The sequence below is a fragment of the Chionomys nivalis genome, chromosome 3 (genome assembly GCF_950005125.1).
Source record: "Chionomys nivalis chromosome 3, mChiNiv1.1, whole genome shotgun sequence".
NCBI lineage: Eukaryota > Metazoa > Chordata > Mammalia > Rodentia > Cricetidae > Chionomys > Chionomys nivalis.
The window spans coordinates 74,234,306-74,306,158 of record NC_080088.1 but is presented as its reverse complement, the minus strand read 5'-3'; the positions used below and the strand labels follow the sequence as shown (position 1 = coordinate 74,306,158).

General features: G+C 39.1%; 3 protein-coding genes across 6 annotated transcripts; all 3 read right to left on the bottom strand.

The window, feature by feature from the left end:
• Window positions 1-8,310: 8,310 nt before the first annotated feature.
• LOC130871311 (olfactory receptor 2L13-like) lies at window positions 8,311-9,249 on the bottom strand. The gene has a single exon (XM_057764666.1). It carries the CDS (start codon window positions 9,247-9,249, stop codon window positions 8,311-8,313), a length of 939 nt encoding a protein of 312 aa, XP_057620649.1.
• A 16,263-nt stretch (window positions 9,250-25,512) lies between these two features.
• Window positions 25,513-26,451, bottom strand: LOC130871310 (olfactory receptor 2L13-like). Its single transcript, XM_057764665.1, has one exon. It carries the CDS (start codon window positions 26,449-26,451, stop codon window positions 25,513-25,515), a length of 939 nt encoding a protein of 312 aa, XP_057620648.1.
• Window positions 26,452-30,666: 4,215 nt separating this feature from the next.
• Lamp3 (lysosomal associated membrane protein 3) lies at window positions 30,667-63,942 on the bottom strand. 4 transcript variants are annotated; one of them, XM_057765067.1, is made up of 6 exons: window positions 63,711-63,942; window positions 56,873-57,567; window positions 55,868-55,996; window positions 53,499-53,556; window positions 50,437-50,607; window positions 30,667-30,914 (listed from the first exon to the last, which is right to left on the bottom strand). In XM_057765067.1, the coding sequence occupies exons 1-6, from the start codon at window positions 63,757-63,759 to the stop codon at window positions 30,682-30,684; spliced, it is 1,335 nt and encodes a 444-aa protein (XP_057621050.1). In that variant the 5' UTR covers window positions 63,760-63,942; the 3' UTR covers window positions 30,667-30,681. The 4 variants fall into 4 exon arrangements, with proteins under 4 accessions (XP_057621050.1, XP_057621054.1, XP_057621051.1 ...); XM_057765071.1 differs by lacking the exon at window positions 30,667-30,914 and adding an exon at window positions 30,961-31,025 and having other exon boundaries at window positions 63,711-63,935; XM_057765068.1 differs by lacking the exon at window positions 30,667-30,914 and adding an exon at window positions 38,664-39,508 and having other exon boundaries at window positions 63,711-63,931.
• Window positions 63,943-71,853: the final 7,911 nt, after the last annotated feature.

Sequence of the window (71,853 nt, the reverse complement as noted above, 5' to 3'; positions counted from 1 at the left end):
ATCAGGGAAAGCCAAATCAAAATGACTTTGAGATTCCACCTTACACATGTCAGAATGGCTAAAACCAAAAACACATGTGACAACTCATGCTGGAGCAATGGAGGTGTGGAACAGGGTGGACACTCCTCTGTGGAGTCCCAAAACTGTCAGCCTATTTCTATCTTGTCTAATGGTAAGAGAGTTTGAAGGTTGCTGAAAATTATTGACAACAATCAGGGCTACAGGATGTAGTTACTTGGCTCTTTTGACATTAAGATGGCATATACAGGTAGATCCACTCCACCTTGACAGATGGTCAGGATATGCAAGCATATTTCTGCTCTTTCTTTTCTAATAGGTGATGGAGGAGGGTCATCTTTCTATCTGTTGCTTTCATTGGTTAATTAATAAAGAAACTGCTTGGCCTCTGATAGGGTAGAATTTAGATAGGCGGAGTAAACAGAACAGAATTCTGGGAGAAAGAAAGCCGAGTCAGTCAGTCACCATGATTCTCCCACTCCAGACAGATGCAGGTTAAGATCCTCCCTGGTAAGCCACCAGCTCATGGTGCTACACAGAATATTAGAAATGGGTTAGATCAATATGTAAGATCTAGCCAATAAGAGGCTGGAACTAATGGGTCAGGCAGTGTTCAAAAGAATACAGTTTCCGTGTAATTATTTCGGGTAAAGCTAGCTGGGTGGCTGGAAGCTGAGCGGTGGGATGCAGCCCGGCCACCGCTCTTATTTCAACAAATGGGAGGTTACCTGGGGAGTGACTGCTTTCATGACACTTGGTTTAGTGTGGCTTTAGTGCCTAAAAAATAGAATACTAATGACTTGATTTCTCAAAGTGTTAAAGCAATTAACTGTTCGAGTTATTTTATCATATTAAAGAAGTCTTTTGTTGCCTTCTTCCGCCTTTTGCATTGGAGTATAAAAGTGTATGGAAAATTAAACACGAATGATTTCAGTTTTCACTGGAACTCCTTCCACATACTATCCTATGTTTCAATTTTTATTATTTTTACTCGTATCTCTATATTCTTTACTAACTTTTCTGATCCCCATGTCCCCACCCTAGCCAGTGGTATTTTTGTGGAGAATGGTCTTCTACATTCCTCAACTACTGGTGGAAGTGCATACTTGTACAGCCACTTTGGAAATCAATATGACAGTTTCTGAAAATATTGGGAATTAATTTACCTGAAGACACAACTATACCTCTCCTGGGAATATACCCAATGGATGCTCCATTCTATCACAAGGACACTTGCTCAACTATGTTCATAAAAGATTCATTTATAAGAGCCAAAAATGAGAAACAAACTAGATGTACCTTCATTGAAGAATGGGTAAATTATGGTATATTTTCACAATGGGTGTTACTCAGTTGTTAAAAACAAGGGCATCATAAACTTTGCAGGCAAATGGCTGGACCTTGAAACAACTCCTGTGTAAGGCAACCCAGACTCAGAAAAAAAGCATGCCACGTATTCACTTATAAGTGGATATTAGCTGTAGAATAAAAGATAATCATGCTACAGTCCCCAGACCCAGACAGTCTAAATAACAAGACACAGCACTCTACAGGGACATGTGGCTCTCCCCAGAAAGGAGAAATAAAATAGATTTCATGCATGGTCAGGGGAAAGTGTGGTTGCAAACAGGAGGGATAGGTGTCGCTCCACTTGGAGCCTTGCCTAGTTATAAAAGATGGATAGTTCAGGTTATGTATCCCCCATTAATAGTAGTGTTTGTTAGGATATATCTCACAGATTCCATGGAATTTGCCTTATACTAGGTTTCCAACTCAATCTCCAAATACCCCCAAATTCCATTACCTGGTCCCCATAGGCTTGTAACAATATCATAATGCAAAACGTGTTTATTCCAACTTCGAAGGTCCCCATAGTCTGAACACATGATTTCTGACAAAGAAGCCAAAATTATACAATGAAAAAAAGAAAGCATCTTCAACAAATGGTGCCATCATAACTGGATGTTTGCATGTAGAAGAATGCAAATAAATCTGTCCTTATCACTTTGCACATAACTCAAGTCCAAGTGGATCAAAGATCTCAACAAAAATTCAGTTTCAGTAAACCTGATAGAAGAAAAAGTGGTAAAGAACCTTGAATGCATTGGCACAGAAGACAACTTCCTGAATAGAACAATAGTTGCACAGAGACTAAGATAAACAAGTAATAAATAGGACCTAATGAAACTGAAAAGATTCTTTAAGGCAAAGGACTCTGTTAATAAAACTAAACAGCAGCCTACAGAATGGGAAAAGATCTTCACCAACCCCACATTTGACAGATGACTGATCTCCAAAACATGTAAAGAAGTCAAGAAACTTGATATCAAAAAACATATCATCTAATGAAAAATAGGGTACAGATCTAAACAGAATTCTCAATAGCAGGCATAAATGTCTGAGTGACACTTAAAGAAATGTTCAGCATCCTTAGTCATCAGAGAAATGAAAATGAAAATGAGTTTTTGATATTCTGTCTTATACCTGTCAGAATGTATCAGACCTAAAACATAAATGACAACTCATGCTAGAAAGGATGTGGAGCGAGGGGGATACTCCTCAACTGTTGGTGGGAGTACAGCTGTTTTGGAAACCAATATGGCAGTTTCTCAGAATATTGGGAATCAATCTACCTCAAGACCCAGCTATACCACTTGGACATATATCCCAAGGATGCTCAACCACACCACAAGACCCTTCCTCAACTATGTTCATAGCAGCATTATTTATAATAGCCAGAATTTGGAAACAACCTAGATGCCCCTCAATCAAAGAATGGATAAGTAAAGTGTAGTACATTTACACAACTGAGTATTACTCAGCTGTAAAAAACAATGTCATCAGGAAATTTGAAGGCAGATACTGAAAGTAGAAAAAGCCATCCTAAGTGAGGTAACCCAGACCCCAAAAGACAAGCATGGCATGTACTCACTAATAAGCATATATTAGCTGTAAGGTAAAGGACAACCATGGTATAATCCACAGTCTCAGATAGGCTAGGTAACAAGGAGCCTATAATCTGCAACCCCAGAGAAGCTAAGCAGTAAGAACCCTAAGAGAAACTTACGTAGATTCCCCTGGGAAAGGGAAATAGACAAGATCTCCTGAGAAAATTGGGATCATGGAGGTGGAGGAAGAAGGTAGAAGAGGAGGAGGAGAGAAGGGGATGATGGAGAAGAACTAGAGGGAACAGGATAGTTGAGATGGGGGAAGGATAGAGATGGAAAACGAGACTTGAACTTGGAATGGCTACCAGATGCCCAGGGCAATGTCCCCAGTTAGTTCATTGGGGCACCTGAGGATAGGGAACCTGAAATGAACCTATCCTATAATCATACTGATGAATATCTTGCATATCGCCATAGAACCTTCATCTAGCGATGGATGGAGATAGAGCCAGAGACCCACACTGGAGCACCGGACTGAGCTCCCAAGGTTATAATGAGGAGCAGAAGGAGAGAGAACATGAACAAGGAAGTCAGGACCATGAGGGGTGCACCCAACCACTGAGACAGTGGGGCCGATCTATTGGGAGCTCACCAAGGCCAGCTGGACTGCTACTGAAAAAACATGGGATAAAACCGGACTCTCTGAATGTGGCAGACAATGAGAGCTGACGAGAGGCCAAGGAGAATGGCACAGGAACTTTCATCTGGCGATAGATCGAGAGAGAGACAGAGACCCAATTTGGAGCAACGGTCTGAACTCTTAAGGTCCAAATGAGGAGCAGAAGGAGGGAGAACATGAGCAAGGAAATCAGGACCATGAGGCGTGCACCCACCCACTGTGACAGTGGAACTGATCTATTGGGAGCTCTCCAAGGCCAGCTGGACTGGGACTGAATAAGCATGGGTTGAAACTGGACTCTCTGAACATGGCGGACAATGAAGGCTGATGAGAAGCCAAGGACAATGGCACTAGGTTTTGATCCTAATACACGAACTGGCTTTGTGGGAGCTTAGCCTGTTTGGATGCTCACCTTCCTGGGCCTGGATGGAAGTGGGAGGACCTTGGTCTTCCTGTAGGGCAGGGAATTTGGACTGCTCTTCAGTATCGAGAGGGAGGGGGAATGGACTGGGGGGAGGAGAAGAGGAGTGGGGATGGGGGAGGGGACTGGGGGGAGGGGGCAATGTGTGGGAGGAGGGGGAGGGAAATGGGAAATGGGGAGCAGTTGGAAATTTTAATTAAAAAAGAATTAAAAAAAAAAGAGATATTGTGATTGAGGGAGCCGTATCACAAGGATAACCCCAGCTAAGACCCTAAACAACAGTAGAGAGGGTGCCTGACCTGGCCGTGCCCTGTAGTCAGATTGATGACTATCTTATATATCACTGTAGAGCCTTCATGCAGCAGGAACTGATGGAAGCAATTGCAGATATCCACAGCAGAGCACTGGGCTGAGCTCCCAAAGTCCATTCGAAGAGTGGGAGGAGTGAGAATACAAGCAAAGAGATCAAGCCCATGATGGGAATGCCCACTGAAACAGCTTACCTGAGCTAATGGGAGCCCACCAACTCTGGCCTGACAGTGAGGGAACCATCATGGGACCAAACTAGGCCCTCTGGATGTAGGTTACAATTGTAAGGCTGGGGCAGACGTGGGACCAATGGCACTGAGACCAGAATTTATCCCTACTGCTAGTACTGGCTTTTTGGAACCTATTCTCTTTGGAGGGATACCTTGCTCAACCTAGATATAGTAGGGAGGGCCTTGGTCCTGTCTTAAAGCAATGTCCTAGACATTGTTGACTCCCCATGGGAAACCTTTGTAGTAAGGGCTGCGGGCCTCTTCCTGGCTCATGGCTACCTGGCTAGCTTATGCCCCAAAATAACGACACACAAACTGTATTCTTTTAATCACTGCCTGGCCCATTTCTATTCATGTGTGTAGCACCCCATGGAGCGCTTACCAGGAAGATTCTAGCCTACGTCCATCCTGGGTCGGAGTTTCATCACGTCTGCTCTGGAGAGGAAAGCATGGCGTCTGTCTCTCAGAGGAGCTGCCTTGCATCTGAGCTCACTTCCTCTTCCTCCCAGCATTCTATTCTGTCTACTCCACCCACCTATGGGATGGCCTATCAAATGGGTCAAGCAGTTTCTTTATTTTTAACCAATGACCTTCCTCCATCATTTCCCCTATTTCTGTTTAAACCAAAAAAAAAAGGAAGGCTTTAACTTTAACATAGTAAAATTACATATAACAAAACAGTTATCAAGTAAAAATTACAATATTTACATCTATTTTATCTTTATCATAACTAAGGAAAACAATAACTATCTATATATTCTTTAACTCCCTCAAAGACTCCAGAAGGATATAATATTACCTAAGCAAACAAGAAATAAGCAACTTTCAAACTCTAGAAATGACAGAGACATCTTGCTGCCTGGACAGTCACCCAAAGTTCCTCTGTACCGTTGGGGCATCCATCTTCGGCCTAAAGGTCCATAGTATCCAGAGACATTTCCATGAAGCAGGAAATTTCAAAGGCAGTTCAGTCACTATCTGCTGTGTCCTGCAGAATGTCTCGCAGACTCCTTCATGAATCAGGAACCCCGAAAGATCATCTCACCATTAGGCAAGTTCAGTAGTCCTCTCTCTGCGGGTTCTCTATGTCCAGTTTATACAATAGTCCAGGCAAGAGCAGTTTCTTGCCCAAATAGCTATCAAACTCCATAAGGTGCCTCTTCGATGCCCATCTTCTTTCTTCTTGAAGTAGATTGGTGCTGCCAGGAGCAGACGTGTCTCATTGTCATGAAAAACCCTAAGTTATTAAAGCACTTAAAATGCCATATTTTATAATCTTTGAAAGATATGAAGAATGCCTATTTAAAATATATCTATGTGCATCTAGAAAATCTAACTAACATGACTACAAGCTTGACTATTATTGATAATTATCTATTAACAACCTATATACATTACATTTTTAAATGAACTACACAATCACAATACCTTAATCAATATCAGAAATACATATACATATAATAAAATTGACCTTAAATTAATATCAGTAAACCAAGATTCATATCAATGCAAATTATTCACATCTATATCATCTCCCCCTTTAAATGTAAAAGAACATTTATAAACAATATATGGGAACATGGGCGCAGTTTTTTCTCTCCAAACTGCTTCCTGCTGAATGGGGGCGCTGTTATTCAGATCTTTCATGGAGTAACCTGTGTGCCAGGGTCATCTCAGTCGGCAGTTGAGTGAAGTAATTTTCTGAAGGTGTTCACAGCAACCTTTCAGGAGGGCGTGGTCTATCATACCATATTGGAATAGAAAAAATCGACAGGGAGTCATCCTCTGTGAAAACAAAAGAAGAAACTCCTTTCCAAAGCATCATGTCCTTAGATTCAAATTTTAAAGTCAAGGTATTTTGAAAATATCTATCTTGGATTAGTTCAGCAGCATTTATAAACAAATATCTTTTAGCATCTGTTGCTCCTTCCTCAGCATTCAAACAATTCAAAGAGAGCATAATAGCATACAGTATCAAGATTCTCTGTGTATTTTCCATCTTTGTGCAGCTTTATTTTAACTCTATTTTGTTTACTTTTACTTTTATTTTATATTCTCTGTATATCGTTGTCCTGGAATAACTCTGTAGACCAGACTGTCCTTGAACTCTCAGAGATCCTTCTGTCTCAGCTTTCCAGGCATTGGAATTAAAGGCGTGTGCTACCACACCTTGAAGTCTCAGAGGTCAATCTCCCTCTGCCTTCCAAGTGTTGGGGATTAAAGGTGTGTACTACCACACCCAACTACTCTCTTTCTTCTTTATTTTACTTTTAGGAACTTTAACTTTCAGCCTGCATATATTTTTAAACACACTGTAAATCATTTAAAGTTTTCTTTGTCTTTGAATCTCTCTTTACTGTATATCTCTCTTTTTCTGACCACATGAGTCTTTAATTTACCAAGCAATATCAGTAGGACGAAAGCCGTGCCATTCCTTAGCTTTCCAGCCTCATGGCGGAGATACCAGCTGTAGCCATGTTTATCACAACTCTGTGGCGTTTCAAGGTCTTTGCCAACAAGCAAACTGCAGCATTACATCCACAGACAACAATCAAGTCCTCTCTCTGTAGTCGGCCCTCCTGCCTCAAACAGTCAAGAGTTTGCCCTGGCAGGACAGACCAGAACGCCAGCATTTTAAAACAGCACAACTTTTTTCCTGCTATGGCTGAAAACAAACAAGCATGCAGTCAGCTTTTATCAACACCTTTTAAGTGTTTCGTGCAGGACCTCTTAATGAGCTGCAGGATTTTGCAGCTAAAGCTGAGTCAGGAAGCCTCTCTTAGATGAGAGTGCTTGTTTGCATCTAGCAAGCAGAGCAGACCCAAGGAATTGCTGCTACAAAGAAAACATGCTTTACTCCATTCTTTCTCAAGCTTTCTCAGGCTATCTGTAGATTCAGTGCCCCATGTCTGGGCACCATCTGTAGTAGGGGCTGCGGGCCTCTTCCCACAGCCTGGCTCATGGCTACCTGGCTAGCTTATGCCCCAAAATAACGACACACAAACTGTATTCTTTTAATCACTGCCTGGCCCATTTCTATTCATGTGTGTAGCACCCCATGGAGCGCTTACCAGGAAGATTCTAGCCTACGTCCATCCTGGGTCGGAGTTTCATCACGTCTGCTCTGGAGAGGAAAGCATGGCGTCTGTCTCTCAGAGGAGCTGCCTTGCATCTGAGCTCACTTCCTCTTCCTCCCAGCATTCTATTCTGTCTACTCCACCCACCTATGGGATGGCCTATCAAATGGGTCAAGCAGTTTCTTTATTTTTAACCAATGACCTTCCTCCATCAAACCTTACCCTCTCTGATAGGTAGATGGGGTTGCAATGGAGGAAAAGGTTGAGGAAGTGGGAGAAGGGGAGGAAGTTGTAACTGAGTATGTAAAATGAGAAAAGATAGTTTTTTAAACAATTAAATAATTAATTAATTAAAAATAGAATGAAGTCAAAATATTTGAACAAAGCAGTAAATTTATGTTAATTTTATAGAAACATGCCAATATAAGCATATTATAATAAACACACAAAGTATATCTCATGTTGTGTTAGTATACTAATTCATTGTCTAATAATTGTCATTAAAATAATTGACTATAGTGTTATAATTAAGTATGTGAATAATTATACTAACATATAATGAGAAATGTATTATTTAAACTTAACTAATAATGAATCACTAGGAAGGTATAATATGAAAATGTTTCCAATAGACAGCCCTGCTCTATGACATTCTCTGTTAAATATAAAAGGAGTAGAAAGAAAATGATCAAGTTTTGGTGGAAGAAAATGTCACAAAGACTCTTGTCATGGCCCCCAGAACCTCCTTATTCCTCAGGCTGTAGATGATGGGGTTGAGCATGGGGGTGAGGATGGTGTAGAAGACAGCCAGAATCTTATCTTCTGTGGGAGAACGGAGACTCCTGGGTCGAAGATAAGTGTAGACAAAAGGTGCATAGTAAAATGTCACCACAGTTAAGTGAGTTGAACATGTGGTGAAGGCCTTTTTCCTTCCCTCTTTTGAGCGCATATGGAAGACAGCAAAAAGAATACGTCCATAGGAAGCTGTGATGCCAAGAAAAGGAAGTAGGAGAAACAGGCTTGTGCTGACAAACACCATGTACTCATAAACCCAAGTGTCCATACAGGCCAGGGGAAGCATTGCTGGGACATCACAGAAGAAATGGTTAATGGACCTAGAATGGCAGTAAGGAATGTGAAGGGCATAGACTGTATGTGCTAAAGAGTTGATTGAACCCAATATCCAGGATCCTATGATCATCTTCAGGCACATCAATTTGCTCATGCGAATAGGATAATGAAGAGGGTGGCAGATGGCAACAAAACGGTCATAGGCCATGGAAGCCAGGAGCAAGCCCTCGGAACCTGCCATGGTCAGAAAGAAAAAAGATTGCACTCCACAGCCTAGGAAAGAGATGGTTTTCTGGTCAGAGAGGAAGTTGAATGCCATCTTGGGAACAGTGGCAGAGACATCCATCAGGTCCATGAGAGAGAGCTGACTGAGTAGAAAATACATGGGTGTGTGGAGCCTGGGATCCACACGAATGAGGTGGATCATCGTTGAGTTGCCAAGCAAGGCCACAAGGAATATGGAGATGATGAGCAGTAAAAGCAGAAGGCCTGTTTGGTTTTGTGGAAACAACCCCAACAAAATGAAATCACTTGAGCTCTGATTCAATTTCTCCATGAAAATGTGTTGCTATATCTTTCTTGAAAAAGAAACTTATGATCAAAATATACTTATCAGATGAACTGGAACAAGAGAATAAAGAGGAACTGTCTTGTAGTGAATACTTGCACTGAATTGCTCTTCCTGCAGCACAGTCCTTCTGTTGAAATGATAAAGTGGTTGAGAAAGAAAACAGCGAAACATCACCCTTCACAATAGCCAGAAATAACATAAAATATCTTGGGGTAACACTAACCAAAGAAGTAAAAGACCTGCACTACAAGGACTTTAAGTCTTTGAAGAAAGAAATTATTTTGAAATCTGAACTGAATGTTCCTTGCATCTTGCATCTGGCCAAATTCTCAATTCAGAAATATCTCTATGGCTTTATCAAGGGTGGCAACATGATTAAAATAGCTCACAACTTTCCCCCTAGACAACTCTATGCAAAAACCATTATGTAGATCATCAACTGACCTTATACTAAGGAAGCCTCTAACTTCTGTATCACATACTTTCTGGTTCTGTTCCCATAATTGGCTATACTGCAAACAGATCTCTAAGATCTGCTCCTTGGTGCTCTTCCTCTCAAATTTTCTAATAAATCTTTGCCTTTCTTGAAAACTCTCTCCACTCCCAATTCACTGTTCTGGTATTAAAAGGTTTGTGTGCTCAGATTCACACTAGTGATAAGATGTTATTTGTATGTACTTTCTCCATAAGTAGTGCTTTGATTTTTGTAAATTTCACAGATATTAATTGAATACATACTCATAATAAAACATTTTATACAATAAAACATAACAAATATTACACATTGCCTAATATGTATTTTTGTTATAGTTTACAATTGCAAATATTATAGGTACATGTTCAAATAGTATAAATGTTGTTTATAAGCATTGCTTTCTCCTTACTCTAAAGTTCTGGTTTTTGTACACCATTAACAGGAGTGAGAAGCCCTTAAAAATATGTTCATTGAGGAAGAAATGTCCATGTGTGCATTATTTATTCTTTGTGGAGGCTGAAAAATGCAGGCCCATTTCCACCTTGTCTGATGGTCAGAGAGTTTGGAGACTTGACAGCCATAGTTGCACCTCCTAACTCAGGAGGTGATTTCTTAGTTATTTTGAAGTTAAGATAGCATCAGTGCCATCCTGACAACAGGATGTAGAGGTGCTTCTGTTCCTTTCTTTTGTAACTATGGGGTCACCTAGGGAAGGGCGGTCTGTGACCTGGAATAGGTGACTTGGGGCACCTCTCTAGCTAGACAACAGAATGCTAATGTCTCTAAATTGACTATGTGAGTAAACCTTTTGTATCATGTGAAAGAAGTCTTTTGTTACCTTCTCCTCAATTTATGTTGGGTATAAAAGCTGTGGAAAAATAAAAATGGGTGATTTCAGGGTCTGAGTAATTCCTGAAATACCCTCCCAATACTGTCTTATGTTTCTGTCTTATTATTTGTATGTGTCTTCATATTCCTTACCTTTATTTCTTCCCACACCCCTACCCTGGTAAGAGGTGATTTTTGTCAAGGCAGTTCCTCAACAATTTTGCTCATCAAAATTTTTAAATTGTTATATTTTCATTCTTTTTATATGTACTTGCATGGAAGAAAGAATATCATTGGGACAGTCAATATACTTCCTCCTTCCTGAGTACCAAATTCAAATCATCAGTTTGGAGGTAAGTGCGTTTACATGTTGAGCTATCTCAGCAGCCCAAAAAAACAAAGCAATGTCTTGCTCTTACTTATTAATTTTTATGTCACATATATTTTACTTATGCACTTTAGACTTATTCAACTGAGGAAAATAAGACAAAATATATAGTGAATAAATAAATTAAAACAAGAATAAAATTAATAATTTTGTTTCAATCTCTGTGAGTTCGAGACCAGCCTGGTCTACAAGAGCTAGTTCCAGGACAGGCTCCAAAACCACAGAGAAACCCTGTCTCGAAAAACCAAAAAATAAATAAATAAATAAATAAATAAATAAATAAAATAATTTTATTTCATATACATGTGAATATTCATGTTCTAAATATACAAATATGTCTTCAATCTGTATGATGTTACAGGTATATATTTTTTTCAAGAATGATTATTTAGCAATGAATAACTGAATTTGCAAGAGAGCAAGAAGAGCATATGGTAGAATCTAGATAGAGTAAATTATAAAATAGATCTGATATGGCTATATTATAATGCAAAAATTAAAAATATTATCTGAAAATATGAAATGAATAAATTTTCTGCCAGGATAATGTTTCCTACATTTCTATTGCAGTCCTCATCGTAGGTCTGCCTCAGTAATGATCTCTCCTACTGCTCTTCGATTTCATCTGATTTTTCTCCATTCACTCTCAAGCAAGAAAAATCTAAAATTATGATTTATTATCTCTCCAACACACATTTTCTTTCTTCTCTTACCTGTCCTCAGTATAAGAGTCCATACTTTGCATGTGTGTACCCTTATAACTGAGAGAAACACTGAAGACAGGGCCTCAGCAGGTTACTGGCCTGGATACTAATGTTTGACTACTGATAATTTTCAACACTAAATAATAGCAAATAGTATTTTGCGAAATTTATTCACGTTTAGCATCAAATTATTTAGCCTTCCATATGTTTGCGGTGAGCACAAAAACAATTGTAAAACAGAACTTGTCACATAAAATGGAAATAGATTTTATAGCTATCTAATTAAGAGGTACTGATAATGAGGAATGCATATGCAAGAACATGACAGGTGCACAGGATCACTTGGCATAGACTATATATGAGAAAAGAAAGAATTTTGTGTTTATTCCCATTTAAAAACAAATGCCTATAAGATGATCAATAAACATGAAGTATAAATAAAAACCGCAATGACCAATTTTATTGTATACCTTCAAAAATATATTCCCTGTTCATAGACACTTGAATATTCTGTTTGTTAACTCAAACAAGATTATGGTTCTTTGGCACAAATTAAGAAGGTGATTACTAAAATAGACCAATAAATTCAAGCATATGACCTGATGTCATATAATAAGTCTTCCTGTGAGTAAAACATGCAAAGTAAAAGACACAGCTTGATTGGAACCTGCCTGGAGCCACTAGGTGGCTCCATGTAAGCAGGTCTTTTTGAAGCCCACTATTCTAAGTGATGAATAAGGAACAGGGTTGGGAGGGAAAGTAAATGAGGACAAAAACAAAGAGACTGATGGTTATAAAGGGTTGCGGTAAGGTTAATTGTGTAGGCAGATGCCACACCAACTCCAGTGTCGTCTGTGTGACATGACATATGTTATTATGCCAGATGGGAACTACATGTCCTATGGGTCTAGGCTTCCTGGAGGTCAATGGCAGATGGCCTGGTATTAGCCACCCTTGGGGCATAGACGGGTTTTTAGATTAGCTGACTATACAGGATATGGGCTTTGCACAATCTCTTTTATAACAATGATATTTTTATATCTACAAGACAAGGATAATCTCTTCAGGAACAGCTCCGAGATAGGAAAGCACAGTATGGGAATGTATGAGACTACAGCAGAACCTTTGTCTACACCGGGGTGTATGATGAGCAAGGGAATAGATGGGTTAATGTTGATGGACAAAGAGTGTTGTTATACTCTGAATATTATGAATAGGCTTGCTAGATCCCAACCCCCATGGTGTCTGCTGCATAAGAAGGTACAAAAAATATATTTCAGCAGGTTCAGAGAGCTGCTAGTCATATTTGGTCACTAGATGAAATAAAGAAAGGGTTAGAAAGAGGAAGGGCCATGATAGCGATAATGAGATAGAAACTTTCTGTTCATAAAATGAAACCACTTGTCTGAGGCTTACGTTCCCAAGGACAAGATTTTCTCTTCTAAGGATGTTTTATGTCTAACGCCTGTCCCTGATAATATGCTTTTCTTATAAATTGCTGATGTGACTAAAACAGGCTTTCATGCTGTGCCAACTAATGATACATGACCTTATTATTTGTTCTTTCTTTGAATACTATATAAAACATGATTTCAATAAAATCACAGCAGATTCCAAGCACTCTCTTGTGTGTTGTGTCTGTCATTCGCCGAACTTGTGCCTTCCTGTGTACAAAGCCCCTGCTTCTCCCATGGTCTGAGTGGCTCCCCTGAGCTGGTCCGTGGCAGGCAGAAAAAAACTTGGGATCTGATCTGAATAAAATGCTAGAACAGGGAGAGTTATGTGCTCTTAGATTCTAGACCTCCATATCAGAAGGGTACTACCATGAGTACCGTGCAGAGAAGACTAGTCAGAGGGAATAAAATATCTGGCAACCTATCTGAATTTAGAAACAGAGCCAAACATTCCACAAAACCACTGACACCTGGGTACATTAGGACAGTGCGATACCTACCTGGTCATAGGTTCCTGTCTGATGATTAACTGATGTCTACACCCTGGTACAGCACTTACACAGAGCAAACTCTTAATCTGTGTGCCTGTTGAAATGAATAAAGCATTATCCTTAGATATGATAGAACACAATTTTTCATACTGAAAATATCATTTTAAAAGTCAATCTTCTGCATTATGGTTTGTGAATAAAGAGAAAACCCTTAGGGGCACTTTCTTTACATCCTTTATCACAGGTTTAGCTAGAGAGGAAGGAACATTCCAGTCAACCCAGGAGGAGATGTTTCCAATATCCAGCTTTGACCACAGAATCTGCACTAAACTTACACATCATAGGTTTGATTTCTACAGATGTGTGCTGCCAGATCACTTTTCAATAGTTCTTAAACATCTTTGAAGACAGTTACAGCAGAAATTATTTTGTTTCCAATGTTTAGAAACTATCATTTAGGCATTAGATAATAGGAAACAGCTGTTTTCAGGAAGCCAGATACCTGGAACTTAATGTGTAAGATCCAAGGTCAGAGCTAAAGGTCCTTACATTGGTGACCAGATGATTTCAATATTGGGTGTGGACTTAATACAGAGTCACAGAAAGAATTTTTCTATTGATTGTATTGTAACTTTAAAACCTTGGAGTGAGTGCAAGGCAGATATAATGTGAGTGTAAAAACCATAAAGCTACTTAAAACTCTGTCATGAAGAGTGCTACAAATTCAGGATGCTGCCGGGCGATGGTGGCGCATGCCTTTAATCCTAGCACTCGGGAGGCAGAGGAAGGTGGATCTCTGTGAGTTCGAGACCAGCCTGGTCTACAGAGCTAGTTCCAGGACAGGCTCCAAAGCCACAGAGAAACCCTGTCTCGAAAAACCAAAACCAAAAAAAAAAAAAAAAATTCAGGATGCTAATTAATTTTGCCAAAGTTATAGGTATATAAACACAACACAGACACACATCAAGAAGTCTGCAGAGCACAAGACAAAACAGGAAATTGAACATCAGAGTCTCTGCTTAGTCTTAATATTTCCCCAGGACACCCAAGAACACGAACCTCAGTGAACTGTCTGAATTCCGTACATATTAGGTCCTCCAAAGGTTTCTATCTCTTTTCTCCATTCCACATCTAACTTTTCAGAAAACGCAAGACCACAGAAATTCAATCTCTTATATTTATGGTCATAACTTCTAAAACTAGCACATTGTAGAATTCAAACATGTATACATCAATTCTCTTTGTATTTTAGACTAACATGAAAATCATAGCTCTAGAATCTTGCCTAGCTACTCTAACCCAAACCAACTATGCTCCCAATGTCTTATGGAATCAGCTTATACATGTATTTTAAGTTAGTGTTTGTATTAGTAAGAAAAGGTACCTTTACAATACATCCATTCCCTGCAGAAAGTCTCTGTGGGTCTTGAGAAGTCTTCAGCTCCCCTCTTTGTTCACATTCCCTACCAGGTATACCACGAAATTATCTCCCTTTGCAGTAGCCCCAACTGAAGGCTGAAAATCTGCTTCTTACACAAGAGCCCCTTCTTCCACCAAAATACCAGGAAAGAAATTTTCAAGAATTATATACTAGTCATATATTCATGATGAAACCACGAGCAGATCATTAAACCCTTCTGAAATATGTACAAGCTCATTGCTCAGGTAAAACAGCATTTCTTGATAATTATTTTTAAATGAAATACAAGAGATTTTAGATGTATTTCAAATAGGTTATATTGCTGAAAAACAGAATGGCAAATGCTGTATTTTATATGCACAACCTTGGATCACCAAACCTTAGATGTTCTTCTTTTTCCTCTAATTGATCCCTCATGTCTAAATCTACAGAGACAGAGCCTTGGCCATTTCTCCTGACTTGGATGCTGTGAGGTAGCTCAGTTCTGAACTTATAGAAATAACTACATGGCAATTACCACTCCTGCAATCACAAGATGCTTGAATTAAGGAGAACATGATTTCAGAATGTGACTTGACAGATGGAAAGTTAGAGGTGTAGAGAATTTTATATACATATAATAGCCCCTCTTTCTTAAGTGTAGGGTCCCAAGGGGGTCCAAACTGATATACTGAAAGATGGATCTAGACAGAAATTCTACTTTAGTCCACGGTTGATGCAGAGATCGTGTAGTAAAGTGGATATTAAGACACAGGGCCATCCAGGCTGACAGATCCACCATTGATTAGAAAACAAGTTGATCAAACTTCAAAACAAATGAAAGATTGTGGCCTAATCTTTAAATTTTCTACTATTTGGGGGATGTTCCAGGAGCTAACAGGGGAAACATATGCTATTTACATGTAGAGTGTCTGCAGAAGCAGGAATGAGGTAACGTAGTCTTACTATCCTACTCAACACATAGTTGGTTGATTAATGAACATTTAGAATATTTAAGATATTATCTGTGCCCTAGGACTCATTATAGAAATAAATGAGTTTGTTATTTTTCAAACTTTCCTTTTATTTATACCTTGTATCTTTCACATCAAGCATCTCAATCCTATTCATTTCCTGTCCCTTTGTTTCCACCCTCTGCCCTTGCATCCTCCCATTCCCAATAAAATAAAATTAAAGAGAAAACAAGAGAAAAGTCTCATCATGGAAGCTGTAATGAGACATAGTGAGTCATTCAGTAAACCTTTTCATCCATATATCTTTACATGAAAATCTTCATTGCAAAGAGTCATTGGTCTGGTTTAAGGCCTCTGGCTTCTGATACGCTGTTGATTCTGGGTCTTCCCTCGAACTCCTGGCTATTGTGTTGTTGCCCTGTATCATACTTGACTTTATATCTGCAGGACTGGTCTCTTCACGTGCTCCAGCAGATCACAAAAGGGGTGGATTTGTGGTAGGCCAACTCATAACCTTGGTTCTTGACCTGGGTGGTTGCAGGGGTTAGTCAACCCAACAGCCCTCCCCCAACATTGACCACCAGGGTAAGTTCTCCAGCAATGCCCTGGCTACTTAACCCCTTGCAGAGATGAGCTGGGAACAAGGCCAATTCTCCTGCTTTCATGCCGTCAGAGTCAGCTCTACCACACCTACACCTTCAGGGCCAGCTCTACTATGTTGCCCAGGTGGGGGTCAGGGCCTGTTTTCCTCAGTACTATAGCTGGTAAGGAAGAAGTTCATGTCCCTTGTCTGTCACAGGCAGCAAGGGGCAAGTGATAAGGGGGCATCTTTCCCCCACCAAGCAACCGTGTGACAGTTAAGTGGTGGGGACAAACCATCGCATGCTCAAAACTTTGGGGCTGGCTCACCCACACCTCCACCAACAGGGTTGACTCTCTTATGCTGCAGAGCCTGCTCTACCAAGGACTTCGACTAGTAAAGGGGAGGGTTCAGCTCCCTTGACAGCTGCAAGTGGTAAGGGCAAGAGGGGAGGGTATCTTTCCCTCAACTCCATGATCAAACTGCAGAAATAAGAGGTGGGACCAGCTATCCCACTCATGCCCTCAGGACTAGCTCAGCTGCACCCCTGTCTACAGGATCAACTCTACTGTGCTGCCCATGCAAGGCGCAGGGCCCTTTCTCCTGAGTGCTGCAGTTGGTGAAGGGTTGGGTCAAGTCCCCAACATGCTGCAGGTGCCAAGGCGTGAAGAGAGGAGGTCCTCTTTCCCTCACTCATACCACCACATGACAGATTAGAGGGAAGTACTCTACCTCCTCTCCTATCCTCACCCCCCTCCAGGCACAGCTGGCTCATGCTCCTACAAATAAGGTCAGCTCTATTGTGCTGCCCAGGTGAGGTGTAGGACCCTCTCTCTTGAGTGCTTCAGTCAGTGAGCAGCAAGAGCAGTTCTCTCTAATACTGCAGGTAGTGAAGGGAAGGCTCAAATTTGTATGTCCCTATCCTTTCAGGCTTGGGTGGTATCAAAAGCCATGGACATTAGAATAGAAAGTTGCTGCGTCAGGGCCATGAACACAGACATCATCCCCTGGCAGCAGCCCAGGCCCAGATATTACCATGGCCCTGTATGACATTAAAGCCACCCACCTCATCCCACTCATCACCACATTCACCTCTTCAGACATGCCTTTGTTTACAGGCAATGAACCACTCTCTCTGTCTCCCCCCCCTCTTTTTCCAATACCATATATAATACACACTCATCATAAGAATGCCTGTCTGCCAGGTGCCACAAGACACCAGACCAGCTCATGTTTTCCCCTTGGAGCCCAGGACAGACTGCCCTGGGGCTATGTGTGGATCTCTTTGTCCCACTCAGTACTTCATGGCCCTGGGCAGGACTATGCTTCCTCCTCAGAATTTGTTATTTAATGACATTGTACTTGATAAATATTATTCATGGGAGTGATGGGGTATAAATTTTTACCAATTACTTCTAATCTTTTGATGTTACTAGTGGGAAATTCATAAATGCAAATGAATGTTTATTATTATCTTTTATGGATAACTTCTATACCTCCCCTTTATTCAGAGTGGTATCGATTTTGTTGCCTATAAAGTCCACACAGACCAATCAACTCTCAGTTTCTTACCATGCATATATGGTCCATATGTAACCCTGAAATATTCCTGGAGAAAAGGTCAAACATGGATGATAGACCTTACTTCCAGTTTGTAGTCTATGGTAGTTCTTGTCATGTCAGTGTTTCTGTAGTCTATGAAGGAATTTCTATAAATTCTGGCGATTTTTATCTCATCTACACATCAAGGTACTTCCTTATTCCTTTCTTCACCCACATGAAGAAATCATGGCCAGGGAGAATTCTTGTTCTGCTAAACTAGGTATCAGTCTGCCTTATTTTGCACTGTTCAGCACTGTGTGTGTGTGCTAATTTTGGGGATGGAGGCTTCACCTAAGCCCTTGGCATTCATACATCCAATGAGTCTGAAATGTTTGGATGGAAGCCACAGCCCAGTTCCTGGCATCCATCTATCCAAAGAATCCGGAATGTTTGGGTAGAAGACACAGCCCAGTTCCTGGCATCCATAAATCCAAAGAGTCTAGAATGTTTGGGTGGATCTACTCCAAGCCCTCTCCCTTGGGAGTTATCTCAGTCCAGACTCCACCCCTGAGAAAGCCCACCAAATGCTGACCCCTCTCCAAAAATGCTCAAGACTACTCCCACAGGGAATTTAAACTACCCCACCCCCAGAGAACAAACACATGGTTTTCTGGTCTTCCTTTCTCGGCTCCTCTCTAGGGAGCTGGAAGGCCATCTGGGAGCATTGGTATCCATTAAACTTGGGCTTTTTCTAATTCAGATTGATTTGGTCTGGTTCAGATTATTGCATTGATAGAGAGGCTTATCAGGGTACAGAAACTTTTCATCTGGAGGTCCCATCAAGGGGCTGTTTTCTCACTGGCCCAGGGATGTGGGAATAAACAGCAAAAGTAGATCAGAAGCTAAAGCCTGACCAAATAGATGTGGGCTTCTCCCTGGCTACTGGCTTTCTCAACTTAGCCCATCCCAGTTTGTACCCAAGCACTCCTTTCCATTTGTGTGGTCTTTTTTTTAAAAAAATATTTATTTATTATGTATACAAATATTCTGTCTGTGTGTATGCCTGCAGGCCAGAAGAGGGCACCAGACCCCATTACAGATGGTTGTGAGCCACCATGTGGTTGCTGGGAATTGAACTCAGGACCTTTGGAAGAGCAGTCAGTGCTCTTAACCTCTGAGCCATCTCTCCAGCCCCATTTGTGTGGTCTTTAGATCCACCACCACAGCCTACTTAAAGGGAGGAGGGGATCTGAGAGCCAACTCCAGTGATGAGGGGACCTAAGAGAGGGCAGAACAAGAAAAAACCCTAAGTACACAGTTAGCCACTGTAGTGGGAGCTGCGAGCTGCATTCCTGCCACCCGGCTCCCAGCTGCCTGGCTAGCTTATGCCCCGAAATAACAACACACAAACTGTATTCTTTTAAACACTGCTTGGCCCATTATATCTAGCCTCTTCTTGGCTAATTCTCATGTATTAATTTAGCCCATTTCTAATAATCTGTGTAGCACCCCAAGGTGCACTTACCGGGAAGATTCTAGCCTACGTCCATCCTGGGTTGGAGCTTCATCGCGTCTGCCCTGGAGAGCAGAGGCATGGAGTCTAAGCTCACTTCCTCTTTCTCCCAGCATTCCGTTCTGTTTACTCCACCCACCTAAGTTCTAACCTATGAGGGCCAAGCAGTTTTTTATTATTTAACCAATGACCTTCCTCCATCAAGCCACAGGAAAGATCAGACCAAGCCATCGAGACTCTCCTGAACACATTTGAAGGAAGAGATGGGCAGGCACCAATGCAAGAATTCCCCCAACAAGCAGAAAAGCAACATGATAACACCAGAATCCAGTGATCATGCAAAAGGAAGACTTGAACACCATAATCCAGAAGAAGTAGAAGAAATCAACTTTAAACATAACATTATGAAAGTGATAGAGATCATTAAACAGGATATGAAAAACTTCTTTAAAGAAATGGATGAGAAGATTAACAAAAAGAAGAAATGAATAAATTCCTCAAAGATACTCAAGAAAACCAAGAAAAAGTAATCAAACAGGTAAAGAAAACAGTTCAAGACTTGAAAACTGAAATGGAGGCAATGAAAACACAAACTGAGGGATGGCTGGATATGGACAATCTGGGTAAATGAACAGAAACTACAGAGACAAGTATAACCAACAGAATACAAGAAATAGAAGAAAGAATCACAGACACTGAAGATACTATAGAGGAAATAAACTCATTGATCAAAGAAAACAGCAAATCCAACAAATTCTTAATACAAAACATCCAGGAAATCTGGGACACTATGAAAAGACCAAACCTAAGAATAATAGGGGTAGAAGAAGGAGAATTACAGCTCAAAGTCCCAGAAAATATATTCAACAAAAGTATAGAAAAAAAACTATCCCAACCTAAAGAAGGATATTCCTATGAAGGTACAAGAAGCATACAGAACACCAAATAGACTGGATCAAAATAAAACATCCCCTTGCCATATAATAATCAAAACACAAAACAAACAGAATAAAGAAAAATATTAAGAGTTGCAAAGGAAAAAGGTCAAGTAACATATAAAGGTAAAAATATCAGAATTACACCTGACTTCTCTGTGGAAACTATGAAAGCCAGAAGGTCTTGGATAGATGTGCTGAAGACACTAAGAGATCATGGATACACGCCCAGACTACTATACCTTGCAAAGCTTTCTTTCACCATCAATGGAGAAAACAAGATTTTCCAGGAAAAGCCAAATTTAAACAATACATAGAAACAAACCCAGCCTTACAGAAAGTACTAGAAAGAAAACCACAAACCAAGGAAACCAACAACACCATAATAAAACAGACATTTAACAACCCTCCACCAGCACAATTCAAAGAAGAGAAACACACAAACCCTAACACCAAAAATAAATAACCAGAGTTAACAACCCCTGGTCATTAATATCACTTAGTATCAATGAACTCAATTCACCTATAAAAAGGCACAGGTTAAGAGAATGGATACTAAAACAGGATCCAACATTCTGCTGTTTACATGAAACACACCTCAACCACAGACAGATATTATCTCAGAGTAAAGGGTTAGAAAAAGGTTTTTCAATCAAATGGACCTAAGAAACAAGCGGGTGTGGCTATACTAATTTCTAAAAAAATTGACTTCAAACTAAAATCAATAAGAAGAGATGGAGATGGACACTTTATACTCATAACATGAAAAATTCATCAGGATGAAGTCTCAATACTGTATATCTATGACCATAATATAAAAGCACCCACATATGTAAAAGAAACATTACTTGAACTAAAGCACACATCAAACCCCACACACTAATAGTAGGAGATTTCAACACTCCTCTCTCACCAATGGACAGATCATCCAGACAAAAACCTAACAGAAAATTGAGAGAACTAATGGAAGTAATGAACCAAATGGACTTAACAGACATCTATAGAACATTCCACCCAAATGCGAAAGAATATACCTTCTCAGCATCTCATGGAACCTTCTCGAAAACTGATCACATACTTGGTAACAAAGCAAACATCCACAGATACAAAAAAATTTTAGTAACCACCAGGGTCTTACCAGATCACCATGGAATAAAGTTAGAATTTAACAACAATTCTACCCCCCAGAAAGCCTACAAACTCACAGAAACTGAATAGTCAACTACTGAACCACACCTGGGTCAAGGAAGAAATAAAGAATGAGGGCTGCTGAGAAGTCAAGAACAGTGGCACTGGGTTTTGATCCCACTGCACGTACTGTCTTTGTGGGAGCCTAGGCTGTTTGGATGCTCACCTTACTAGACCTGGAAGGAGGTGGGATGTCCTTGGACTTCCCACAGGGCAGGGAACCCTGACTGCTCTTCGGGCTGCTGAGGGAGGGGGAGTTGATTGGGGGATGGGGGGAAATGGGGGTGGCGGGGAGGAGGCAGAAATCATAAATAAATAAATAAATAAATAAATAGATAGATAGATAGATAGATAGAAAGAAAGAAAGAAAGAAAGAAAGAAAGAAAGAAAGAAATTAAAGTCTTCCTTGAATCCAATGAAAATAAAGACACAACATACACAAACCTATGGGACACTATGAAAGCAGTGCTAAGAGGAAAGTTCATAGTTCTAAGTGCCCACATTAAAAAAATGGAGAAAGCTCACATTAGAAACTTAACAGTACAGCTGTAAGCTCTAGAAAAAAAAAGCAGACTCACCCAGTAGGAGTAGAAGACTAAAAGTAATCAAACTGAGTGCTGAAATCAACAAAATAGAAACACGGAAAACAATCCAAAGAATCAATGAAACAAAGAGCAGGTTTATTAAGAGAATCAACAAGATTGACAAGCCCCTGTCCAAACATATCAAGAGGCAGAGAGAGAATGCACAAATTAACAAGATCCGTAATGAAAAGGGGAACATAACAACAGACCCTGAGGAAATTTGGAGAATTATTAGGTGTTACTACAAAGGCCTATATGCCACAAAGTTGGAAAATGTAAAAGAAATGAACTTGTTTTTAAATAAATACAATAGACCAAAATTAAATCAAGACTAGGTAAACAATTTAAATAGACCTATAAGTTGTGAGGAAATAGAAGCTGTCATAAAAAACCTCCCAACCAAAAAAAGCCCAGGACCAGATGGTTTCAATGCAGAATTTTACCAGAAATTCCAAGAAGAGCTGATACCTATACTGCTTAAGGTGTTTCACATAATAGAATCAGAAGAGTCATTGCCAAACTCTTTTTATGAAGCTACAGTTACCCTGATAACAAAATCACACAAAGACTCAACCAAGAAAGAGAATTACAGACCAAACTTACTTATGAACATCGATGCAAAAAATTTTCTATAAAATACTGGCAAACCAAATCCAAGAACACATAAAAAAATCATCCATTATGATCATGTAGGATTCTTTCCAGAGATGTAGGGCTGGTGCAACATATGAAAATCTATCAATGTAATCCATCATATAAATAAATTGAAAGAAAAATCATACGATCATTTCATTAGATGCTGAAAAAGCATTTGACAAAATTCAACACCCCTTTATGATAAAGGTCTTGGAGAAGTTAGGGATACAATGACTCACTGAAGCAGTATGCCTGTTCTAATGTGAGCTCACCAAATCCAGCTGGACCGGGACTGAATGAGCATTTGATCAAACCCGACTCTCTGAATGAGGCTGACAATGGGGGCTGACTGAGAAGTCATTGATAAAGTCACTGGGACTTTTTTCTACTGCGTGTACTGGTTTTTTGGGACCCTAGTCTGTATGGATGCACAGTTTCCTAAGCCTGAATGTAGGGGGAGGCCCTTGGACTTCCCACAGGGCAGGGTTCCCTGCCCTCTCTTAAGGAGGGGGAAGGGAGGAGGGTAAGTTTTTGAATACAAAAATAAAAAATAAATAAATAAAAATAATAAAATATTTTTAATCGATTTAAGATGATTTGGCTGTAGGACTACCATGCACAGCCTGTTCTGGGCCAAGGTATATTTACTCTAGAATTACTCTATGACTTTCATCATGAACGCGTGGAATTTTGTCAAAGGCTCTTTCTGCATGTATTGAAATGATCATTTGTTTTCTTTTATGTCTAACTATGTGATTTATTACATTCATTGATTTGGGAATGTTGATACATTCCCATGTTTTTCAAAATAAGGAAAGAGCCTTGGCATGAGGTAAAAACAAAAAAACAAACAAACAATAACAATATCACCAAAATTAACAGAGTTATTACTGAACTTGGAAGCATCACAAGATATACCATGACAATCCAATATGTTATAAGAAAATAATTGGAAAATATGTAGCCTATAGGTTGCAAATATATAAAAAATAGAGAAATAGTTAAATTTCTAGGTGCATACAATGTACCAAAGAATCCACAAAATTTTACAATATTAAGAATCCACAAAAATTTAAACACACCCATAAAAAAATGAGGAAATTAAAATAGTAATAAAATCCTCCCAACCAAAAACAAGTTCTGGGCCAGAAAGAAGCACAGAAGAAATCTACTGGAATTCCATTGAAGATCTCTAGTCTTCAAAATTCAAAAAAAATAGAAAGAAGCATTTCTAAATACCTCCTACAATGCTAGTATTACTTTACTGCCAAAAGAAGGTAAAGATATAACAACATCTGGGGAAAACAGACCAAAAGCTTGCTAAATATATTTTTTAAAATATTCAATAAAATACCTGCAAAACTGTATATGACTATATATAAAAAGATTATCCACTATGAACAAAAAAAGTTTTAGGTAAGTAAAATGTATATAAATAGCATATACTCTTGACTGTCATTTCATTTCAGTGTTTAATAGAAACAAAAAAATTTCTAAACCAATTAAGATCCTCTAGAATAGTCTTACATAAAGACATTAGAAAAGATGTCCAGAATATGTACTCTATATCATAAATGATTCATCCAAAGATAAGTGTACCTATTTATGAGGTACCATGTCACTTTTTATACATGGTGAATGCTGTACATGGTTGGAAACAGGATGATTAGTCAATTTATACTTAAAACATTTTACTTCCTTGGCAAGAATACATTCAATATCCTCTCTTTTGATATTATGAGGCATTAAGTTTACCTATATTTATTCATCTACAGAGCATACCATAACCTATTCTGACTAATGGGAAAAGCACTTCAGTAAGTGGTAGGGGGGAAATGTCTCCAAAACACTTAAACTTTATTCTATTCCAATTTAGATTAGTAGGGGGAGTTGACAAATTCCATAATTTTTCCTTTATGTTGGTGGCAAAACATACTCTTCCTAAAGGACAGTGTTAATTCACATCTCAATAAACTGTGGATACAAGTTCCCCATACTTCTACTCACAACAACATTTGATAACCATTATCTTTTTATAATGACCATTCTACATGGGATGAGGTAGTACTTTGTACTGGTAAAATTGGATCTTCTTTAAACATTTCAAGACTTTGAGATGGCTCTTTGAGATTGCTCTATTTTCTTACATAACAGACACTGACCACATGTAAATATTGGTCACTTGAATGAGATAAGTAGAAAATGCAATGTGTTGTAAATACTCAATATACACAGGCTTTTAATATAGAAAACAGTGAAGGCAAAGAACTTGAGCAAAGCAACAATCTAGGTTAATTTTGTAGAAACAATGCATCAATATCAGCTCAAGTCATATCCATATTACATTACACTCAAGTGTATCTCAGGTTCTGTTAGTATATTATTCCTTTGTCTAATATCTGTCATTAAAATAATTGACTGTAATGTTGTGATTTAAATATGTTAATGAATTACCAGAAAGGTATATATAACATGTGTGTCGTACATTACATTTTCAGTATACAGCACTGATCTGACATTGTCCAGGAGAAAGGAAAGAAGAACAGTCAGGAAAAGATCAAGTTTTCATGAAAGACCATGTCTCAACGACTCTTTTCATGGCTCCAAGAACTTCGCTATTCCTCAGGCTGTAGATGATGGGGTTGAGCATGGGGGTGAGCATAGTGTAGAAGACAGCCAGAATCTTATCTTCTGTGGGTGTACGGAGACTCCTAGGTCGAAGATAAGTGTAGGCAAAAGGTGCATAATAAAATGTCACCACAGTTAAGTGAGTTGAACACGTGGTGAAGGCCTTTTTCCTTCCCTCTTTTGAGCGCATATGGAAGACAGCAAAAAGGACCTGTCCATAGGCAGCTGTGATGCCAAGAAAAGGAAGTAGGAGAAACAGGCTTGTGCTGACGAACACCATGTACTCGTACACCCAAGAGTCCATACAGGCCAGGGGCAGCATAGCTGGGACATCACAGAAGAAATGGTTAATGGACCTAGAATGGCAGTAAGGAATATGAAAGGCATAGATTGTATGTGCTAAAGAGTTAGTGGAGCCAAGTGTCCAGGATCCTATAATCATCTTCAGACACATCATTTTGCTCATGCAGATAGGATAATGAAGGGGGTGGCAGATGGCAACAAAACGGTCATAGGCCATGGAAGCCAGGAGCAAGCCCTCAGAACCTGCCATGGTCAGAAAGAAAAAAGCTTGAGCTCCACAGCCCAGGAACGTAATGCTTTTCTGGCCAGAGAGGAAGTTGAATGCCATCTTGGGAACAATGACAGAGATATCCATCAGGTCCATGAGAGAGAGCTGACTGAGTAGAAAATACATGGGTGTGTGGAGCCTGGGATCCACACGAATGAGGTGAAGCATAGTTGAGTTTCCAAGCAAGGCCACAAGGAATATGGAGATGATGATTAGCAAAAGCAGTAAGCCAACTTGGTCTTGGGGAAACAACCCCAACAAAAAGAAATCACTTGAGCTCTGATTCCATTTCTCCATTAAAATATGTTGCTTTATCTTTCTTGAAACGGGACCTAAATGTAAAATATACTTATCAGATGAAATAGAAAAAGAGCATAAAGAGGAACTGGCTTGTAATGAATGCTTGCACTGAATTGTTCTTCCTGGAGTACCCTCCTTCTGTTGAACTTATTTTGAAATATGAGCTGAATATTCCTTCTGTCCTGCCTCTGGCCAAGTTCTCAATTTAGAGATTCCTGTATGGTCAATTTAAAATTAAGGGTGGCAACATGAATAAGATAGCTCATACATTTTCTCATAGATAATCCCATGCAAGACCATTACATAAGATCATCAACCCACCTGTTAAAACTAAAAAAGCCTCTATCATCTGCAACACTTGCTTCCTGGCCTCATTCCCATAACTGGCCATACTGTAGACAGATCCCAGGGATCTGCTCCTTGGTACTCTGCCTCATAAATTCTCTAATAAATCATTGTCTTTCTAAAAATAATACCCAATTCACTGTTCTGGAACTAAAAGGTTTTGTATATGTTTAGATTCACACTAATCATAAGATGCTATTTGTTTGTACTTGCTCCATAAGTGGAACTTTGGTTTGTGTAGATTTTACAAATATCAACTTATACACAGTTATAACTGAAGCATTTATACAACAAAACATGATAAATATCACACATTGAATAATATGTAATTTTTATAATTTACAATTGTGAATAATGTACAAATATTTCCAAATAGTATAAATGTTGCTTATCTACATTGCTTTCTCCTCTTACTCTGAAATTCTTAAAAACCTGTTTATTGGAAAAGAAAATGCACAGTAGTAAATTCTTGACTTTCTACTCACAAATATTTTAAAAATTGTTACATTTTTATTTACTTACTTATGTGTGTTTTGAGAGTATATACATGCCATGGTACTTGCATGGAAGATAGAATGTCATTGGAAGGGTGGGTTTCCTTCCTCCATCCTGAATATCAAACTCAGATAATCAGATTGGAGGCAAGCATCTTTACATGCTGAGCCATCTCAGTAGCCCAAATAACAAAGTAATGCCTTGGTTTTTTTTATTGTTTATGTCACACATATTTTACATACACACTTTGGATTTATTTAACTAAGGAAAATAAAACAGAAGTTTTAGCCATATTTAGAATAAATAATTAAAACAAAAATTAAATTAACAATTGGTGCATATACATATGTCTACAGTTATATATTTCTAAATATATAAACACAACATCTTCAGTCTACATAATGATTCAGGTATGTATATGTTTGCAAAAATGATCATTTTTCCATGAAACAACAAATTGAATTTACAAGAGAGCAAGAAAAGTACATGGTAAAGCCTGGCTAGAGGAAATGAAAAAATGAATCTGATATATCATAATCAGAAATATAAAAATGTTATCTACAAAGGATAAAATGAATGACTGTTCCTGCAGGGGAAATGTTGCCTACTCAGTGTAGGAATTGTTTCAATAACGGTGTCTCCTACTGCTGTTATGTGTCCCCTGGTTCTTCTTCATGCATTAGCAACCATTCAAAATCCATATCTCTCTAACACATGTTATCTTTCTTCTCTTACCTGTCCTCAGAATAAAAGTTCGTGCTTTACATATGTGTGCCCTTCTATCTAGGAGATATACTGACAACACAACCTGACAAGGTTATTGGCCTCGATGTTAAAGTTGGGTTACTGATAATGTTCAGCAATAAAGAAAAGTAAACGGTACTTTATGAAAACTACTACATGTGGTAATAGATCACTTAGCATTCTATATGTCCATGATGAGCAAAGAAGCAATGTAAAGCAGAGCATGTCACAGAAAAATAGAAATGCAGTTCTATACTTAACTGAAAAAGTAATACTGATAATGAGGAATGCATGTGCAAGAACATGCCAGATGCCACTTTCTTAGAACCACAGAACTACTTAGCATAGATTAAATATGACAGCAGAAGAATCCTGTGTTTCCTTATTCCGTTTCAAGCATAATTGCCTATAAACTGATTGATAAGCAGGAAGTATAAATAAAAAAGTCACCAACTTTATTGTATACCTTCAAAACACCACCAATGTTCCTAGATGTCTGCAAGCTCTGTTCATTAAGCCATGCAATGTCGTGTAATCTATAGCACGAATAAACAAGGCGATACCAAAAATAGAAAAACACACTAAAGTATATGACCTGTTGTTGCATGGTAAGTCCTCCTAAAAGAAAAACAGTACACAAAGGAAAAGAAACAGATGGACTGGAGCCTGCCCCCAAGCCACTATTTGTAGGCATCATGTAGGCATGGATCTGTAAAGCTCACTTCTCTGATGAACAAGAGAAAGGCCTGGCCGGGCGGTGGTGGCGCACGCCTTTAATCCCAGCACTCGGGAGGCAGAGGCAGGCGGATCTCTGTGAGTTCGAGACCAGCCTGGTCTACAAGAGCTAGTTCCAGGACAGGCTCCAAAACCACAGAGAAACCCTGTCTTGAAAGAAAAAAAAAAAAAAAAAAAAAAAAAAAAAAAAAAAAAAAAAGGCCTGGGGGGAAAAGTCAATGAGGACAAAAACAATGAGAATATTGGTTGTGAAGGGAAGGTGCCAGAGCAATTGTATAGGGGGGAAAGGACTTGGAATCTGATCTGAATAAGATGGTAGACCAGGGAGAATGATGTGCCCTTAGGTACATTCCTCAAACATATCCAGAATGTTCTTATTCAGAAGGGAACTGTGATGCAGACCACACAGAAAATATTAATTAGATAGAAGAAGAACTTCTGGTTAGTGATCTGGATATGAGAAAAAGAGCCACATGTCCCAAAAAGCCACTCACACATGAACTCGTTATAGCAGTGGGCTGCCTATCTGAACATAGGCTCCTGACTGATGATCCACTGGTGTTTACTCCCTGGAACAGCACTTAGTTATAGCAAGCTCTCATCCTGTGTGCCTGTTAAAATGAAAAGAACATCACTCTTTAAAAGGATAGATTACAATTGCTCATACAGACAAAGCTGAAAACAGTTAATAGTTAAAAAATCAGTCTTCTGCATTATAACTTGTAAATAAAGAGAAACCTCATACAGGTACTTTCTTTTACAGCCTTGAACAAAGATTTAACTGCAGAGGAAAGAACATTCCATAGGTCCTTTCAGGAGGCATTTCAAATAGCCATCTTTGAGCATGGAACCTGCACTAAACTTATATTTTACACATTTGTTTTCAATAAAAGGAATATACATGTGTATGCTCTTAGATCATTTCTCACTGTTTCATAAACATGCTTTGGAAAAGAATTATTGCAGAAATTATTTTGTTCCCAAAGTTTATAAACTGTCATTTTGGCAGGTAATTTTAGGAAACCGCTATTTTCAGGATGCCAGATACCTGAAACTCTAGGTTTAATATCTAAAACATTAAATCAGAGCAAAAATCTCTACATTGAAGACCAAACAATTTCAGTATTTTGTGTGGGCTTTATTTATTACAGAGATGTAAAAAGAATTGTATTTTGATTACTTTACCTTTATATCTTCCAGTGGCTGCAAGGCAGATGTAATGTTGGGTCTCTTGATCATTCCAAAAGACATGAAAAACAGAGTTCTTTAAAGTTCTGGAGTGGAGAATCCTATTATACAGGAATGCTACAATTTCAGAATGATAGATTAATTTTGTCAAAGTCACAGGTATAAAAACATAACAAGGACACAGTTGGCAAGACCTCTACAGAGCACAAGACGAAACATGAAATTGAATATCAGAGTCTCTGCTTAGTCTTAAAAACTCCAGGGTACTCCCAAGACCATGAGCCTTAATGAGTATATATTATGACCTCCAGAAGGGTCCACTTATTTCCTCCATTGCACATCTTAGCTTTTGAGAAACCACAAGACCAGAAAAATTTAGACTTTACTTAGGTCGCAGTCTTCAGAACCAGCACATTGTAGATTTCAAATATATTTACATCAATTCTCTCAGCATTTTATTTTTTTATTTATTTAATTATTAAAGATTTCTGCCTCTTCCCTGCCACCACCTCCCATTTCCCCCCCTCCCCCAATCAAATCTTCCTCCCTCCTCAGCCCAAAGAGCAATCAGGTTTCCCTGCCCTGTGGGAGGTCCAAGGACCACCCACATCCATCCAGGTCTATTAAGGTGAGCATCCAAACTACCTAGGCTCCCACAAAGCCATTATGTGAAATAGGATCAAAAACCCATTGCCATTGTTCTTCAGTTCTCAGTAGTCCTCATTGTCCGCTATGTTCAGCGAGTCCGGTTTTGTCCCATGCTTTTTCAGACCCCGGCCAGCTGGCCTTGGTGAGTTCCTGATAGAACATCCCCATTGCCTCAGTGTGTGGGTGCACCCCTCGCGGTCCTGAGTTCCTTGCTCGTGCTCTCTCTCCTTCTAGTCCTCCTTTGGATCGTGAGACTTCAATCCAGTGCTCCAATGTTGGTCTCTGTCTCTGTCTTCTTTCATCGCCTGATGAAGGTTAATATTCAGGAGGATGCTTATATGTTTTTCTTTGGGTTCACCTTCTTATTTAGCTTCTCTAGAATCACGAATTATAGTCTCAATGTCCTTTATTTATGGCTAGAAACCAAATATGAGTGAGTACATCCCATGTCAGCATTTTAAACTAACCTGAAAACATTTAAAATCTCCCCCAAGTTATCCCTACTTATTCTAACCTAAACCAACTATACACAATAATGTCTTCTGAACTTAGTTTATCCAAGTATCTTACACTTGTGTTTGTATTTGTGAAAAAAATGTATATTTACAATAAAGCAGTTCCCTTTGGACAGTCTCTGTGTGTCTTGAGAAGTCTTCACCTTCCCTGTTTGTTCCCATCCACTACCAAGTTCCCCACATAATTATCTCACTGTGGAGCAGCCTCAACTGAAAGATGAAAATCTGCTTCTTAGACAAGAGCTCCTTGTTCCACCAAACTACAAGGAAAGAAACTTTCAAGAATTATCTACTAGTCAAATATTCTCGATGAGAGGAAGAGAAAATCATTAATCCTCCTCAAATACGTACAAGCTCATTGCTCAGATAAAGCATCATTTCCCACTAGTTATTTTTTAAATGAAACACAGGAAACATTTTAGATTCATTTCTCATAGACTACATTAGTGAAAGACAGAATGATAATGCTATATTTTATATGTGCATCCTTGGATCAGCAAGTCAGAGATGCTTCTCTTTTTTCTTCTAATTGATCCCTTGTCTCTGAATCTACAGAGACAAAGCCTTGGCCATTTCTTCTGACTTGGTTTCTCTGAGGTAGCTCAGTTCTGAACTTAGAGGAGAAAATACATGACAAATGCCACTCCTACAATCACAGGATGCCTAAAAATAAACTAAGGAATCTGTATTATTCCAGAAATGGATTTCCCAAAAATGCACTGCAATATTCCAGAATATGATTTGAAACCTGTAAGAGATGTTAGTCAATATGTATTAATGTCTCTCATTTTTAAAATATGGGCCCCAAAGGAATACACATATACTAAAATATTGATCTAGACAATAGGTGAGGGAGTAGTAATTTGGATTGGTATTTTTTAAGTAATAATAAAAAAGAAAGAAAGGAAAAAAGAAATGGAGGTTAAAATAAAGGCACGTTAAGATGAAAAATACACAGAGAATTTGCATTCTGTACATTACTATGTTCTCTTTGAATTGTTTGAATGCTGAGGAAGGAGCAACAGCTGCTAAAAGATATTTGCTTATAAATGCTGCTGAATTAATCAAAGATAGGTATTTTGAAAATACCATGACTCCAAAATTGAAGTCAAAAGGTATGTTACTTTGGAGAAAATGTTTTGCTATTGTTTTCACAGGAAAAGAGAGGCTGTGGATTCATTCTGAGTTAGAATAATCAGGTTTGATCAAGGAAGACCACCTGAGAAATCTCTGGTAGGAGCTGATGGCCCACAAGTCAGAGTTCTACATCCAGAACAGGCTCAAGATTGCTGCCTGAGATGATCAAGACTTGCATACTCCAGTCAGGACTTTATCATAATTCAAAATTTTTTTAGGTCCCCATAAAATTATCAGTACCCCAACAAGCAGGAAGTAGCCTGGAATACTATACCCACATCCCCAAAAAAAGGACTATGGATATTTTCCTTTGTTTATAAATAAAAAGAGGGGGAAGTTGTGTGGGACAATTTTGTATTCTGTCAATTATATTTTAAATAAATGCTGATTGGCCAGTAGCCAGGCAGGAAGTATAGGTGGGACAACCAGATAGGAAATAGAGGCGGGTCAAGGAGAACAGGAGAAATCTGGGAAGGAGGAAGTGTATTTCTCTGCAGGTGTGAGTCCTGCCCAGACACAGAAGAAGGAAGATGTCACCTGTCCCACTGAAAAAGATACCGAGCCATGTGGCTAACATATACTAGAATAATGGGCTAATATAAGTTAGAAGAGTTAAGAAGCCTGAGCTAATGAGCCAATCAGTTTATAATGTAGACCTCTGTGTGATTTCTTTCAGGAACTGGACTGAACAGAAACCTCAGACAACATACATTAATGAACATTTATTATATTTAAGATATTTATCTGTGCCCTGGGTGTCATTATAGAAATAGGTGAGAGTTTGTTATTGAATAAGCATTATTCAAATAAATATTGAATGTTTACTCAATAAATATTAGTCATGGGAGTGATAGGGTGTAATATTTTACCAGTTACATTCCCTTTTTAGTGTTACTAGTACAGAAGTAATGAATGCATATAGATGCATATTATTGCCTTTAATGGACAACTTCTCTGGTGAGTGGTACCCATTGCATTGCCTAGAAAGTCTACATAGACCAATCACCTTCTCAGTTCCTTACTGTGCATGCTTGGTTCATAAATACATAACACTGAAATATGTAACACTGAAATATGCCTGAAAATGATCAAACCATGGTGACAGACCTTACTTCAAGTTTGTAGTCTAAGGTAGTTTTTGACATGTCAACATTTCTTGAGTCTCTGAAGGCTTTTCTGTATATCCTAGCAATTTTTATCTCATCTACATATCGATGCACTTTCTTATTCCTTTGTTCACCCAGAAAAGAGTGAATTTAAATTTAAAAATAAGGCCAGGGATAACCTTCATTCAGCTTTACTAGGTATCAATCAGCCTGCTTCCTTCTGCACTACGTGCTCAGCATTGTGTGTACTCATGGTACACGATACAACCCTGCTGGGGCCTGAACTCATCCCCCTCACTTTTGCACTGGGCCCATCTCTTCTCACCTTTACCTTTTCCTATCTTCCCTGAAATAGGACCATCTTCATAGCATATGGACATTAGATCTTTTAGATAAAATCAGTGTATTGAAGTTGAGTCTCTGATGAATGACTGAACTTTTTCTTTATAGAGGTTGAAACTGTTCATGCATAAGGTGGAGTAGTGAGGATTATGGATTTCAAGAGATTTGATTTATGAAAGAATCAAAGAAAGGTAACAAATTTTTTCTCACTGGATAGTTCAATAATCTTAAGGGCTTAATGAGGCAGAGATCCTTTACAATGTCTTAAGAACAATTGGGTTCTGGTATTCAGGGTAAAGTGGTCCTTCAGAAAAGACTATCAAAGTAACAACTTTCCACATGCCTGATCCTGGTTAAGATATGATATCCATGATCTTGGAGCCATGAGGGCAGAGTAGGAGGCTAAGTGTTACAACACACATAATTGATGTAAATATCAATTTGGAATAGTTCACTAGATGATTGGTTGAGAATTAGAGAGAAAAAAATAAAATAGTAGCCATTTTCAATGAGCACTTAAAAATTGACTATAAGTGCTCACTTTATTAACAACAATTTTTTTTTTGATTTTTCGAAACAGGGTTTCTCCGTAGCTTTTGGTTCCTGTCCTGGAACTAGCTCTTGTAGACCAGGTTGGCCTCGAACTCACAGAGATCCGCCTGCCTCTGCCTCCTGAGTGCTGGGATTAAGGCATGCGCCACCACCGCCCGGCTTAACAACAAATTTTTATATTTAATTTTTTTCTTAATGTCTTTTATTATGGCATTTTACTCAATGTATCCATGCCTCCAAATGTCTGGGATCATAAGTTTAGATCCATATTTTGCATAGGGCAGTATAATTTTTGATGGACATCAGCAATCCAGTGCAGATGATATTAATGCTAGCTTGACTTTTTGTCAACTTTACATAATCTATTGTCATGTGAGACTAGGGAATCACAATTGAGAAATGGCCCACCAGCTTGATTTGTAGGCAAATTCCCCTATGGGGTATTTTCTTTCTATATGATAGGCATGTGAAAGCAGAGTCACAATGGGTAATGTTGCCTCTCCATATGTGGTCCTGTGTTGTATTAGAAAGAAAACTAAGCAAGCCATTGATAACAAGCATGTAATCCTGCATGTCTTCTGCATCAGTTGCTGACTCCTTTTTTTCTACCATTCATTCCTGTTTTGAGTTTTTCAGGTGATCAATTGTAAACAAGGCATAAGCTGCATTTGGTCAAGGTCTTTATCACAGAAAAAGAAAGAAACCTAGAGCAAATCTCCACTCCCTTGCTCCCCAGATATGCCAGCCTCTCACTCTGTGCTTACTTCATGTGTTCCTTTACACAAATAATTACTCTGGGACCTTGGAATGGTGACACATGCCATGAATCTTAGCACTCAAGAGGACAAGGCAGGTGAATCTCTGGAGCTGAAGATTTAGGCAGTTGTGTGCCATCTAACATGGATGTTGGAAACTCAACCAATATCCTCTTCAAGAACACAAAGTGTTCATAATCAGTGAGGCATCTCTCTAGCCTGTCAAAAAAATGATTTTTTAACGTTTTAATGAAAATATTATCGAATCATTTTCATTCATTGCAGTTCCTTACACATATTTCTCCCATGCTGCAATCACTGCTTGCTAATCTACTGTCCTCCTCCATAATCATCATTGTTGACTATAATGATGCATGTATATGCATATATAATGATAAATATATATATGTGCATTATTATAGTCATATTGACAAGTTAAGACCATTCAGTTTCCAGATGCATAATTATAGAACTGACCATATGTTATTAAATAATGAATTGGAGAGCTCCTCCGTGTGAGAAAACTACTTTTCATGATCTCTGCATCACTTAGCTGCCTACAGTTTTTTATCTAAGAGTGGAGACCAATGAGTAATTTCCCTTTCATCTTAGCATGTCTCTTAGTGATGTTCCTGTCCAGATCTTGATTAGGCAGCCATGTTGCTGAGGTCTCAATGCTGAAGCTTCTCTGTCACTTACTCACACTTGGTTAGCTGACTCTTATAGTTGTTCTACTATATCTTCTATGATGTGCCCTGAGTCTTATGCCCAGGAGTTTCATTGCAGATGTATCAATTGAGGCTAGGCACACCACTGTCAGGTGATCTCTGTACTTGAACCAATTGTAGTTTTTCAATAAGGGTCTCTACTACTTATAAAACCTCCCTTAAGAGGAGTTGGGACCAACACTTAAATCTGGGTATAAAGACAAGTATTTATAGAAATGTGCCAAAATACTTTATGCTCTCTCCTGAAATTTTTGTTCTCTCTTCTATAGCTGTTCTATTATCCAGACTAGAATGGTTTCTTACAGTAAGCATTGGGGGAAAAAACAAAAAACAAAAACAATAGGCATTAGGTTCTTTAATTGCTCTGAGAAGGAGTTTCCTCAATGATGGCAGGAAGTTATTGAACTGGATTTAGCATAGGGCCTGAGAGCAATCCCTCAAGGAGTTTTGTAAAGGCAAAGAAGGTCTTGAATGTCTCTTGTTGATCTACATTCACTAGCCCAAGGTTTGCCTTTGCCACATCTTCTGCATAATCAAGAAATGACAGGCGTTCTGCTTAGAATATGTTCAGAAAAAAAAGCATTATTTCTAGGATCACCCTGTTTACAATCCCATGTTTGCCAACACTATAATTGTTAACATTTTAATTTTTCCTCAAAACTCTAGAAATCAACTCTCCTATCCATATATCATCATGATAATGAGATTTAATATAAGCTGTATCTCAGATCCATTCCTCCAAAGGTGGAATTTTAAATGCTAACATTGCATTTAAAAGCCTAATTATCCTTTTGCATTGAGAATTAACATTTTCAAAAGCCAAAGATTCAATTATAATTTGTTTAGCTTCTAAACTTGGTTTTATTTTGTTTACTACTGTCAATATTTGTAAGAAAGCTGCAAAGGTTTCTTTTGGGCCCTGTACGACTTCAGTAAATGATTCAATTCGTTTTCATACTTCTTCAGTTCTGTCCCAAGAATTCAAAGCTACTGCATGGAATAAAGCTAGGATGTGGCCATCATATAGAGATTGCCTTTTTATATTCCTTCACAAACAAGTTGATCTAGGTAAATTCCCATACCTCTAGCTTTACACTGTTGTTCAATAGTATTAACCTCTTCTCTGAACCAGGTACTCCATTGTAATTGTGGACCAGGCTCTTTAATAGTTTCAACCAAATCTATACCATCTTTGGGAGATAATTCTATTTTAAATTGACCATGAGTTTAACATTTGCTTCATAAAAGGTCAATGCATGCCATATGAGACTAGTGTTTCCTCAAACTTCCTTAAATTTAACATTGACACAGGAGTTCAATGAGCTTTTACAGATTCTTTATCATTTGGAAATTGCTATAAAGTTACTGAATATATTAAGGTTTGTCATTTGAAGACATCAAAATGCCAAATGTTTTAACTGTGGTAGAATAGAACATCTGAGAATGTAAAGAAGGAATTACTAGAAATAATAACTCCACTGGGAATGAAAAAAATAGAAGGTCTCAATCTTCTGGATTATATAGAAGATGAGGCAAAGACCAACATTGGACCAATGAATGTAGATCAACAAAAGAAAAACAAGGCAATCAGCTTCCATTGGGAAACTCCTTGGATGGCCTCTTGCAGGCCTTCAGATCAAACATGGTCCAGTCATTCCCAGTTACCGTGGAGGACATGTCTCACAAAAAAATTTTAAAATCCAGTGCCTTCTGTCAAAAGCCATGCTGTTCTGGATGATGGAATAAATGTGGTGAGTGAATCAAAAATTCCAAAAGAAGATAAGAAATGTATATTCTGTCAGGCTTCTATAAATGCTCAAAGACAAAAGCTGACAGTGCAAGTAAATAAAATTGTAACTGAAGGACTACTGGACACAAGTGCAGAGGTAACTATTATTACTCCAAAATCTTGGCATTCAATTTGACCTCTTTAAGAGACAGAAGTTTAATTCCTAGAAATTGGAACCTATCTCAAGTGAAACAAAGGATAAGATGGGTTGAATTTATAGGGCCAGATTTTTCATTTTAAAATTGACTTAAAACATAACTGTGTGTCAAGCTGACAAAGGGTAGGGTTGTGATGGCGAATCTCGGTTATCTGTCTGACTACATCTGGAATCACATAAATACCAAGCAGTTGAGCATGCCTGTGAGGGATTTCCTTGATTATATCATTTGAAGTGGGAAGAACCACCCTAAATCTGGCCACACCTTCCTGTCAGTCCATAGAAAAGTACATGGAAAAAGGAAGCTTTTACTTTTTGCTTTCTTGTCCTCACTCTCACTGGCTTGTTCACCTATCCTACTGCTGAGGTATTAGAGCCTACTTCTTCAGGATTCCAATGCAGACTGAAGACCAGCAGCTATCCAGGAATGCATCAGGACTCTACCAACAGACTGGGACTGCTGAGACATCTAGTTTCATAGAATAAAGAACTACCATATTCTTGGCCTTTCTGTCAACAGACAGCATTGTTGGACTATGCAGACAGCTGCCTATAAGCCACTCTAATATTTAATACCCTGACTAATATGCTATGAGAAAAAATAGTAATAAATACCTTGAGAAATATATTTCTTTCTCTTATCTTTATAGCTATAGGCAAGCACATTTACTAAAGTGAGGAACTGACTCATGTCTTATAGGGCCCGACAGTCTCCAAGGAAGCCAAAGATTTGTTAAAGATGGGCACTTTCATTATCTGCAGTCTTCCTTTCATCTACCCAATGATTATTTTAGATAAATCCGTTCTCCTATAGAAATGAAGCAGATATGGGTACAAAAAGTTTTGGCAGAACTTGTGTCATTCTGTTGTGACCAGATGTACAGAAGAGATCACAGCAGCCCTACATGAGTTTCAGTTCTCATCTTGTTTTCTGATGAATGAATGAAGGAAGAAAAAGAGTCCAGTGCAAATGATTGGTGGCAGATTTTATTTTCTATAAATTATGAAGATTAAAGAAAATTTCTTATGGTAACATGCGTATTGTTTAACTAAGGGCTGGAATGATTGATGCTTTATTTTTATGTCTACAGACAGCTAATTTTTAGTCTCTATTAATTCTAAAGCAAAAAAATATGAAGAAAAAATTATGAAGAAAAAGTTATGAAGAAAAAATAAGTTGCTTTCATGTAAAAAACTAAGCAATATGGGATATGTTGTTATTTTTGATAACTAAAAACATTTAAATGGGAAGGGAGGTAAGTATCAAGTCAAACACACATTCATCAAATCAATACAGAGGGTAAGAAAATCCAGTGAAATATTTTTCAATGAAAATATTAATGCTAAAATGGATTTCTCTAGGCAAACACAGGTAGGACTAATTAAAATCAATTATTTTGGTTTATAATTTCTAAATACCTACCACTTGTACATTATGTTGATTCAATGTATCCCAAATATTCATTTTAATTGTTAAAATTTTCCTACAAAACCTAGAAAATACTTTTAAATATCTTTCTTAATCTTTCATGAGATGAACAAAAAATTCATAATTGATATGCTGCTTCAATTTTTAATCACTCATTGGTTTTAGTAGATGGTAGCAAATAAGAGAAGCCTCCAAAATGCTGGAAATAATAGAATTTTTTTTAACCTCACTATTCCCCTTTCCTTTGGTTATAAATTAGATTCTCTGGTATCCCATTGACTGATGCCTTTGCCGGATTTTGTAGAAAGCCAGACCCACAACACAGAGGACGACCACGATGGCCCCAACCACAGGAAGCACAACTGTGTAGTCAGACAAACACTCATCCACTACAAGAGAAAACAAATACAACAGAACAGGTAAGATTGGGTGATGATGTTACAAGAGGCTGCAAACAGGAATTTAAAATAAATGGATGAATTAAAAAATATATTTTATGAGTAGTACTTTACAATAATGGACTAAAACTCTGTCGCATAAGTCAGTCCTGCCTCTGTCTGTGGTCCCCCTTTATCTATAATAAACCTTCTCCACCATCATACCTAAAAGCAATCATGTCCTCCTTTTTATTTCATTTCTTCATTCAACTAAGAGAGAACTTGGTACCACAAAGTGCATGACTGTTGAGACAGACCTGGGCCATGTTGTTTGGGTAGAGGAGTGTGGAAAAAGTTGGTACTTTGTGCTATAAAAGCCACTGATATTCAGATATTAATGTGACGTTCGGGGAACTGGAAAGAGAATCAGAAAGCAATACAGATGACAGAAGCCTGGCTTGTGAAGTTTTGGATGGAAGCAAAAAGTCTCTTGGGAACATGACATGAAAATTTGAATTAAGAATATGTGGTTCTGGCTAGCTGGAGATGAAAAAATAACTGTGATTAACAAGAAAACAAGACCACTAAGGAGAAAACTTTCCTTTCCTGGGATAATCTGTAGTGGTCTAAAGAATCATCAGTGATAAGAGAGAGAGAGAGAGAGAGAGAGAGAGAGAGAGAGAGAGAGAGAGAGAGAGAGAGACAAGTATCATTTAAGTAAAATCTTTTGGGAGTGTTTATTCAGGGTCAGCACACAAAATCTGTGATCGAGAGCGGGCCAAGGCTGTACCTTGTGCTGGCAGCCAAACTTGAAAACATAAAATAGTCTTGTAGGTGTCAAAGTTTGGGGAAATAACTAACTAATATCTATATACTTGTTACTATATAGTGTTACTATACAGTTAGTTAAGAACCTGAGACTAAGTAGATCATGTACCTAGGGGAAAACCAAATACTACTGTTCTGCTAAAGGAATGCAGAAATAAAATTACTCCTAGCAACATTCTGTGGTATTCATAGATAAGGGACTTGCTCAGTCATCATCAGAGAAGCTTCTTCCTGCAGTAGATAGGAGAAAATAGAGAGACCCACAAGTGGAAAATATGGAGAGAGAGAGACCTTGGAACATGCTAAATGGGATGTTTCCATCAAATCCCTCCTATCAGGGCTCAGAGAACTATGTAGAAAAAGAGAAATGGAAAGATAGTAAGTGCTACAGGGACGAATGACGCCAAGGACACAATGTCTTCCTGACAGAACAGGACGCATGCACACATGAACTCACAGAGACTGTGGCAGCATGCACCCGGCCTGCACAGATCCAAGCCAAATGGGGTCGCAGCACTGAGAGAGGAAGGGGACACATGCCTCCACAAGCCTCCTCCTCCAAGAGCTTGTGAAGGGAAAATCAGTTATCTTTAATGGAGTCTCACAAGGTATACAAATCACACTTAAGGGCAGGCCTCATGCCCAGCAGTAGGTGACCAATACAAAATAACTCAGTGGCATTTCAGAGTTTTTATTTTTTATTATTCTTTACCTTAAAGGTAGGTCTTTGTGTATAGGTAGCACACATTTTATGATTTTATGGTTTGTGGTTTTATAGATTTCTATATGTGCAAATTTCTGTATCTCTGCATCTATGAGTTTCTTGTGCTATTTCTTTAACTCTCTTCTGTTTGTTTTTTGTTTGTTTTGTTTTGTTTTGCCCTATTCCAGTGTATTTGTCTTTATTTCATCTGGTTTTATTTTATTACTATTTTAGATACCTGGGGTTTTTTTTATGAAAGAACATGGATTTGGGTAGGAGAAGAGGTGGGGAAAAGTGTCTAGGAGGAGTTGGAGGAGGAGAAATCATAACCAAATTATAGTGTATAAGAAGATATTTTCAATAGAAAATTAGAAACTAAAAAAAAAAAGTATCTCTGGATGATGTTTTTGAAGACATGAAGGAACCATGGACAGCAGCTTGGCATTGGTAAAGTCACTGTTCCCGAAGAGAGCCCAGCAAAGGCTATTGATGAAGGTACAGTTCAGCTGTCGTGCACACCTCAACATTTTAGAGATGCTTGGATGACCACCAAGGACAATAGCATCTGAGGAGTAGAGCAGCCTGACCCAATGAAACATTCTCTGTGTGCTTTGTTACACACCCATCAGAGTGCAGAAGATGGTGCGATTAAGACATCTGACATTGATCTTCATACTATTTGACTTTTGCTTCTCTTTGATCTGATTGTGATTCTGACCTGGCTCTTTCCTCCTGGACTAAGAAGGTATGTAACTTACATTTTTGGAGCCCACAGTAAAGATATTTTAGAGTTTTTAAGAAATTTCAAATAGTTTCTCTAAAATTTCTACAGACTCGGTATTTTAGAGAAGATTTGAACTTCTAAAAAAAAACATTTGAATTCTTTAAAGACACTGAGCTTTTAAGGTGCTTGAAATTTTTAAGCCTCTGGGACTTTGGAAAGTTGGGATCTTTCATCTCATTAGATACTGGAAAGTATTCAACAAAATCCAACACCCTTTTATGATAAAGGTCTTGGAGAGATCTGTGAAACATGGAACTTATCTAAACAAAATAAATGCAATATACATCGAGTCAACATTCAACACCAAATTAAATGAAGAGAAACTCAAAGAGATGACACTAATATCAGAAACAAGACAAGGTTGTTCACTCCCTCCATATCTATTCATCATAGTACTTGAAGTTCTAGCTAGAGCAATAAGACAATAAAAGGAGATCAAAGGGACACAAATTGAAAAAGAAGTAAAACTTTCTCTATTTTCAGATGATATGATAGTATATATAATTGACCCCCAAAATCCTATGAGGGAACTCCTACAACTGATAAACACTTTTGATAATGTGACAGGATACAAGATCTTCTCAGAAAAAATAAGTAGCCCTCCTATGTACAAATGATAACAGGCTGAGAAGAAATCAGAGAAACATCACTGTAGTGATATTTTATCTGATTATTAATAAATAAACCTTGCCTTAACTTCAGAGAGTAAAACAGTCGAACTGAACAGCCTTACAGATCGGGCAGTGGGGACACACACTTTTAATACCAGTAGACACACTAATTTGCTAAAGAAACCAGGCAGTAGTGGTGCACACCTTTAATCCCAGCACTAGAGAAGACTATAAGATGGGAGGAGACATCTCTTACACACAATCTCATTCTGAGATTTCTGGAGTCAGGATCACCATCCTGACTGAGGTAGAGGTAAGAGCCAGTGGCCAGCTGTTTTGCTTTTCTGGCCTTCATGTTGAATCCTAATTTCTGTCTCTGGGTTTTTATTAACCATGCTACACATCACCCCTTCCAATAGTCACAAATAACATAAAATATTTTGTAATACTAACAAAAGAAGTGTAAAACCTGTATGAAAAGAACTTTAAGTCTTTGAAAAAAGAAATTGAATACAATATCAGAAAATGGAAAGATATCCCATCCTCTTGGATAGGTAGGACCAACATAATAAAAATGACATTCTTACAAAAATAATCTATAGATTCAGTGCAATTCCTATCAAAATCCCAAGACAATTCTTTACAGACCTTGAAAACAATGCTCAACTTCATATGGAAAAAACAAAAAACCCAGGATAGCCAAAACAATTCTGTACAATAAAGGAACTTCCAGAGGCATCATCATTCCTGACTTTAAGCTCTACTATCGAGCTATAGCAATTAAAACAGCCTGATATTGGTATTAAAACAGACAGGTAGACCAATGGAATCAAATCTATGACCCTAATATTAGTCCACACACCTATAAACAACTGATTTTTGACCAAGAAGCTAAAATTATACAATGGAGAAAAGAAAACTTCTTCAACAAATGATGCTGGCATACCTGGTTGTTAGCATGTAGAAGAATAAAGAGAAATCCATGTCTATCCCTATGCACAAAACTTAAGTCCAAATGGATCCAAGACCTCAACATAAATCCAGTTCCACTGAACCTCATAGAAGAGAAAGTAGAAAGTAGCCTTAAGTGCATGGGCACAGGAAACAATTTCCTAAATATAACATCAACAGCACAAACACTGAGAGTAACAATTAATAAATGGGACCTCCTGAGACTGAGAAGCTTCTGTAAGGCAAAGGACATGGTCAATAAGACAAAAAGGCAGTCTACAGAATGGGAAAGATCTTCACCAACCCCACATTGGACAGAAGGTTGATCTCTAAAATATATAAAGACCTCAAGAAACTAGACATTAAAATAGCCAAATAATCCAATATTAAAATGGAGTATAGTTCCAAATGGAAATTTTCGACAGAAGCGTCTCAAATGGTTGAAAGATACTAAAGGAATTGCTCAACATCCTTAGCCATCCGGGAAATGCAAATCAAAAAAAAAATCTGAGATACTATCTTACAGCAATTAGAATGGCTAAGATCAAAAACACCACTGACAGCTTATGCTGGAGAGGATGCCAAGTAAGAGGAACACTCCTCCATTGCTGGTGGGAGGAAAAACTTGTACAGACACTTTGGAAATCAGTGTGGCAGTTTCTCCAAAGATTGGGTATTATTCTACCTCAAGACCCAGTAATACCACTCTTTGGAATATACCCAAAGGATGCACAATCATGTCACAAGGACATTGTTCAACCATGTTCATAGCAGCATTATTTGTAATAGCCAGAACCTGGAAACAACCTAGATGCCCTTCAACCAAAGAATGGAATAAAGAAAGTGTGTTAAATATACACAATGGAGTAGTACTCAGTGGTAAAATAAATAAATAAATAAATAAATAAATAAATAAATAAATAAATAAATTTTAAAAAATAGCATGTCATCTTGAAATTTGCTTGCAAATAGATGGAACTAGAAAAAAACATCCTGGGTGAAGTAACCCAGACCCAGAAAGACAAATACGATATGTACTCAGCAAAGGGTAACCAACCTGTAGTTCATGACTCTAGAGAAATGATGTAAAAAGGAGAACCCTAAAAGAGACATATATTGACCCCTTTGGAAAGGAAAATAGACAAATTCTCCTGAGAAAATTGGGAGCAGGTGGGAGGAGGGAGGGCAGACAGGGATGGGGAAGGTAGAAGGGGAAGGAGGAGAAGGAGAACATGAGCGAATGAGAGCATTAAGATGGGGAAAGAACAGAGAGGGAGAGCAAGGAAAGAGATATGTAGAAGCCATAATGGGACTAGGGAGAAACCTGGCACTAGGGAAATTGTCAGAAATCCACAAGGATGACACCAACTAAGGCCCTAAGCAATAGTGGAGAGGGTGCTAAACTGGTGTTCCCCTGTAATCAGATTAATGACTACCATAATTGTCATCATAGAACCTTTATCGAGCAACTAATGGAGACCAGTCAGAAATTGGTTATAGTTAATCAATTTCTTGGACTTACGGTATTCCACAGGAACCCCAAAACAACCCAGGCTATTGCCAAGGCTACTGTTGGTTGTGGTTGTTTGAATAGAATGGCCCCCATTGGCTCATACATTTGAATGCTTTGTCACCAAGAAGTGGTCTTACTTGAAAAGATTAGAAGGGTTGGAGGTGTGGCCTAATAGGGATAGATGTGGCCTTATTGGAGGATCTGTGTCATTAGGAGTGGGCTCTGAGATTTCAAAAGCCCATGCTAGGCTCAGGCTCTCTCTCTCTCTCTCTCTCTCTCTCTCTCTCTCTCTCTCTCTCTCTCTGTCTGGCTCTCTCTCTCTCTCTCTCTCTCTCTCTCTCTCTCTCTCTCTGCTTATAGTTAAAGATATACCTCTCAGCTACTTCTCTAGCACCATGCCTACCTGCCGTCATTATCTTTACCATAATGATAATGAACTAAGCCTCTGAAACTGTAAGTAAGCCCCAAATTAAACACTTCCTTTATAAGAGATGCTTTGGTCACAATGTCTCTTCACAACAATAAAAAAGTGACTACAGCAGTGGCCTCCAAAAACTGAGATCCATAAAATCACTAAAAAAAAAATGGAGTAGACAAAGCCCCAAATAGACATCTCTTGCCACCAAGTGAAACCTCCCATGCCAGGAATGGAATACGCAGAGCCTTCACCCCTACAAATTAATATTTATGGTACTGGAAGGTGTTCTACATGCTACCAAAGGAGAAAGGCAAACACCAACCAAGTTACACACCCTTCTATCTACAAGCGTGACCGGATTGCAAGATATGCTAGTGCAATGGTGGCACAAAACTTGTGGGAGTGAGCAAACACTATCTGATTTGAGTTAAGGCTATGAGAAGGAACCCATCTTCAGTGTTATTTGGGTGGCCAAGAACCTGAGATTAGATATCCCAGGAACTTAAGGAAAAACCAAAATGTTCTGCCAAAATAACATGACAATAAAATGACTTCTCATGGCTTTCTTCTATACCCATTGATCCATGCCTTGCTTTGCCATCATCAGAAATGCTTCTTTCTGTTGCGGGTGGAAACAAATACAGAGACCTACAGTCAGACAATATGCAAAGAATAAGAAACCTGGGTAAACCTTGCCCTAAAAGAGATGTCGCCATCAAATCCCTCCTCTCAGGACTCAGGGAACTCTGCAGAAGAGGAAGAAGAAAGAATGGAAGTCATAAGGGATGGAGAGCACAGATGAACCAAGGCAGATCACTATAGCTGTGCATATGACCTCATGGAGACTGAGACAGCATGCACAGGGACTGCAAGGGCCTGGACCATATGGTGTCCTAGAACTGAAAGGAGGAGTGGACATACTCCAATCCTTAAGCTAGAAACCATCTCCAGTCAAAAGCCACTTGCAAATAAAACTTAGATTTTTTTTCCACTGGGGAAACAAACCACTCTTAAGGATAGGCTTGATGTCCAAGAGTAGATGGCAAACAGAAAATGAACTCAACATCTTTGGGGGTCCTTTGCTTCATTATATAAGTTAGAAATTATTTTTAACCTTACAGGTCCTTTGTGTATATATTACAGCTTCCAGTTGCAGGTTTTATGGGATTCTTATGTATGTGTGTCTGTGTCTATATGTGTTTCTTGTGCCTTTTCTGTGGCTCTTTGTCTTGTTTGTTTTGTAATATTCTGATTTGTTTGATTTTGGTTTATCTTGTTGTATTGTGTCATTTCATAGTATATCATATTATAGTGTATTATTATTCCTTAGATGCCTATTTCTTTTTTAAAGAGAGAGGGAAAGGGTTTGGATCTGGAAGGGAGGAGTAAGGAAGAGAAACTGGGAGGATTAGAGGGGGAAGAAACCATAAATAGAATATATTGTATGAAAAAAATCTATTCCCAACAAAATAAAAGAAAATGAATCTAATGCTGCCCAACATATTAATCTTTGTTCTTAGTTCCTAGAACTGTGAGAACATAAACTTCTATTTCTTAAGACAGCCAGCCTGTGGCACTTTGCTATGTCATGCCTAGCAAAGCAATAACCCTAATACTTCATTCTTTAGCTTCAATGTAGTCTTACATTTTCTGCAGTGGTTCTACCAGTGGCCATGCACTTTATTTTCGTTTTGCTCACACTTTATCATGTCAATCCAGAAATTCAATTTTCTTGGATAATATGTGAGTGACTTATACTCATTATCACCATTGTACTGGGACTCTGTCAATGAATTCCTTGAGGTTTTGGAATCTATTCGTTTTTAAATGGTCTGGGAACTAGCTATGGGCTCGAGTTATCCTGTTGTGTGGTAAGACTCGCAGCTCACTTCTTTCCATCCCTATGTTTGCTCTTTCTATTTTCTATCCTTGGTTTGAAAAGGAAGACTATGAAGCAAACGACTCTTACTTATTCCAGACAGAAAGAGGCACCTACAGAATTCTGTCCACTTGTTGAAAGTTTTGTCGAGTGGGTGTATGTATAGTGAATGAGAAGAGGGAGACAGAGTTAGGAGCCTGCATCAGCTGACCCTCTACTCTGTACTGAAGAAAGTAAGCAAAACTGTGAGAAATGAACACATCCAAGTATTGGTATACTAGCTATTCAAATAAAGCCCCTCCTCTTTACGGCTACCAGAAAGTTCGTTTAAGTTAACATGGAGAACAGTTTATGCTGGTGGGGATAGATAACAGAAGTCTATCAGCTGAAAGAACTTGTTAAAGATGGTAGAAATGAAGATTACAATTTTACAAAACACCTTATTGCTCTAGTCTTCGTGTTAAGCTCTGCCTCTTGTTCCCATCTGGTGTGGATACCACTTCCACAAAATAGGTTAAAGTCTAATGTAGTTGTTCTTTAAGATGATGAGCTGCCCCGCGGATCAACACCTCCCACTCTGGTCTGCAGAGCTTTAGAAGGGCCCTTGACATTGCGTAGCTGGAGCCTAAAGAAAAAGTGTTTGACATAGGACAAATGAGGTCACGTCTCTCCAAGCCAAGTGTGTGCTATTAGCTGAATCACTTAGGAGAAAGCAGGCCCTCGCATTTACTTTTTCATCAACACCTCCTGTTTTAGAAGGAAATGGGTGTTTCTGAGTACTCTGGGTATGTTTAGGGGCTTTTCAGGCTCTCTTGAGTCTTCCAGATGCTTCCCTCCGCCCCTCAAAAATGTGGAAAGAGCTAAGAAACTTTCAAGAACAAGTGCATTTCATAAATGAGTGGTAATCATGGAATAGTTGCCAAATTGCATGAACTTCCTGCTCAAAATAATGGGCGAAAATATGGAAAATATAGAAAATTTTCCTCCTTTGTTCCACCCCTCACTATCAGCATTGTGTTAATCTTGTTCTCTTTAAGTACTCATGGTCCTTACACATACTTTTTTTTAAATTCCATTCACAGTAACTTTTTTAAAAAAAATGGCTGTTTCTGGTAAAAAAAATGTAGTGTTTACAGAATGGCATTTATTTTTCCACTTGAGCATCATTTAAAAAAATGAATTACAAAATCTAGGAATGAGGACTTGGAGCTAAAGCAGTGACTGAAAGAGAATTCTTTTGGTGACAGAAGAGTAGGGTGTGAAAGTTTAGTGAAAGGTGGAAGCAGGGAAAGAGTAAAAAAGCATTTCTCTCTTGTCCAGGGTCTCTTTAATTGATGATGTGGTTTTTTTCCTTTGATTGATGGAGGAGTTAACTCCAGACAGATGCAGGTTAAGATCTTTCCTGGTAAGCCAGCTCATGGTGCTACACAGAATATTAGAAATGGGTTAAAACAATATGTAAGAGCTAGCCAATAAAAGGCTAAAACTAATGGGCCAGGCAGTGATTAAAAGAATACAGTTTCCACGTAATTATTTCGGGGCATAAGCTAGTCGTGCGGACAGCCGGGTGGTGGAAGACAGCCCCGCCGCTCTTATTACAACATTTGATGATGCTTTTTTCTCTTATACATCTGCCTGTGAGCATTAGTAATGGTATCCAGACATGGGAAGAGTTTTATCCACCAGACCTTTCCTGCTTCACAGAGGTTCTTCACAAGTAAAAAAGCAAGTATCTACCTTATGCTGAAGCCTCATGATTAGTGTTAGAGATTTTTCAAATTTTCATGGTGAATTTGCAAAGAAATAAATATTTCCTAGATCTCAGATCCTCTAAGACCAGCCTTCCACAGCTTAGCTGTAGTGATGCCTACTTACATGAACCCTATGGCAATGGCACCAAGCAGATGCGGAAACTCGAAGACTCAGAGAAAACTTTCAAAGACACAGGATCCAACACAAACAACACCTGAATTCTTTATTTGCCTAATGAGAAGATTTTTTTCTAGACACATTTTTAGTTTTAGAATGGAGCCCAAAGTAAAATTCATATCAGAAGTTCACACAGAGCCTCTATTCACGATGCTTGAAAAGTAATTTACAATGTTTTTTGAGTTCCTCTAGGAAAATTATTTTAGGTGGTTTATGATCTTTCTGGTCAGAAGTAGAAGTCCTAATAACACTGTTCTCAGACATGAAAAAAGGTTGTGATTTGAATAAGAATGGCTGCCAGGGGCTCATATATCTGAATGTTTAGTTATTGGTGTGTGACTCTGTTTGAGAAAGATTAAAAGGATTAGAAATGGGGCCTTACTGGAGAAGATATGCCTTATTGGGGTGGGTGTGGTCTTGGTGGAGAAAGTACATCACTGAGGGTAGTCTTTGAGGCTTTAAAAGCCTATGGCAAACCCAAGTTTTTCTCTTTCTCTCTCGGCTGCCTATGGATCAGGTTGTAAAGCTCTCAGTTCGAGGGCCATGCCTACTGTATGCCTCCATACTCCGCATTACGATGAAAATGGACTAACCCTCTGAAACACTTAAACGCCTTCTTTTATGAGTTGTTGTGGTCTGGTGTCTCTTCACAGCAGAAGAACAGTGACTAAGACAAGAGCTTTTCTAAAAAGTGACTTGCCTTGCCCTGGCCTTCATCTAAGTGCTAGTTTCCACCCCTTGAAGTACCAGGCAAGTTCTGTGTAGTAGTTCAAAAGCAAAGAAAAAGTCAGGTATGAACTAAACTGGCTATGGAGAAATGTCCAATGAAATGCCTTATATTCCAGAAAAAAGTACCCTAACATAATTTATTTCTTTCCTGAATGTGGAAAAAGTACAGTCTGTTTTATGCTCTCTGCAGGTGTGAAGAATCTATTATGAAATCTTAAAGAAAAAAAATCTCAGTGAAAATGTTTAAAGTGTTCTCTAAACATGCTAGAGTTATTTAGTCTTTAACAACATTTACAAGAGGTGCTCACAGTGCCCTCTTTGTGTGTGTGTGTGTGTTTAATGTTTCATCAGTTAAGAGTCATCCTACTGAAGTAAGGTAGCGGACATGCATTTAGTTTTGTGTGTGTGTGTGTGCCATATCTATACCATATATGACATATATACTATATAATAACACAATTCTTAGAGCTTCACAGGGTTATTCTATTATAATAAGTCATGTGCTCTGGTCCCTTAGCAGCTTCAGAACAAACACACCTTGGAACTGGCCCTGCATTTCTGAAGGCTGCTTGTGACTTAAGGATGGTTAACTTACCATTTCCAAAGCCGTCTCCTTCAAAATCAAAGGCTTGGAGACGGATGTTCATTGTTTTCATTTGAAGCTGAGCTGACAGTTGGATGCTCTGCTCACTCACACACTTGAAGGAATGCCCAACTACTGTCTCAAACAGCATCATAGTATGTTTCATGCCCTGGTAAGTCTTCTCTGAGGAGAAAAAATAAAATGTGATATAGTCAAGAATCCTGACACTATTAGTTGAGTTCCAGGTGCTACTGGCCTGCTAATGTATTGCTATACGTTAGTCACCTTCCTTCAGGTGGTGTGCCCTTGGAGTTCTGCCATCTTTTCTTCATGAAAACAACATTCTAGGTACGCAAGCTTTTTCTGTAGCCCTGGTTGGAATTTATGTGAAGTGTTGGCAACAGTGAACTGAGTACTTTTCCTCTGGATTCCTTCACATTGTTGGAGACAGAGTTGTCACTTCCTGAGGCTATAGAGTTTCCTAAAAACTTGAGAAAGAGGAGTAAGATTGTCCTAACACATATAGTGCATGAGAGTGAGTCAGAACAAACACAGACAAGTCCACAAATGGAGCATCTGCATACCGTGAGACTCGATCAGTCCAGGAGGGAAGCTGCACCCATCCTTGGAAATGTATCCCACTCTTCCTGTTTGCTGTCCAGGGAAGGGACCCGCTAGTTATGTCATTATACCCATCTCAAAAAGGTCGTTAACGCAGATGGGGCTAAGCATACGACAAACTTCATTTGCTCCAAATCAGCACTCACCAAGCATTCTTCTAACCATGCTGTGCCTTCATGGAAGACAAAAATATTTCATGGGCCAGAGTGCCAAAGTGTCTTGTCTGTTTGCTAGTTACAGTAAGGAATAATCTCACAAAAATTAACAAGTTGGAAAAAAATGAAGTTAACAAGCTGTCCTGAGACGATGTACTAAATTATCTGTTTATACTATACTGCTACATCATGGGATGTACATCTGTAGCTTTCTTTATATATGACCTGCATATCCATATATCATCCGTCTGTCTATCCTGGGTATCCTATTGCTGTCATCCACATTGGCATTAGCCTGCCATCAGTACTGTAGGGATAATGAATTACTGTCACTAATACTAGCACCAGCACCACACTGACATGAAAACCAGCAGTGCCGTATCTACTGTTCCACATGCTAATAATGCTGAGCCCTTGATCATATGAACCTAGAATTGTTTCCCCATCTGTTAGCCTCAACACTAATTTCTACTCTAATATTCCTTTCCCACATTCCTCGAGAGTTGATCACTCTCCCACTGGCTAAAACTGGTCCATCCCTAGTGATAACATTAAGCAATTTCTAATAGCACTCATAATACTTATTCTCTAACTTAGATGAGGCAGGTGCAAATTAACACATCTGAAAATCAGTTGTATAACATTTCTATTTACATTTACCAGCATAACTGACGAAATTCTCTTGAGTAACTACATAAAATATAACAAATGGTTTAAATAGACTTGGCCCACATGGTTTCATTTCTTAGCAAATTTCATTAGTGAGAGATCATTAATTAATGATAACACTTTGAAAAGAAGAAAAAATTCGGAGCCAGTAACTGGCACAGTAGAGTAGCTCTATACAAATGCATATCTAAGGCGAGACTTTCTGGGGAAGTAGCTGCGGCCCTCTGTAGATTTGTTAGATTCATTTAGGAGCATTATCTCTTTAAATATGAACATTGGTAAAAATTTTTAAACATGCTCCACTATGGGTAATTTTCCATGAGAGAACTAAAGGGAACTTTTGTAAGTGCAAATTTGATACCCCATTTCCTTAACCCAAATCCGCTCATGATATATTTATATACTTTAGAATAAAATCTCAAGTCATTAGCTTACCTGCCCTGGACTGTTCATCCCTGGGACCTCATCTGCTGTGCGTTCACTCTCTAGGGCACATTAGTATCCTGCTCTTCCTAAGCTGCTGTGTGGTTTGACTAAGAATGTCCCCTACAAGCTCAGATAAATGGAATATTTTGTCTTTAGTTGGTTTCACAGCTTGTGGGTGTGGCCTTGGGGGAAGTACATCACTCTGGTTGGACTTTTAAGAGTTTGCAAAAGTTTTCAAAACTTCTGAATTTTCAGAAACTTCTCTCTCTCTCTCTCTCTCTCTCTCTCTCTCTCTCTCTCTCTCTCTCTCTCTCTCCTCTCATTTCTCTGCCTTGGCTTACAGATTAAGATGTAAGTTCTCTGTTTCGCTGTTTCTTGCCCCATGCCCCAGTCACCACGCCTGCCTGCTACCCCGCTTTGATGCTGATGCTAATGAACTCATGTCTTTGGAAAAATAAGCCGAATAAATCCTTCCTTCTTTAAGTTACCTTAGCCATAAAGCTTCACTGCAACAGTGGAAAAGTAGTGAATACAGCTACCTTAGCAAGCTCACTCCTGAAGACTCAGGCATCTTTCACTATTGTCATCTGGAAAAGTTGCCTCAAACCAGGAATCCACATATGGAGATAATGGAGAGACTGTGATCAAACCTCATATCTTTCAAAGAAGTGTTTCTTCTCTGGAGGCTTCCCAAAGGGCCCACAAAATAGTTCTCCATCCTCTGACATTCTGGTTTAGGTTTCTCCCTAGAATTCATTACCACTTAAGAATGTAGTTTAACATAGCTATGTATGGTGCACTTCCTTCTGGAATGCAAGCTTTACTCTGACAGAATCTTATCAGTTTGGATAATTATGACTCCTCGGTGTCTAACACAGACAGAGCATGGTACCTAACTATCTCATATTTTTGTAGACTAATATGCAATTCAGAGTACGGAATAAATTGCACTCCAACAACAAATCAGTTTAAAGGGTACTGCTTGCAATTTCCAAAAATAACAGTCGCCAATATAATCTAGACCACCATCCTCCATGATCAGATAACCTGAGGTACATATATGTTGTGAATTCTCCCAAAGCTTTATTTTATTATAGACTATTTTCTTGTTGTTTAAGAAAAAAAAAAAAACAGCATCAAAGTATATCGGCGTCAATGACATAAGCAAAGTAGAAAACGGTGATATGATCATTGCTGTCTTACCTGTATTTGAGATAGTCAAATAGGCCCCTACTTCACTGACATAATATGAGGTTTCTTCCTGTAAAACAGCAATGTGTTAAACTTTGGAGAATCTCCGTTTTTATATCTATAATCTTGGCTATTAAGTCCTTGATATGTGGGCTAGAGCATATATTTGTGCTAGTCATAATTATATTTGAAAAATTCAACAAAAGTAAACATATCACACAATAAATGAAAATAGGTAATGAATGATTCCTGGATCTAGGTTTCTCTATTTCTTATTTGTTGCTAGAACCTGAAACTAAAATTCCACCAAAAGAATTTCAGTGTTTTCAAGTTTCCAAAATGCAAACAGGCAAATAGGCAAAATGAAAGGCAATCGGAATGACTAATGAGGATGAAGGGGGTTAACTTAGACTACCCATGCTCAAGAATACATTGGGTGGAATTTGAGGGATTCATCAATCCTCTGGAGAAAATAAAACAAACAAAATTTTATATGCATTTGCCTGGGTAGAATGTCAATTGGTCTAGAGAGTTAAATAGATTTGTGTTTTCAGATTAGTTAAATTGACCACCAAAAACGAGAAGACTACAGTTTCCCGGAACCCACATTTTAGTCCCACATTTATGTGGGGGTTTTCATTTAAAAAAAAAAAAAACGCAATAGCCCTACAATCCTTTGAAAAACTGGAGGCACAGAATGCTCAAGCAAATTTAATTTGGGAATGAAGGAGTCAATTTAAAAGTAAATTTGTGTGTCTGTTTGGTGATGAGAATTAAATCCAGGGTCTCATGTATAAGTGTGTACTCTACCACTGAGCTAAGTCATTAAGCCCTTTCTATTTTTCAAAGTTAGTGATTCATATTGCTATTACCAGAAAGGGATAACAATAATGATAGTATAACCAAAATCAGAATATAAAATAAAATTACTTTCAAAAGCTTCACACTTATATATGAAATAAATTGAATAATTATAAATACATTGTAGTCCATATCCCTGTTTGTTAAACCCAAACCAAAATTAACTTGTCTTTAACATCCCCTCCATGTCAGACATTGTACAAGGACCTGGCAGAAGACCTGGCTCCCCTACGAAGTACTCCATCTCATCAGTCTTAGAGGCAAGTAGAACAACACACTTGGGCCATCTATTTACTTTAGGGGAAATTATCTGTGGCCCAAGAACTGTCTGGGTTGCTTTTATGTTTCATCTATTCATACTGTTCTTTACCTGGGACTTATTTCAGCATAAAAGAGACCTTTACTTCTGCATTCGTAGCCCAGGCTACAAGACCCCCTGCCTGAGCTGGCTGTAGTGGAACACACCTTTAATCCCAGCACTTCAGAAGCAGAGGCAGATTGGTCTTTATGAATTTGAGGCCAATATGATCTACATAGTGAGTTCCAGGCCAGTTGGGGTTACATAGTAAGAGCCTATCCCAATCGCTTCCAAAATAAAGAATTCGGCTGTACAGCAAAAGTAAAAAGAAGAACTGTTGAAGGGTTTTAAGTTTGGGAATATGGTGGATGCTGTGTTTATAAAGTCACAGTAACTTGTCTCATAATTTCCATTTTACAGATTAAGAAATATCCTCCAAGTATGTGCACAAGCAGTTGGTACGGACTCCATAGTGGCATAAGTTCCTTCTGGACAGTGGTATGACCAGATTCATTTGTTTGGCCTTCCCCCCAGATAATTACTTCCATAGTAATTACTTCAATATAATAGGCAGCAGCTGAATATTCACCATATTGTCTGCAATGCATATGCTTTTATAGAAATGATCCCTTTTGTCATTTTTAAGTAATAAAATAGAAGTTAAACAGATTAAGGTTGCCTGTTTACTGCCACAAAACTAATCAGTGACAGAGTCAAATTTACAGCTGACTCTGCCCTTAATGTCAAAGCCTTTTCCACTCGACTTGATGTCTCTATTTTCTGTTAGGAAAACTCAGAGCCTTTCTAGTCTCTGGGGATTAGAAAGAACCCATTTTGGTATTTGATGTTGGTTTTAGAATAATTCCATTTATCTGGTGTCCATTGGGAATTTCCAGAAATCTTTTTATCCCTGATACTTCCTCCTTGAGTAATCTGCAAAGGGCACTGGTGACTAGACCCCCAATAAAGCTAAGGCTCTCCTGAGAGGAACTGAAACCCTTCTTGTACTTTTCAGAGGAGGCTGAAGAAGAAGGCAAACATGATGTCAACACTTCCTTCCTCTCCCTCTCAAGCTCCTTATTCTTATCTGAAAAGATTTCAAGAGATTCTTGTGTACTTCTGCCAGGTCCTAGCTTGAAATTTAGAGCTGAAGTACTAGCACTAGAATGAGGAAAGATCAAGCCATGCGAGAGCCAATCAGTGGGATGAAATTCATGCTCACCTTAACAAATGTGACATTCACTGATCCACCTTGGAAATCCAAGAAGAGGTTGGACTTTTGGGAGCCACATTTCCCAGATGCGTGGGTTAGGCTGGGGTCAATGTTGAAGTGTCTCTGAGTTGCAAAATCCTGAACCAAATGAGATAGATCCATTCAGTAAGAGATCAGGGGAAAAAACCTCAAGCCAAGTCAGAGACCCAGAAGTTCAAGCTACTAAATGAGTAATAAATAAATGAATATTCATTTGAGACCCACACATTCCCCTGGTGGATGGCACCCTCTTACTTCCAAGCATATGCTTAAAAGATTTCTTAGAAGAAATTCTCCCATGATAGGGACATCTTAATGAGTATCTCATAGGAGGTAAATTGTATGGAATTCAGTTTTTGTTCAGTTCAATGTACTGAAAAGTGATAGAGGGGGGAGTTTGTATTCTAAAGTACTTCTGCCTCAAATACAGACAGGTGAGTTTTCTTTGAATAAAAACTAAAAATAATTTATGATGATTCCTTCATAAGTAAAATGTTTTATTATAACCCCTTTCCCTCATGTTCTTGTTAACTTGGATTTTTGTATTGATGTCGCAGTGGACTGGAACTATGGGGAACATCAGATTTCAACATCTCGTGTCAGAAAGGAATTGAGGCTGGGAAGGCATGCAGAGGGACAAGGCCAGGCTGTGCCTGTTATTCAGCTTCCCTAATATTGGCAATGCTGGCTCAAGTAAGAAGTATACATACTGAAGTTCCCTTTGCCTTCTCTATTTTACTTTTCTATTGGAACACATTCCTTTATGATACAGAACACTGGAAAGATGAACCCACAGCTAGTTACCTGTCTCACCTAAAGAAGTGGAAGTGATGTAGAGAACTGCTCTTTTCTGCCTTGTAAAAGATGCACTTAAAGGGGTGTGCCACCATTACCCAGCAAGAACTGCTCATTCTCAAGAAAACAGCTCCGGTCAGACTTTGAAGATAGCATTATCTTCCTATGACCTCAACTTACCGAATCCTTTTCTTGAACAATCAGTGCTAGTCCCATCTCTGCTTTTATACAGAGCTTGCTTCCATTTAGGACTTCATATGTTCCAGTTTTAGCTGTTGACAACTGGGTTGTAAGAGTGGACCCAGGAACTACGGGGGCAGTGGAGATTGGTGAACTGTCCTTGTGTGTAGGTACTGATGTTCCTGAGACATGGGTGAGTGGAGTTGGCTTCTCGTTGGTTGTGCTTTTGTGTGAAGCTGTGAAAAATGTTTGGGGGAGGGTAGTCTGACCACCAAGCTGTGTAGTTCTCCCAGTTATGTGGTTGACAGTAGATATACTAGCTCCAGTTGTATGAATTGGTAAATGTGCAATTGATCTAGGGCCAATGGTACCTTCAGTAGATGAAGCAGTCACATTTGAGTTACTAGGTCTGACTAAGGTGTAGTTAACTGGGCTGTTGGGTATAAGACCTCTTGTAGTTACTGGAATTACTGCTTTGATTGTTGTGTGAGCTGTGTTTTCAGAGGTGGAGGTTTCAGCAGCTAATTGAATGTGATCATCCCTTGATCTTGGTACTAATGTTACATGACGTGTTTCATTAGTCAACTGTAGGAGAGGTTTTGCTGTGGTCTGTCCTGTTGTTGTTGAAGTATATTGAAGATAACCTCTGATTTTTGGAAGGTCTTTTTCTCTTATTTGATGGCCATGTAAAATTACTGCAAATTAAGAAAGCAAAAATGTTATAAGCACTGCTTACAAGGTCCCTCCTCCATTCCCATTTTAATGCACTCATAAGTAAACCAGTATTCACAGTTTCACATTTGGGGAAAACTTCCAAAAGTTGCAACAATGAAGTGAAGAACACCAAAGACTCTAGTGCCAGGCCATCATTGAAATATTTTTGTTTGCGCATGTGTTTTTTTACATGTTTATGGCTGTATTCCATACATGCTGCATGTAACCCTTTCATCTGCATAGGTTTTGGTACCAATGAACACCAAAGTGACAATGTTCAACTGTGAAACCAAAAGGAAGTCATAAAATGCCCTGCAGTAAACAGTGGCTGTGATTATTTTATAGCCTGAGGCAGCAGTAGAGATTTATATGATTTGAGATTGTTCATGGAATCATGTAATTCCAAGTTGAAATAAGTCTCATAAACTATTTAGTTTAAACCATAATTTGATGGATAAATTGTGTCTAATTTATATATATTTATGCAATCTATGCTTAATTGCTGTCAATGATGAGAGAATATTTTCTCATAAGACAGTCCCATTCATATTAATTTTTTCTAAATATAGACCAACTTCTATTATTTTCTTAATCTTTTGAGCAATCCAGTCTTTGTTAACTAAGAAAAAAGTCAAGGTGTAATAGCTCCGGTCCTTCATGTTTTGGTTTAAATGTTAGCTCTTCAGAGGGCCTTCCCTTTTTTCTCCTTATATAAAATGGCTCCATCACCATGATTCTCCATCTAGTGATATAGTAATTGTTTCAGCTTCACCTATCACATCTTGTACTCACATATGGGGAAAGTATCCAGATATTTACTGATCACATTGACAGTAGATTGTAGAACTCCTTCCTTGAAAAAATGTTCACGTGCTAGTTCATTTGTTGGTTATGCATCTCACTCACTAGATTAAAAGCCTAAAGTTGAGAACTGTGTCCATAGTTTACCACAAGTGCCTGTGCATAAAAAGTGTTCAGGAGCTATGAGCTGGATGAGTGAGTAAAGGAGGATGCTAGTGTTAGAGACATTCTAGAGTTGTTATAATGCTCAAACAAGTTTGTTTCTTTGAAAACCTTCAGGACCATTGAGTATATAGTGACTGCTGTTGACACAAATTCTCTCCAAGAGTATCTTTTAAGGAACTTAAGACCTCTGTCTCCCTTTCTTCCAAATTCTATCCTTGCTTCTTTGTAAGTATATATAAACCCAGAGAAGTAGACTAAATTCTGAGACTGGTCCTTGGAAACTTCTTGATAAGATGTGCTGGGAAACAGCTCTGTCCCTTCAAAATTCTTGGTCCTACTGGATTTACTCAGACATTTGCAGGAGCTGTAATAGTTGACTCTGGGCTGAGACTTGGGAAAAGATGCAAAGAGAAGAAACATAGATTTACCCTGGTATTTATGAAATCCTTGCATTCATAACAGTCAATATAGTCTATAAGAATCTTTAGGTCGGCAGTCTTGTCTACTTCCCATAGCCAGGAGGATAACTATATGTTTTTCCTTGGGTTCACCCTCTTATTTAGCTTCTTTAGGATCACAAATTACAGGCTCAGTGGCCCCTATCCATGGCTAGAAACCAATTATGAGTGAGTACATCCCATGATCTTCTTTTTGGGTCTGGGTTACCTCACTCAGGATAGATTGCCAGTCAAAAAATTGGAATCTTGGAGGTGGGGTGGGATGGGGGTAAGGGGAGATGGGGAGAGAAAAGTGTGAAGGAGAGGATGAGGGGAACTTGGGGAAATGGGATGATTGAGGATAAAGGAAGGTTGGATAGGGGAGCAGGGAAGCACATATCTTAGTTAAGGGAGCCACCTAAGGGTTGGCAAGAGACTTGAACCTGGAGTGGCTACCAGGTGCCCAGGGCAATGTCCCCAGTTAGTTCCTTGGGAAGCTGAGGATAGGGAACCTGAAATGACCCTATCCTATAGCCATACTGATGAATATCTTGCATATCACCATAGAACCTTCATCTAGCGATGGATGGAGATAGAGACAGAGACCCACACTGGAGCACCGGACTGAGCTCCCAATGTCCTAACGAGGAGCAGAAGGAGGGAGAACATGAGTAAGGAAGTCAGGACCACGAGTGGTGCACCCACCCACTGAGACAGTGGGTCTGATCTATTGGGAGCTCACCAAGGCCAGCTGGACTGTGACTGAAAAAGCATGGGATAAAACCAGACTCTCTGAACATGGTGGACAATAAGAGCTGATGAGAGGCCAAGGACAATGGCATGGGGTTTTGATCCTACTTCATGTTCTGGCTTTGTGGGAGCCTAGACAGTTTGGATGTTCACCTTCCTAGACCTGGATGGAGGGGGGAGGACCTTGGACTTTCCACAGGGCAGGGAACCCTGACTGCTCTTGGGACTAGAGAGGGAGGAGAAGAGGAGTGGGGGGAGAGGGAGAGGGGTGGGAGGAGGGGGAGGGAAATGGGAGGCAGGGAGGAGGCGGAAATTTTTTTTTCAATAAAAAAAAAGAAAGAAATTCTAGTATTTCCCAACCAAAAAAAAAAAAAAAGAATCTTTAGGTCTTCTTCTTCCATTCAATACATTTTAAGTGGTTAATTTTTCTATATTAATAGGTAACAACAAAACCTCAGCACTTATGCTACTGAGGATCAAATCCAAGACTTTGTATATGCTAGGCAAGCACTTTACTACTGAGCTACATTCCATACTCATAACACTCTCCAATTAATGGACACGTTCTACGTGGTGGCTTCAAACCAAAGATGCTCCCTCATCTTCTCACAGAAACATTTGCTCAACCATGTTCACTGTTGCTCTATTCATAATAATCGGAAAGTTTAAACAACCTAGATGTCCCTCAACAGAATAATGGTTAAAGAAAACATGGTATACTTACAAAATTCAGCAGTTTAAAAAAAATTAAATTCACAGGTAAACAGATGTAACTAGAAAAAAAATAAAATATCCTGCATGAGGAATCCTAGACCCAAACAATCCAAGCTATTGTCAAGACTAGCAGTTTCTGAGCTCGTGAAAGCTCATGGACTCTGGACTTTGGGAGCCTGCATGGGATGGGCCTAGGCACTCACTCTACATGTGTGAGGTCATTGTGTAGCTTGGTCTGACTGTGAGGCTTTTAGCAGTGAGATCATGCCCTGTCCCTGGAGTGCTTAGCTGGCTTTTGGGAATATGTTCCCCATGCTGGATTACCTCACACAGCATTGGGGTAGAGCAGGGGGAGGAGCTTGGCCCTGCCTAAACTTGATGTGCCATGTTTGGTTAACACCCATGGGAGGCCTGACCCTTTCTAAATGAAGATGGAGGAGTGGATGGTGAGAGGGCCATATTGGAGGCTGGGCGGGGAGGGGGGAGGCAGGAGGAGAAGAAGAAGGGGAAACTGGTCAGTTGAGAAAATAAATGAAAATTTTTCTTTTAAAAAAGACTTGAGGGTTTTTTCTCTATATAAACTGACAACAAGGCCTCATTGCTGAAGACAAAACCTACACAACTCATTGACCATGGAGAAATCAAGCTAGTGCATACATAGAACCATCACCCCATGGGCTAGCGTCGTTGGTACAGGACACTACTCTGCACACTAAATTAAAAAAGAAACATAAACATCGATCGAGCCACAAACTCTTAGATCAACAATGTTGTCCTGCCTGAAATATATACAGGGCAATGGTGGTACAAAGCTGTATGTGAGAGTAATGAACCAATATCTTATTTGACTTAAGGCCAATTCCATGAGATGGAACCCATACCCAACACTGCTTGGGTGACCAAGACCCAGATACTAGACAGCATAGGGACCTAGGATAAAATCAAATACTACTGTTCTAAAAAATAGCAATAAAAATGACTCCTAATAACATTCTGCTCTACCCTTAGATCTGTTCCTTGCTCAAACATAGAAAAGCTTCTTCCTGCAGCAGATGGGAACAAATACAGAGACCCACAGCCGGACTATGTGCAGAGTGAGACACCTTGGAACACTCAACCCTAATTTGCTTCCATCAAATCCCTTCCCTCAGGGATCAGAGAGCCCTGTGAAAAAGGAGGTAGCAGGAGTATAAGAGCAGGAAGGGATTAAGCACAACAAGGAAACAAGGCCCTCTAAACCCTCACAAGCACGCTCATATGAACTCAGAAACTGAAGCAGCATGCACAGGGCATGCATAGGTCTATACCGGGCCTTTGGCTAAGTATTATGGTTTCAGGTTTAGTTGTTTTATTGGATTCCTGAGTGTGCAAATAAGTGGCTTCCTAGTTCTTGCATCTTCTCTTGGGCTTTTTTCCTTCTATTGATTTATTTTGTCCAACTTTGTTGTGGTAGTTTTCTCTAATTATATTTATATTTTTAAATGAATGAGTGAATGAATGAATGAAAACCTAATCCCTAGGGTAGAGATTAAGGACTGAACTGTTATTTATACTTGCTGGAAAGAAGAAAAGAACTTTTCTCCTCTAGAGTGATATTGGGTATATATATATCAACCACTCCAAGACAGGCCTCACGTTCAGAAGCAGTTGACCAACATATCATGCAATGCACAAATTTTTACTGTGCTTATATTTGGTTACATTTTGGAGAGGTTATTGTTGTTTTTATTGTTTAGCTTTTCTTTGGGGGTGTGGTTTTATTTTGTTTACTTGTTTTGTGAGCTATTGTATTGGGCTTTTGTTTGTTTTTTAAGAAAGAACTTAAAGTTGTGTAGTTAAGGTGCGGAGATGATATGGAATAACTTTGGAGAGGGGATGAATATGATCAAAATATAATTAAATTTAAAAATTGTTTTAAATAATAAAAAAGTGAGGGCAACCAATCTCAAAAGGAAAAAGAATCCATCCCTCATATAAGGACTAGCCAATAATGTATACAAATGCAAACAAATATATGTGTGTTTTCAATATAACACTGAGAAAAAAGGACATGAAACGGTAGTTAAAAAGACATTTACTAATCTGTCCACAGAACAAAAGATGGGAAGGTGCTGCCTCCAAAACCCAGCCTCTTCTTCCTCAGCAATGAAACCTTGACTGTAAGCTGAGTCTGAGTTTTGTGAAATAAAGAACCCTTCATCCTACTTTCTCTTCTAGCAGGGTGAGAATATGTTCATAGGCAGCAATTTTTGCTTTTTATATTAGCTTAAAACAATAAGTTGTGGAGGTTTTTTTCACGGTGCTAGTGACTGGAGCCAATGCTAAGCCAATACTATCATTGCTCTATATCCCCAAATCAAGTCACTTCTTTTATGTATTTCTGAGAACATGAAAATATAATCCTGAAAGAATGCCACAAACAAAACTACATGTATTAAGGCAGCTGCCATGACGCTTCAGGCAGCTTCCATAATATCCGTGTAACATCTAATGCCCCTGTGTCCTCCACTAGAGCATTTCAGCAGTGCAGTGTAGACTGTGTCGGTGGTCTCACAAGCTAAATTCCGTGGTTCTGGAAGAAATTGGAAATTAGTTGGTACAATAGAACAGAACAACAACCCAATAGAACTCAGTATCTTGGGTATAAAATACTCAGGGGAGAGTACGTATTTAAGACAGCCAGTAATTAATCTAAGCTTGGCCTCCCAGGCAACCTTTCTGAGTTGGTTGTGCAATAACAATATTTTAGTAACCTTTTGGATGCCTGAATTTACACTTTCTTAATTGCTGTAACTGGTCAGATTACAGTTGATACATTTTTGAATGTCACAGTTTACATAAAATAAACAGCAGTCACATTTAAAAAAATAGAGAATACAGTATGTGACTAGATAACAGCTCCAATTGCTAAGCCCTGGTTCAGTTATCCTAGGTTAAGGTGATTTTTATAAACTCACATTGATCTATAATATCCAAACTAATGTGGGTGCCTAAGACAATGTCTTCTGGGGTTGATACCCATTCTAGTTCACAGAAATTCTACTCAAACCATAAAGGCCCTTGGGGAAAATAGAAGGTGGTTCCTGCCTGTGCACACTAACAGCTTTTAAATGTCATCACAATAAATACCTGGAGGAACAGAAACCATATCTATAGCCCTTCCTGCCTCACTTTAGGTCCAGGGAACAAACAAGCATTTGGATTTAAAAGAACTAGATAAAGCATGGCCACCCCAGAAAATGGGCTATGTCACTTACCATCCAGGGACAGGAAGAGCATGGCCACGGCAGAGAGTTGCCCAGGCATGGCGGGCGAGCTTGGTTGAGCACAGCGGAACCTTCTGAACTGCAGGAATGAAGTCGGTTTCAGAGCAGTGCACAGAGCAGTAGGAACATCAAACTCCCTGCCCTTTGTCCACTTCTGGCAGAGACACTGACCTCACTCACATGAAGAGAGCTAAGGATCTTGCTGCACGGTGAGGGCAGCTCACAGTGGCAAAGTAAACACTTGCCTCTTCCTGGAGCGTTTGTGGGAGGTGAAGGTGTAGGTGGGACTGGCGAGGGTGAAGGGTGGCAGAAATCATTTCTCCGAAAAATGTGGCAGATCTGTGGCAGCTCCTTGCCTATGACTTTGCTCTCCTCTTTATGAAATACCTTGAGGACATTCCTGTAAGCCCTTGTCAGCCAGTTCTTCAGGCACAAGGTTGAGCAGAAGTTCTAGAACACTGTCTCTGAGTATGATGCATGCCAGTGTGGCGTTCATAGCTGCCTCACTTGGAACCTTGTGGGAACTAAGGACATGGGGAGTTGAATCTGGCTCTGGCTGTTCACCAGTTGAATTACACTGGTGACTTTTTGTTTCGTGTATACTGAAATGAAAATATAGACAAACATATTGGTGTTTTCACACAATGTTAGGATCTGTTGAATAACAACAAATTCACACATAGTTTCAGTGGTAGCTATCTGCCAGATATTTCTGCTTTGCTTGGGTTCTTTATTCTAATCTTAATTTTTAATATTAAATTAGATCATTCACACTGGCATACTTCATACTGAGAGAGAGAGAGAGAGAGAGAGAGAGAGAGAGAGAGAGAGAGAGAGAGAGAAAGAAAGAATTTTTGGAAATAAATGATTTCCTAATGTTTGATCTGAGAATAAAGGGTTCCTAGGCTCAGGTGACTGTACTAAAAAAAGAATCTTTTTATTGGATTATGTGTACTCCATTAAAATCAAAACGACTCTGAGATTCCATCTTAGTTGCAAATCAAAACAACTCTGATATTCCATCTTACACCTGTAAGAATGGCCAAGATCGAAAACACTGATGACAACTTATGCTGGAGAGGTTGTGGTGAAAAAGGAACACTTCTGCATTGCTGGTAGGAATGCAAGCTGGTACAGCCCCCTGTGGATGTCAGTGTGGCAATTTCCTTGAGGAAGGAAACAACCTTCCTCAAGACACAGTAATGCCACTTTTGGGTATATATCCAAAGGATGCTCAATCATACCACAAGGACATGTGCTCAACTTTGTTCATAGCAGCATTGTTTGTCATAGCCAGAACCTGGAAACAACCTAAATGCCCCTCGACCAAAGAATGGATAAGGAAAATGTGGTACATTTACACAACGCAGTACTACACAGCAGAAAAAAATAACGACATCTTGAATTTTGCAGGAAAATGGATGGAGTTAGAAAACGCTATTTTGAGTGAGGTAACCCAGACACAGAAAGACAATAATCACATGTACTCACTCATAGGTGGTTTTTAAACATAAGACAAAGAAAACCAGCCTACAAACCACAATCCCAGAGAACTTAGAAACAATGAGGATACTAAGAGAGATGTACATAGACCTAATCTACATGGGAAATAGAAAAAGACAAGCTCTCCTGAGTAAATTGGGAGCATGGGGACCTTGAGGGAGAGTTGAAGCGGGAAGGGGAGAGGCAAGGAGGGAAACAGAGAAAATGTAGAGCTGGATAATAATCAATTAAAAAAAAAACAAGAAGAATCTAAAGTTCTCAGACACAAAGCACAGAGACTCCCTGAACTGGAGGCAATTAGAAGACCTCTTCCCTGAGGACTCATGGTACAAGAAGCAACCAACAGTCCTACCCAGTTATGATGCCTATGAACCACAACATTCAGCATGGCACAGTAACTTAAGGGTGCAATAGTGGTGTGCATACCCTGGTAGTAACCAACAGCTCTCTAATTGGACTTAAGACCACTCAACAGAGGGAAGTTGTGCCTGGTATTGGAAACCTAAGCAACTACCTCAAGCCATTGAAGTCACGGGTCTTGGTGAAGAACCTACAACTGCCACTTTATTAAATAAGCATAATATCTATGTATAGTCTGTATATTTGTCCTTATGCCCATAAATGAGTATAGGTTTCACCCTCATCTTTTTGCAACAGACAGAAACTTACATAAAACCACAACCAAGAAAAATGTAACTCCTGTTCAAGGATCATTGTGGAAGAGGAGCAGAAAAATTTTAAGAGCCAGAGGATCAAGGAGTTTTCTGTGAGACTGTGTCTACTAGTAATGTCAGAAGCTCCACCAATAAAATCTCACTAACATGACTGCCTGAGCATGCTCTGAACAAGGACAACAACAATAGACATGCTGAAGTGGAGAGAGGAAAGCCCATAAGGCCCCAACCTTTCATAAAGAACTACAGGAAACACTGAGAGCAGCAGAAATAGTCTTCCCCAGGGAAGAACACACCAGTTGGTTCACCCAAACCAAAAGGTCAGCTCTGAAAATATGCATATAAGTAATAGAATACAGACTGAGCAGGTTACATTTAGGATTATAGGATATGTATATATATATATATATATATATATATATATATATATATATAATCATGCAATAAGTTAATCAAAAGGGGCCATGATTTTGAAAAAGAACAAGAAGCGGTACATGGGAGGGTTTTCAAGGAGGAAGGGGAACAGGGATATTGTCATCGGGAACTCACCAAGGCCAGCTGGCCTGGGTCTGAAAAAGCATGGGATAAAACTGGACTCACTGAACATAGCGGACAATGAGGACTACTGAGAACTCAAGAAAAATGGCAATGGGTTTTTGATCCTACTGCACTTACTGACTTTGTGGGAGTCTAGGCAGTTTGGATGCTCACCTTAATAGACCTAGATGGAGGTGGGTGGTCCTTGGACTTCCCACAGGTCAGGGAACCCTGATTGCTCTTAGGGCTGATGAAGGAGGGGGGCTTGATTGGGGGAGGGGAGGGAAATGGGAGGTGGTGGTGGGGAGGAGGCAGAAATCTTTAATAAATAAATAAATAATTTTTTTAAAAAATGAAAGAAAAATCTTAAGAAAAATTTGAAGTGCTTTCTTCACCCTGGTGGGAACCGAGGTAACCCAGCAGCTGAAAGACGAGTTCCAACTACTCTGCAGAATAAATTGCACCGCAACATCAATGATTAGATGGAGTTTCAGAGACATACAACACTTCCTAGCAGTTTCTTGTACCCTGGAAAGACACCCAGAACTATTTAGCTGGCCACAGAAAACTGTGGTCATCTCTTGTGGCTTTAAGTTACTCAGGTTTGGGAATCATGTTATGGCTATAAATAGTCAATCCATACATGGGTAATGGGTAAGGGAAGACAGTAGAGGAACCTGGCTCAGGGATGTTTGCCTCTTGTAGGAAATTCACATGAGACATCTTCTAGGGTGCTTGTCCTACACTGGTGTCTACTGATGCCAGGAGCATCAGTGAGGATGCGAAATGACAGTCTTCCTGAAAGGTCTGCAAGGAACCTTGTCCTCTGTCACAACCACCTGTGACCCAGAGAGGCTTGATCTCCAAGACAATGTTGAGCTATTAGGGACTACAGAGCCACCTGCTGGCACACAGGGTGGAAGAGCAGTCAGTGCTCTTGAGTGCTAATTATTTGCCATGCCCCATCCTTATAAACACTCAGGATGAAAATCAAGTTATGCTTTGATAATAACAAACCCTTAAATGATACATTCTTATGAAATTTGGAGAAGGGCTGGTCCTGGCAGCCAACATCTGGCAAAGAAGATGTTATGTGAGTCTTGGAGACATTTCCAGGCTCTGTGGTGGAATAAAAAGAGTGCTGGTTGGAGGTGGGATGGGAGGGATGAAAAGTGAATAACAGACCTTCATGGATGGATGCTATAGCTCACACCACATAAACCCTGCATGGTTTAGGGAATCCAAATTTAATAAATTTATAAGTTGTAATTTTGATTAAATAAATTGAGCAAAATTTGCCAAATAAAGCTATTAGTAATTTAAAGTAGCCTTAACAGACGTTTTTAGTTAGATTTTGAAGATAAAATGATGGCCTTTCTCTTTTTGTCCACTGGGTGGCAGAACGTCACTATCGTAGATCTTGCTGGTTACCCGACAGCTCTATTGGCATAGATAGTAAATGAGGAAACTGTTTTCATTTAAAACCCAGATTCTTTTTCTCTATTCTTAAAACTAAGCACAGTTTCTAAACTTCAGCTCCAGAATGTCAACTAAAGTTCACCATTTCATCTGGAGGCAGTGGCGTTTCTCTAAAGCCATGCTTAAGGCCTGGGCTCACCTTCCTGTCCTCCACAGGTCAGATGGTGAGATGCTAAGGGAGAGCATGACATCATCCTAGGAGCTTCAGCACGTTTATCCTCACAGGCTGTGCAATGTTAACTCCATTCTGTAAAATAAATGATGAAAGGATGGAAGCGCAAAGAGGCTAACTGCTTGTCTAAACAGATGGAACTGGACTTCAGTTGAGCCCTTTCTTATGTTGTGAGAAAAAAGAAATGAGGGAGGAGGGGACAAGTTATGGGACTGGAGAGATGACTCAGCAGTCAAGAGCAGTGACTGCTCTTCCTGAGGTCCCATACTCAGTTTTCATCATTCACATGGTAGCTCACAACTGCCCAGACTCTGGTTCCAGGGATCAGTGTCCTAGTCTGGCCTCCTCCAGTGCGGGAGAATTGTCTGTATTCTGTCAATCATATTATAAATAAACGCTGATTGGCCAGGCAGAAAATATAGGCGGGAAAACAAGACAGGAAGTAGAAATGATGTAATGAGAACAGGATAATTCTGGGAAGGAGGAAGTTTATTCCTCCCACTCCTGCCCAGACCACCTAAGCAGCAGGATGTGACCTGCCCCACTAGAAAAAGGTACTGAGCCACATGGCTAACATAGATCAGAAAATGGGTTAATCAAGATGTGAGAGTTAGCCAGTGAGAGGCTAGAGCTAATGGGCCAATCAGCTTATAATTTATGGAGACCTATGTGTGATTTTCTTTGGTGCTAAACATTTGTGGGGTAAAGGGCAGGACAAAAACCCCAACAACAAACAAGCTAGGACCCCCCTCATGTTACAAATTGGCTCCCACGTGGATAACTTCCTTCACAAAAAGCCTGAGAAAGCTTTGGAAAGACTAGAGTAAAGCATTTTGGTTTTCAGCCATAGCAGGAAAAAAGCTGCTGTTTTAAAATGCTGGCTTTCTGGGCCTTCCTACCAGGGAAAACTGACTTTTTCAAGCAGGCAGTCCGGACTATGGAGCTATGGATACATTGTTGCAGCTTGCTTCCTGGCAGGAAACCGCCATAGGAGCTTTTGACTGTTGTTTACTATTGCAGCTTGCTTCCTGGCAAGGACTTTAAAATGCCATAGAGTTGTTGCAAAAAACTTCTCCATATTCCTTAGCAAATTAAAGACCCATGTGGTCAGAAAAAGAGAGATATACACTAAAGAGAGATTCAAAGACTAAGAAAACCTCTAAATGATTTACAGTGTGTTAAAAATATATACAGGCTAAAGATTAAAGTTCTAAGGAAGGAAGGAAGGAAGGAAGGAAGGAAGGAAGGAAGGAAGGAAGGAAGGAAGAGTAGTAGCCTGGGAGGCAGAGACAGATGGATCTCTGTGAGCTCAAAGATAGCCTGGTTTACAGAGGGAATTTCAGGACAAAGATATACAGAGAACCTATCTCAAAAGGCCAAAAGTTAAAAATAAAAATAAAAGAAATAGAGGTTAAAATAAAGCCATGTAAAGATGGAAAATACACAGAGAATCTTGATACTGTATGCTGTTATGCTCTCTTTGAATTGTTTGTATGCTGAGGAAGGAGCAACAGCTGCTAAAAGATATTTGCTTATAAATTCTGCAGATAGGTATTTTGAAAATATCTTGGCTTCAAAATTGAAGTCAAAAGGTATGTTACTTTGAAGAAGAGATTTTGCTTTTATTTCCACAGAACATGAGAGGCTGTGGATTTATTCAGAGTTAAGAAAAATCCAGTTTGATCAAGGAAGACCACCTGAAAAATCTCCAACAGGAATAGATGGCCCAGATGTCTGAGTTCTTCATCCAGAACAGGTTCAAGACTGCTGCCTGAGATGATGAAGACTCACAGGATACTTCAGTCAGGACTTGATCATAACTCTAAATTTTCTTTAGGTCCCCATAAGATTATCAGCTCCCCCAACCAGCTGGAAGTAGCCTGCAATACTATGCCCACATTCCCAAAAAATGGACTATGGATATTTTCCTTTGTTTTTTTTTTTTTTTTTTTTTTTTTTTTAAAGAGGGGAAAGTGGTGCGGGAGAATTGTCTGTATTCTGTCAATCATAAATAAACGCTGATTGGCCAGGCAGGAAATATAGGTGGGAAAACAATACAGGAAGTAGAAATGATGTAATGAGAACAGGATAATTCTGGGAAGGAGGAAGTTTATTCCTCCCACTCCTGCCCAGACCGCCAAAGCAGCAGGATGTGACCTGCCCTGCCACGGACCGGCTCAGGGGAGCCACTCAGACCGTGGGAGAAGCAGGGTCTTGGTAACAGGAAGGCACAAGTTCGGCAAATGACAGACAGAGACAACACACAAGAGAGTGGTTGGAATCTGCTGCAATTTTACTGAATTCATGTTTTCATTATATAGTATTCAAACAAAGAACAAATCAGAAGAACAAAGGTCATGTATCATTGGTTGGCACAGTATGAAAGCTTCTTTTAGTCACATCAGCAATATTTAAGAAAAGTATATTATCAGGAACAGGTGTTAGACATAAAGCATCCTTAGAAGAGGAAATCTTGTCCTTGGGAATATAAACCTCAGGCAAATGGTTTCATCTTATGAATAGAAAGTTTCTGTCTCATTATCACTATCATGGCTCTTCCTCTTCCTAACCCTTTATTTCATCTAGTGACCAAATATGCCTAATCAGTTCTCTGAACCTGTTGAAATATACTTTTTAGTACCTTCTTATGCAGCAGACATCATGGGGGTTGGGATCTAGCAAGCCTATCCATAAAGTTCAAAGTATAATATAACAGTCTTTGTCCACTAACATTAATCTATCTATTCCCTTGCTCATCATACATTCTGTGTATGACAAAGGTTCTGCTGTAGTCTTATACATTCCCATACTGTGCTTCCTTATCCCAGAGCTGTTCCTGAAGAGAATGATCCTTGTCTTGTATATATAAAGACTATCATTATTATGAAAGAATTTGTGCAAAGCTCATATCCCACATAGCCAGCTACTCGAGAATCTCGTATGTGCCCCTAGGGCGGCCAATACCAGGTTATCTGCCATTGACCTCCAGGAAGCCTAGTCCCATAGGACACGTAGCTCCTGTCCGGCATAATGACATATATCATGTCACACAGACGACACTGGAGTTGGTGTGGCACTGCCCCGCTGGAAAAAGATACTGAGCCACATGGCTAACACAGATCAGAAAAATGAGTTAATCAAGATGTGAGAGTTAGCCAGTGAGAGGCTAGAGCTAATGGGCCAATCAGCTTATAATTTATGGAGACCTATGTGTAATTTTCTTTGGTGCTAAACATTTGTGGGGTAAAGGGCAGGACAAAAACCCCAACAACAAACAAGCTAGGACCCCTTCATGTTACACTCCAGTACTGTATGTACCTGGTGTACAGACACACATGCAGGCACTCACACATACACATGAAATATAGATAAATAAATCTTTTTTTAAAAGTCCAGTTGCCCAGTTGCTGTCTAGAATTCCTTTTCTTTTTCTTGTTTTTTTTTCTTCTTTTCCTTTCTTTCCTCCTTTCTTTTGTTCTCTTTGCTTTTCTCTTTTTCTTTTCCTTTTTTCTATTCTTTCTTTTCTTTTCTTGTCTCATGGCAGTCTGAACTAGCTGCCTTGGTCTTTGAGAGCTGGTGTGAACTCAAGTCTAGCAAACTTCCCAACTGAGAACTCACTTCCCTCAAACATTCTGGGCTGGAACAGACCGAAGGTGAGTAGTTGCGGTGAAGAACAGCCTGATCCATTCTGCTGGCTCCTGTTGAAGTCTTGTTCCCTTCATCAAATTAAGGGCAGTTTTTCAGTTAGAATAAAATGTAGAGTCTCACT

What these genes read in the sequence shown, in the direction of transcription:
- LOC130871311 (XM_057764666.1), bottom strand. Translation starts at nt 9,249, where the DNA reads ATGGAGAAATTGAATCAGAGCTCAAGTGATTTCATTTTGTTGGGGTTG.
- LOC130871310 (XM_057764665.1), bottom strand. Translation starts at nt 26,451, where the DNA reads ATGGAGAAATGGAATCAGAGCTCAAGTGATTTCTTTTTGTTGGGGTTG.
- Lamp3 (XM_057765067.1), bottom strand. Translation starts at nt 63,759, where the DNA reads ATGCCTGGGCAACTCTCTGCCGTGGCCATGCTCTTCCTGTCCCTGGAT. An exon ending in GCTCTTCCTGTCCCTGGATG is followed by an intron (nt 57,568 to 63,710) that starts GTAAGTGACATA and finishes CTTAATTTGCAG; the next exon opens with TAATTTTACATGGCCATCAA. An exon ending in TTGTTCAAGAAAAGGATTCG is followed by an intron (nt 55,997 to 56,872) that starts GTAAGTTGAGGT and finishes CATTTGGTTCAG; the next exon opens with GATTTTGCAACTCAGAGACA.